We start from the raw sequence: 68,042 nt of genomic DNA, 5'->3' as shown, positions 1-68,042 counted from the left end.
ACCCTGAGTCAGCAAGAGCTTTGGGGTGGTTATGACTTGATCTTCTGCCACAGCTCTCAAGAAGACCAAAAGATCTCTTAATCCAAAAAAGAAAAAAAAATGTAATTAGCGTATATTAACTTAGTTGAATAGAGAAAACTCTTAAGAAAGGGAAAACAGAACACAAACAAAGTCCTTTAGGTCTAGCAGGTCAGGACAGGCTGTGAAAACTGCAACTTTCTATGCTGCTGCAAACTTAGGGCTACCTATTCTTATAGGTACCCAAGATCCACTTTTTTTCCATTTCTTTACCAAAACATTGAAGAAAAGTGACATGCTACCTGATTTTAAGAGCACATGAATGTAGATCTCTTCATGTCTGCATTGACAGTCAGGTGAAAAGGAATAATATTATTTAATGTTTCTTGGACAGTTTGGAAGGGAGATGTACCACAAAAGTCTGTGAGGTGTTCCAGTGATACAAGAAAGATACCACCTTACTGTCACTGTTTCTAATTAACAGAGGAAAATATAGCACAAAACACTACAAATAGCAGATGGTTATAAAAAGGCATAAAGAAAACATGAGCAGCATGAGACCTGACTTGAAGTAATTCTGATTGTGCTAAAAATATTGGACAGGACTGCTTTTTCTCTTAGTAAAACTGAAGTGGCACATGCTAGAGTGAGAAAGAGAGGAAGAAAACTTAGCAAATTTGTTTCACCAGAGAACTTTGTGTGGAATATGTTAACATTTTAGAGATGAGAGGAATGATTTTATTAGAGATCTGAGAATGCTTAAGAGCATATTTTAGAGAAAAATATCCTGTAAGTTTAACATCTCTCGTTATCTTGAGTATTCCCTTTATGTTGGTGCTGTGCTTTTCTGTTCTGTGCTTAAAAATAACAGTTGTCTTTGAAATGTTAGAAGTCGATTAGTCTTTACTCCTTTATTTAATGTATTCTACATGTAACACTCATATACTAGGAAAGGGGATGGTGAACTTGTACAAAAAATTACAACTTCTCTGACTCTTATAATTTTCACATATATAAGCTCCAGATTCATACCTTCCTGACTACATAATGACATGGAAATTCAAACTTCCAGAATACAGTGGAAACAAGATGCCAACTTCGGACATCCTGTCCCCAGTCCGTGATTGATTTGAACTTCCAACAAATATCAGCATAAAATAACATGGGGTTCATAAGAACTGGTAATTGATGGAGTCATTTATGTTTGCAAAGCCCATTTTCTATAGCAAGGGTGATAAGCCTACCCTGAATTCTGGCTGATCACCTGCTTTTTATAGGTCAATCTACCAGCTATTTTTTGTTGGATTATATGAAAGCGTGTAATGGTGGTCTTTGTCTTGTTCTGTATCATACAAAACATAACCCTGGTACTCAGGATGAACTTTCTAAAAATGAAAGGGTTAGCTGGGCACAGGGTTGGCCTTACACCCTTTTCAGAGGCTTTCACATGATTTCATTGTTAGATCCGTAATGACTTGTTATGTGAGCTGTTGTGCCCGTGGTCACGTTTACTACATCACTGCTGCACATTTATTGTGCCTGGGCTCAGGCAAGAGGCTGCTCGTCTATTTTTGCTCTATTGGGTAGTTAGAGTTACTCTGCGGTAATTTGATGCAAAGGACTGAAAAGTAGCTCCTCATACCTAAGTATTCAGAGATCGTATGTAGAATTGTTAAATTTAACAGTTTGGATAAAATGTAAAAGATTCAAACTGTTCTGGAGACAAATTCTGGAGGAAAAATTGGAAATGCTTCATTTTTGTATTTTTTTATGAGAAGGAAACATTTAAGTAATCCTCAAACTGTACCGCCTTGTTGTAGTTTGTTTATTTCAGTTACTTTTAAAATGGTCAACATTATACTGCCTATCTCTGTGGTCCTTTCCTAATGTGATCAGTGGTTCTGGTGCATGTAAGAATTAAGATCTAGGAAGATTTGTGTTATATGGTGGGAGACACTGTTCCTCACGGACAGCTGCTCATATAAGGTAAAGAGGAGTAAAGGTGGGCCTACAGTTCTGTACGGCAAGGCTTTGCTTTTAGTGGGGTTGTCCAAAAATAGTAAGAAATTAAGACAAATATTGCTTTTGTGGTATTTGTTGTATCAAAACATATTCTCTATGGAAGTGATGATGTTTGAATTCTTTCTTTTATCTTCTGTAGGCCATTCCATAGTCAAGAGATTTCAGGTGAGATGATAGCTTCAGCTCTGCTTTTGTTTACGGGTTTTACCAGAAGAAGGTCACAGCTCATTACATTTCTTTAAAAAAAAAAAAAAAAAAAAAAAAAAAAAAAAAGCAGAAGCCTTAACTTGAAAGCAGTCAAAAAAAGGTCTTGCTGATGCATTTAGTTGTTTATGGTAGAACTGATTTTTGTAAGTTGGTTTCAAGATAGAACTTTCCAGTTGGGAATTTCTTGATGTAAAGGAAATACTAAAACCTCTTTCAATTTCAGTGCTAGCTATCCACAGAAATAAAATGCCATGGAAACGTGAGGCCAACTATAATATTTAGTGTTTAACTTATTGTTTTTAATGTAAAGATCTTAAACTATTTAATTAATATTTGTTTGTTTTTTACATTTCATAGCAGTTTATTGTTGGACATCTGTTCAGTTTTCTTTTTCTCTACACACATGTACATGAGATTCTCAATAAAACTCCTTAACAAGCTCATAAAAATTAATATACATTAAATGCAGTAATGTATATATAAAAAGATACCAAATGTTCTCAAAGTGGTAGTTCTTCTACCAGTTAAAAGGGTTTTGTCAGGAGAAGCCTGGTCAGTAATAGGTAAGTTGTAAGACGAGACTTCTTCAGATGTGACATATTCATGTGGAAATACAGAGTAATTTCTGTAGTGTGTTTTTGTAGAAATTTGGCTTTCTCAAATTTCAGAAAGATTTTAAATAACTCATTTGAGTTATCCCAACACCACCATCTGTGAGAACAGAACAAACTTTTGTTCTTCTTGGTGTATCTTGTAATAGCTTATCTTCTCCTTCAAAAGTGTCAAAATATTCAGACAGCTGAGGAATCTAGTTTTGCTGAGCATTCCAGGGCTTTCGTGATTTCATAGGGAAAAATTACTGCATTCTTATTGTCAGAAAAGGTCCATTCCTTTGCTTTCAGCTGAATATTCTTTGCTAGCGTAGATGGAGAAATATTGTCATGTTTTATTAATTTCAAAGGAAGCTGTGTTCTGCTTCATACTTTCATGTCCTGGATACTTTGTAAGCCAAAGAAAAGTGACCACTTGCCTGTCTATTTCTGTGCCACTTCATAAGCATCAGTCTAAGCAAACCTATGTGAATTTGTTGCCTTTCTGCAGAAAGGACATTCGGGACAGTTCAATTGTAATTAAAAGCAAGAATGGTGGTTTTAAAGTTGCTGTTGTCAGGCACAACAGAACCTATCAGCAAAAAGACATGGATGATCCTGATGCACTTCCCATATGGGATTATTGCTTTGCATATGATTTCCATGCCAGCCACTCTACAAAGTATATGGAAATGTCGGTAGAAAGATGTAATGCTTACTGGAGTTAATAAGAGCAAATCACAGATTTATAAAAAGTGAATTGATTGTATATTAGAGTTAGAGAAAAGCAATGTGAATGTCACAATATGTGTAATGACATTAATAAGAATGTCTGTAAGGCAAATAATAAAATACAAGATCTTTGTATGCATAAATTCATGGACTTCCTTTATTTGTATCATCTGTTTTAAACAGGAAAGAAAAAATTATTAGGATGTTATGCAACTTGAGGAGAAAGACAAACAGCGTAGTCAAGTGAGAGCTGATCTAACTACCTAGTGCCATCATCAGCACTTTCAAAATGTAAAGCAAATCAGCTTTTTTAAATGATGAAAGCAGGTTATGGGTGTGGGATTTGTAATTCTCAAGAGTGGACTGGCAAGCAACATCAAGCATGTAGTAGGACAAATTTATTGGTAATCTCTAGATAGTATGTACCATCATTAATATGATTTAAAAATGCATGTGAGGATCTGATAACATGTGAAGAATGCATTTTTATTACCTCTGTACATGCAGGCAGTGCTTCCCGTGAAAATGAGTGTGACCCGAGAAAGGGCTGCGGTACCACTGCCTACTTAATCCCCTATGTGGACATACTTATAACACTGTGTTTTCCATTCAGACTGCATTCAGTTTTTCTCTATGAACCATGTTGCATCTGGAAAGCAATGCCAGAAGGTCACAGTTTAAGGAAGTCATCCATTGCTAGTTAATCTTAATAGGATTGTTACTTGGTGACCTCAGAAGGTTGTGCAAAAATTTTATAATGATTCTTATTTTTAGGAGATAAGCCAGAGTATTTTGGGGACAGTTTGAAGAGAGCTGATTTTGAAGAGAGGAGTGTGCATCATAATGTAAGGTAATATTCAAAATATTTTCTAAGCAAACTCATTATCGGTACTATATTAACTTTATTGTAGATTGGGTCTCAATCAGGTTTTTCTCTCATTAGCCATATGTAGTAAATTGATGTCTGGTGACATCTTCCTTACAGTGTAGAAAATTGTCAAAACTGATAAAGTTAATGCTGGCTGTCAGGCACACCCACTGCCTTGATCCCTTTCTACATCCTCTGAATGTAGAGAAGTTTGCTGGTTGTACCCCTGCACACTGATCTGCCTTTCTCTCCAAATGCTACAGTGCTGGCCCCATGAAGAGTGCACTTTTTTATGTGCAATATGTTGAGTAGGTGTTTTGCTGAAGTACCAGCACATTAAACAGTGAGCACAGTCCCATTTAAAATAATTAGGATTAATTTTCTCTAGCTCTCATGAAAGCAAAAAGAAAATTATTTGCAGGTACCTGTGCAGTGCCAATTTAAGTATGATAGAGGAAAGTCATTACTGTTAATTTAATTTAAACAAATATTAGCCAAGCTTTGCAAAAGTGACAAGTGACTTTTGGTTCGTTGTTTTTGCAGGTCCAACTCAAAACACATCTTTCTTTTCAGAAAGAGCTAAGCACCTATTTCAAATGGATGATGCTTGTGGTAGGAGCATTTATCATTGTGAAAACTTTGATTTGAGAAATTTACAGACAGCTTTTGAGAAGCATGCAAGCCAAATCCTATAAAAAATATAAGACAGCTTTTAAAAATGAATGCTGATATTTTCAAATATACCTAGGCTATTTATAATAAATGGGATGAATATTTGAAAATTTCCATATAAGCAAATGAATTGCGGAGTTCAGAATTTAATCAAGCTCAATTGAAATAAGAAGGAATATTGCAAGAAAGATTGAAGGTTTCGATACTTGATTAATAATATGCTGTATTTCATATAGTCTTTTCCTAACATAATATATTTGGAGTAAAAAGATCTATAGATACATTTTATGTCTATTGTTTATAAAATTAATTGGAAAGCTGTCTGAAGACTTGAATGCATGGGTCAATCCTCTGACAATTTAAAGGATGAGGAAAGAAGGGACCTCCAAAGTAGGAATAAGTACCTCCCAAAAGGCTAAGAAACAGTATTTAATGGCCAGAGGACCTGATTAAATGTCCATGTGCTCTCCCAAATAGTAAGAAAAAATACTTGATCTTTTCTGAAGCATTGATAAAAAGTTTCCTGATGTCTTGCCCACGACTTTGAAAGTTACCCAGATTTTAACTTCAAAAGCCTAGCAGCAATATTGGGCGCCCATAAGCCCAACTTTGCCATAATTTTACTTGTAGCATACAGTGGAAAACATGAATGCGAAATGACGGTATAAATATACCAGTCAAAAGTGCAAATTAGACTAATTAATAAACTGGCAGCTTAAAATATGAGATGTCAATTACAAAGACAAGAGAGAAAACACATTTTCTGTTTTCCCCACTGCTTGTACTGTAGAACAGTATCTGATCTACATCAACAAAAACTCATTTCCTTAAATGGAAATGCTTATCTTTTCATAATTTGCATGCAGCAATGCATGCAGCTGTATATTGTCAAATTTACTATATTACACAGTGCCAGTTGTTTTTTTGTGATTCCCTATCTTTTTTATTATAAACAATATAAAATAGTGTCCCTTACCCCCAATTTTATTTATTTTCTCAGCCCTTCTCGGCGTCAGGCTTGTGGGGGCTGGTGCTATTCCCTATGGCCCCGTTGCTGGAGAGCAGCCAGGCTCAGCAGCAGCCGGCATTCTTGCAGGCTGCATCTCCCCTTCGACTCCCACCAGCCTGTCATTCTTCACTGCAGCAACAGAAACAAATCTCCTGTCTGTCACCAACTTCCAGTTTGTCTCCTGGCAGTTCTTCCTTGCTGTTCTTGTCTTCTTTCCTGCTGCTTCTTTTATCATCTCTCACTCATTTCTATTCCTCCCTAACTTAATGCTGTTATGTCAGGAGATGTGTGATGGCCCTGTTACTCATAGTTCTGCAAGCATTTCTCCATGTTCAGGTGAGATTTGATTTTTCCCAGAAAGGCTGAGATGTATTGTTAGTCTGCTAACTCAGTAGTCACTGGAGAGAGGCTGCGGTGACTACGCAGAGAATTTTTCTCCACCTTAATCTCTCCTAGAATCACTTCTAAGGGGAAGAATCAGTTCTTACAGAGAATGAGGCTTTTTTATGCAGAATGAGGTTTTGAGGTGGAAGGAAAAGGGCAGGTATCTGGTGTGTATGGTTTATTTCTATTCTAGGTTTGATATACCTTTGTAAATAAAACAGGCCATTTTTGCCTTGGCTGTCTGCATTTCCCATCTGAGCTTGTGATACACGTACTGTATGTGTACATCTAGAAGGTGAGTCTGCTCGGGGGGCAGAGGAGCTGAGTCAAATGCCCAGAATCTGGCTGATGGTGCAGCTCCTCCCAGAAGCAGAAGTTACGGGAAAATGCTGCTAATTGCTGATCTGTGTTGCTTGCACCAGCAGTGCCTATTCCGCAGTCCTGCCGGCCATCGCTGATGCTGATGTAATGACCACCATAAAGTATACTTGGCAATTACAGGGAGTTTTACTAAAGAATGTATAAATAGCCATTGAAAGAATTATTAGCACAACTATTGTTGTGCTCGTTGTTTTCTTGCCATACAGAGATATCTATCCCAGGTGTTCATTGCTGTTGCTAAGATCTGCCACTAAAAGGACAGTTTTCAGTGGCTGAGTGGTCTGTTCTTGGCATAGTTATATTTTAGTAGATAAATAGCAGGGCAAGCTCACCTTTCGGCAGTCTGGTGCCATCCATCCAATGCAGTTCTCTAGCAGCCCCCCCCAGCAGGGGCAAAGCGTTCCCTAAAACACCATTTCCAAAATTCCCTTTACAAAATTCACTCCTACAGCAGGATTAACATTTTGTCTTTCCTGGGGAAAAAAAACCCCTTCTGTTTAGTCCCCTCTTCAGCCCTCGCCTGCTATATAGCACTGACGAGTGCCCAAGGTCACAGCAATAACAACTTCGGCCTCAGGACATTTTTGTGAACTCGTGCCAGGTTTCAGTTACGCTGTTCTGCTAGAGCTATCAATAAGATAGCAAAGAGATCCTTCACCACATTTTCTGTGTGATCTGGCAAAGGCAAATGGAGGATGCAATGTGTGTAAAATCCTCCTTCTAGAAAACCTAACCCTGGTTGCAGCTCTGCTGTTGCTGGAGATCTGACTGTGGGCCTGAGCTTGCACTTTAGGCCAAATTGGCTTGTGAAAGCAAATCTACGCAGTGACTTGAGGCAAGCTTCGGCACGTGTTAGGGAGGAGAACGGGTGGTATAATGGGCTGGATGTTTCCAGATCCTGGGAATACCCATGGAGCACCTTCTCTTGACCAGAAGATTTCCAGTGCTTTGGAGGCAGAAGACTGGACAAGGCCTTTGTAACACCAAGTGCTGGTGTTCTGCATCTAGAGCCAAACCAGTTTTACTCAGGCAGCCTTCCTCAGCTCTCTGGGCTTTCTGGTACAATAGAAACTATTTTTAGTCCTTTTTTAAGGTCCCACTTTTTTAAAGTGTACCTTGTACAAGAATCAATGTCTTGATCTGTTGTCCAGCTTTTTTCTTTCCTTTTGGAGAGTAGTATAAATATTAATAGCAGTAACCATGGATATTTTATCTTTTATCTGATACGATACAAAAGAAGAAAGCTTCTCCAGATCAAATCGACTACTGATCTTGATGTGTCTATTTGTCGCTACAATCACAACCCCGTAATTAAAAAAAAAAAAAGAAGCAAGCTAACCTTATTCAAAATCAAAAAGGTTATTTAAAAAAAAAAAAGATAAAACATGATGGATGAACTTATTCTTCTCTCATGGAGCAAGGGTTAACCAGGAGCCAGAGGGTAAAATCAGTGCTGAAGTAGTGTCAGCCCTTGAATTTGTTGAGGTGAAAAATCTAGGTATTGTGAGAGGAATTACAGTTCTGTTGAAAGCAAGAGTCAGAAGTGAACAGACTCAAAGCAGGAAAATGATTTGGAAATGAATAAAAGCTTGAGCAAGACCTAACTTTGGTTGTTTTTTCCTCTACATCCATCTAGACTGATTATACTGTGTTTAATAACAAGCACAAACAGTATTTTCACACAGCTGTTCTCTTACTTCCCTTTTCTGCGAATGAAACCATTTAAAAGGCTTTTTTGTTGCTACCAGCTCTTTCCATGGTGAGAAAAAAAAAGATTGCCCCCTCCATACCTTCTCTTTTCTTTTCATTTCAAAACATAATGATCTCCCCTGGATGCTGACTGGAAAAGAACTGGAACTGAGTGTTTTTAATATAACTCTGATTGACCTTTATGTTCACTGCACTGTCTGGCTTTAATTTTTCTCAGAGTTGCATTAACATCTGTTGAATGTATATAGAATTATATTTGTTGGAAATCTGTATACAAAGAATGCTTTGCTATGGACTCTGGTCTTCAATAGAAATATAATGTTTTTATGCCAGCCATGAGGATTGAAAATCTCTGATTATGGGATTACTTTTTTCTATAATCAGGAGCTTTTTGTGTCAGAATATTTTTAGTTTCCCTTCCTGTTTTGTCTCCCTACTCTTCATCTGTGAATGTTCCTTCTCTGAATTGCCTCCTTCTCTGGGTTTACTACACAAAGAACTTATGAATGGGTAAGAAATTCATTCATATCTTTTAGCAGCATGTATTCAGGCTCTGTAGCTCTTCTCATCCTTTGTAAGGAGAGATTCGTTTTCCACTATTGTGAAAGTGGAATTAATTTTTAGATGTATGATTTTTAAGCATTTGTTGTTTGAGAGCATAAGCACATAAAACAGTTGTTGTGCAAACTGAGCACATCTGGCTGAATCCTTGATCTCTCTAAAAGGGCTTCTTGTTCATAAAGCTCACCCTGTGTTGTTTAGAGGCATAATAAAGAACTGGGCAGGATTTAATTTTCAGCAACACAAGCTATTGTAATTTTAATAATCTTACATTCTTAAATGAGGAAAAAAAGGAAAAACAGACAGCACTCTAGGAGGAAGGGAATGACAGAGTATGGGAATGGGAACAAGATACTAAGCTGTCTGGGTTCATCTTGTGGCACGATGTTAAGGTGCATACTGAATAAATACATCAGTTTTGGAACTCCTGCGGTGGCTGTGATTCATAATTAAGTATACAGCTCCCTGACATGGTCTCGTGAAAGGCGTGAAAGATGCACAAAGTAATACTGGGTACTTGGAGTGCTTGTGATGTTAGTTGTAGGATTTTTCTTGCTTTTGTTTGTTTTGGAGGTTGTTTGCTTTTCCTGGTAATGAAAATGAGGGTGAAGTTTATGGTGCTGAAAGGGAAGCTCAGAAATCTGGCAAATATTGTGGACAGAAGAATGATGTGTCATCATAAGGGCAGAAAATATGAAAAAGAAAACAACATATTTATTTGTACGTTCTGGTTTCTAGAGGTCTTTTATCCTACAAAAAAAAGGTAAAACTATCCCAAGAAGTACCCCAGCTAGAAAGGCCTTGAAAGTGAGAGATATTTTTCTTATACAAGTTGCCACAGGAAATTGTACATTTTTAGAGAGCACCTACATCTTTCTCTTCAGCACTCAAAACCTGCTCACATGACATCTTTGGCTCCCAACCATGCAGTTGGCAGTAGTTAGGGGACCAGCAGCTTGGACCTGGTTTATACACTAACTGCTGATGGTCTGCCCTTCCCAGCCAGGGGTTTTGTTCAGTGGTCATAATCCCTCCTGAGGTTTTGTTTCTGCTTTGTGAACTCTGAATTCTTCCATATTTCTACTTGTCTCTGGTCCTGTCTGTGCTCCCAACTTCAGCCTCAAGCTCACATGGATTCTCCGTGTCCTTTGTAGCCAGGAAATTTGACTTTTATTCTGACTCCAGTCTTCACTCACCTGTCACTTGAATATTACATATATATTCTCTTTTATCCTGATATCTCAGCCTTTGACTTTCCTCAGTTTGTGTGTGGTTTTCTGGTGTCCTGGCACTGATGTGGTTCTCCCTTGATCTCTTGTGCCAGCTGTGGTTGCCCTGTTTGCTCTCAGCCATCACTACCTCTTCATTGTGACCACTGTGAAAGTAGGTTCGTGATCGCTGAGCTATCAAGTCACATAGTGATCAGCCCAGAGTCCCTGGGAGACACTGGACATACTTGAGGTTTTGATCAGACCCACTAGCTTCAAGTGTTTTTGTGTTTGCATTTATAAAAGCAACATATACTTGAGAGGTTTTTGGTAGTTGTATGTAGTCCTCACCAAAATCACCATCCTGCTGGAGATGAGAAAACAGAACAAAGGGACAACCTCAGTGGCAGAAATCTAGTGTGGGGGCAGCACAAGTGACTGCTCTGCAGCAAACAGCACACACTAATCACTTCACTTAATGTACGTCAGAGTGACAATAGATCTTAGACAAGGATGAAGGTGGTCCAGACAACACCTAAAAAAGCCTTTACCTTTGACCACTCTTGTTTCAGGGTTTTTTTCCAGGTATCTATAGTCTTCCCTCATTCTTTTTGTGTTAAGGGATCCTGATGAGTTAGTACTCAAATATCACATGAACCAGTCACTCTTTCTGATTTATTTATTTATATATTTATTGGTTTGTTACAGCTAGACTATTCTTTCAAGCTGAAGTATCAAGATAATCTTTGCTAATCAACTTTGCTTCTTTGCACATCCTAATATTCTGTTTAGTGCTAGGTTTATTGGAATAAACCTGTCACTGTGAAATTTTCTGGTAGAACAGCAATAAATTAAATATTTTAAAGTGCTCTCCAGAAGTTTTGACTAAGAGTTCCTGGACTTATTTCTTTGAACAAGACACATACGTATATGTTTCAACTACCACTATGCAAACAGGAATACATTTCATAGAGGAAAGTTTTTAAAAATAAATTACACCGAGGAAAAAAATAAGAGGCAGCAGACTTGAAAGAATCAAAACTGTAATAGTGACCTCTAGTGACTAGAGAACTAATTAGGTCTTCCAGAACAAACTTAAATTTCCTGTAAACCTAGTATTTTATAAAAGTTTAAGAATGGCATTATATTATTTATGAGAGAGAGACTTCTTGCCTTTCTGCCTTTTTCATCTGAATTTCATGATTTGTAGCTAAAACTGGTGTCTGGTTAAATGTTCTTTCCTTAATAATTCTTTAACATATTTTAATACCGTTATTCTAGTCTGAAAGTAATTAAATCTTATTTAAAGCACATCTGAACTGCTTTGCTGTGTGTTCTCTGGCACATAGAACAGAAAATGAGAATACCCAAAATGACTTCACACCTCATCTAAAGCTGTTTATAAGGATTTAATTTTACAGAATGTTGTCTCCTATGATCTTAGTCCTTAGTTAGCTTTTGCTGAAAACTTCTCACATACCTTCTGTATTGATCTTGGGATAATGTCCATAAAAAGCACCAAATACTATCCTTTTAATGTTATCTTTTTATATCAGTTGAAATCACGTTGCTGCAAATGCAGTGATTTAGATGATGCTGTCTTGAACACAGTGGACACTCAGAGCACTTAATGTTTAGTGGTAGTGTAACCGTTGACACCTTTTGTGCTTGTCAGATGTAAACTTAATTTGACTCCTGCTATTCATATACATAGTGTCATTCATTACCTAGTCACCTTCTAATTTTTCCATTATTCTTCCTCGCACTTAGTGCAACAGCTGAGCTTACTTAATAGGTAGTTATGATACTTCTTTTTAGTGATATGCACTGAAAGATCTCTCTTTTTATTAAACATGCAACTGCTGATCTTATTTATCACACACCATTTAAAATCCATACTGAATACAGTGATTAGCTTTCTCTTCAGCATCTCCATGTCACAACATTTTTTGTCATAGTATTTATAAGGTATTTTCTGGCAGAAGGTAGCCGCAAGCATTCAAACCAAGAATTAGTTGGGGAGATTGCAGAATAGGTTTAGAAAACATTGCATTTAGTAAATTTGGGATTTTTTTACATCTGCCTTCTGGTTCCATAGATGTTAGGTTTTTTTTGCTTTCAGGCTCTTCTTGGAAATTTAGTTCCGATTAATACCTTTAAATTTTCAGAAAACAGAATTTGAAGAGTCAGAGCATGAAGAAGAATATCAGACATCTTTTATGTATCTTCATGATGAATTTATGAATCCTGGCACAGCTTCAGTGTTTGTTTTATATCTAGCAAACTGAGACAGAGAGAAATAATCACAAAGGTTGTAAGAACTGAGAGTACTTAGTCTGGAGAAATCTATGATACTGACCTTCAGGTATAGAAAGGGATGCTGCGAGAGGAATGACATGAAGTCTCCAAGTTCATGGCGTACAGGACAAAGAGGAAGAGGTATAAACTGAGGCAAGGAAAAATTTTGTTTGCACAACAGAATTAAGTTTTCGATAAGTCCTTGGTAAATCAGTGGATCAGTTCTTGGTAAATCAACGTGAGCACTAGAACAGCTTGCTTGGCATACTGACATAGGCAGAACAGATCCTTCCTAGAGAATGGCAGATGTAGAAGAAAACATCCTGAGATCCCTTTCCCCCTTTAATTTCACTGTGGTCAGCATTTCAGTTTTTCACAGTTTTTGCCAATGGGTTGATACAAATTTCTAGTCCCGAAGTGTCCTGAAATGTTATGTTTTCGTTCATGATATTTATGCAAGAGTTGACAGCCTCTCTGTCCTTGTCATCTTGAGTATATGGTAAAATTCGTATCTGTATTACAGGGTTATGTATATCTGTGCTATTTTCTCGCTGGTATGCATGGATAATGTGTGTTTGCATCTCTTTTGTATTTGCTCTATGTTAGCTGATAGCATACAGGCATTTGTCATGAATTCAGTGTTAGCTTGTTGGGAGGTTTGGAGAGGATTGTTTTAATTTCTGTATTGATTTCCTAAGCAAAGGAAAACAGTAAAATAAAGTTAATCATTTCTCTTGGATCATAGCAGTTCAGCTCAGTCCACATCTTCAGGCAAGACCTTCCAAAGCAAGACAAAGACCCACCGCTGCACTGCCAGGGCTGAGCACTGGTGGTGATCTGCGAGCCCGTGCCTGTTCAGCAACCACTACCCCTCCATGGGCTGAGGATCTAAGGACTTTTGCTGAGGCCTGGACTGTTAGGCTTACAGCTTCTAAATGGCAGATTGATTTTTCTGGGATGAAATAAGTCAGTTGTTGTTTTTTGGAGATAGAAAACTCTATAATCAACATTATTAGATTCTCAGCGTTCAGAGATATTTTGAGCGTATTGAGTCTAATTCTCATTTATGGCTTCAGGGTAATATGTGTTTTAAATTTATTTGTTAATTCTTGAAGGACAGAGAAGTTACATAAACAAGCAACACACAAAACAATGTATATGAATCGCACAGTGATTTATAATGATAATAGAACATACTCTGTTTTAAAGCCAAACAGAACTAAAGAGCTCTCTGAAATTGCTGATTTAAAAGTCGGATTTAGGCATGTTCTACCAATGTTACTGAAGTAACATGGTCACAAAAGACGGAAAGAGAGGAAAAGAGATGTAAATCTTATTTAAACTTCTCCACCAAGAGAAGTCAAAGTGGAACATAACCCAATTAAAAGGACTAGCCTTTACATTTGTCATTCTCAGAATAGTTTTCTCAAATTGGGAAGGTTATACTGAGTCTTCTCTTACACCTAGTTCTAGTTGTCTGCAGCTGAGAATATTCAATGTTCATGAGCTAAACAGAAAGCAAGGAAATGAAAATAAGGATCAGTGCTTTATTTCTCCTCCTGATACAGAAAATCAGAAAAGCAGCTAAATGTATTAATATATAATAAAAAAAACCCTCAATGTTTCAATTAGATTATATTGAAATGAAATGTTTTAGGTATTTTTTCCTGTTTCTAAGAAATGATTGAACTGAATAATAGTGAGAGACTGAAATATGACAAATCAGAAGAAAATAGTGTCAGAAGCTGAACTCAGTATTATTGTTGTATAAAAACGGTGAGGACTATAAATGAGAAATTTCCATTTGACTTCAGTGAGATATTCAGGTTAAAAAATCTGGCCAAAGACGACTATATGTTTTTGATGTATGACATTTAGCTTTCTGAGAGATTCGGGTGCAAATGTGCCCTTTTCTGATGGAACCTCTCAAAGATGCCTTTTATAAAAGTTGCGCAAATATGTACATTAAAGGTAACTACAGCTTCTATTGTGCGGGGTGTTTAATGTTGTTACATGTCTTATGAGTAGGCTTATTCATTATTAACTAAGTCTATATTCAGATGGGAGGAGACATAGTTTGAAAAATATTTTCAAAGAGTCATTAAAAGTTAAACTCCCTGAGAATCTGAATCTTTTTAAGCTTTAACATATACACAACATGGTTCATAACACAAATTCAGTGTTTGTTGTTTCTTTCATGTTTGGTTTGACAGATCCAGTGTTTCCCTAGTTTGTTGAATAGGAGAATTGTCCGTGATGAGTTTTTCAGATCCTTCCTGTGCCTTCATGTTGAAAGCTCCAGAGAGATACTGATTCTTGGCAATTTCACTGCCTGGTAGGACAGAATTTTGATTTATTTTCTGGTAGATTCTGTATGCTTATGTCACTGCTGAATTCAAGCCAGCTTATTTGGTCAGTCATGCATGAAAAGAGATGGTTGCTTGATTTAATATTTTGGTTAGGGATTATTTTACAGGGGCAGGTTATTTTGATTGCATGGTAAAATGATTTATGTCATGATATTTGAGGTTATATAGCAGAATTTACTATGATCAGCAAAGTCTATTTTTTTTAAATTTGAGAATTATAGTAGAAGCAAGAACATATTTTCCATAGGGTAAATCTTTAACAAAAAGTACACTGCTGCTATGGGGAAAAGCTATGGAAAACCATACCTTTTTGAACTGGCTTTCATCTATCACCTATCCATCATCACAATTAAGACAAGAATTTCAAAGCTTAGTTTTCATTTAGTGAACAGACTTTTCAAAATGATCAGGATTGCCCAAACTTCATTGCTGTCAAGCAGTTTGAAAATTAAGACACCTTTTAGGTTCAGTCTTGTAGCTGCAGAGCACTGCAGCCACACGTTGTGTTCTCAACTTCAACCAAAATGATGGAGGCTGAGACTATGTATTTTAGAGGAGTAAGTGCTTAATCAGTATTTTCTCCTTATTTGATTTTGGGAGTATCTCTTTACCTTGTTTTGAGGAAAAAAGATTTAGTATTATTTGTTTATATGCATAGTCATATCTCTGCTATCATAACACATTAAATTTTCTCAAAACTGTTTGGAGAAAAGCATGTGTGGAAAAGGCTGAAGAAATGAATAAATGGAGTAATTACAGTGAATAGTGCAGAATGTAATAATTGTATCAGTGAGAAAACGTCAAAATCTGAAATAGCAAAGAAGTCTGATCTGGGGACAGTGCGAGTTCATGCATCAGACTTGTATAGTTGCAGTGATCAACATTTACCTAAAATCCTAATGAGGATGCATTATAGAAGGTGATGCCACACTTCTCAACTTACCGACTTTATGTACAGAATCTAAGGTGCGGAGCAAGGGAGGTGCTGTCTTCTCCTTGGAGAGTCTTGGGATGTCTCTGTCGTGTAGAGAGGAAAGGAGTGAGTTCTCCGCGTGCTACATGTCCTGAATTGGCAGATAATTGATGTAGGCAAGTCACTTTTGGTAGAACCTATTTATAGATAACAAGCTCACTTGATTGGTATTGAAAAATATACCATGTTGCTCTTTGGTAGTTAGTTCTTTATGTAGGGTGATGTGCAGCTCCCAATGCAAATGCTTAGATTGGACCTTCTAGGCAGCACCTGGAGTAATAGGATACTCTCTTATGGTTATTTCGCTTTGCTTTGCCTCTCACCATTACTTGTTCATTTTTCTGCTAGGTGTTAAAAGAAAGCCAGATCTGAAGGTTATATTCACTCACCCAAATGTCAAGATCTGTGTGAACATCCCAGCTGACATTTTTGCTCTATGCTTGGTAAAGAATGATCCAAGTGTTTGACAGTAGTGCTATACCAACTGTATCCCACTAGCCGTGTTCAGACATGAAAGCTCGATTTGGTCATTGTCTCAGAAAGCTGATAAAGACCTGAAGTTGGGAAATGTTAATATAATAGCTTGACATTTTACTTTTTTTTTCCTTCAGCTTGGATCGAAAGTGGTTTCATGAGTTTAAACTGAGGGAAATATACTCTGAAAGATTTAATAGACTAATCACTGCCACTTCAGCTTTTTCTTACACTGGCATCTTTTGGCACTATATGAACGCCGTATTACCAGTAAGTTAGTGTTTCAAGCAAGTGTGAGGTGATTCCATTTCTTTAGTACTCAGAAGTTTCTGCTGTGTATTTGAAGCCAGATTTCCAAAATGACAGAAGAGCCAGCAGTATCTAATTAGACATCTAAGCCATGGACTGTGACTTTCTGTATGCAGACAACTTTTATATCCAGCTCCGAGCTGACCAGTTTTCAAAATCTGGCTCTTTTATCTAGGTTACTTCACTTGAATGATAGCTAACATGAAAGCGTAACATAATACTGGGTTTATTTTATTACATATGTTTCCCTACTGTTTCCATTTTATCTAAATACTTCACTTTTGACTGATGAGCCTCAGATTTATGCTGCTGATAGTAACAGGAACAACAATGGCCTCTGCTGAAATTAAGGCAGCAAGGAAAACTTCTGAGCATCCTATGTGTGAAAAACCCCAAAGGCCTCCAAACTCTGCCAAGTCCCTGGAGGTTTTCCAGTTGGTGCCAGGCTCTTCAAAGGGAGAAGAGGTGGAATAACAGCATTCTCTAGCACATGGGATACACTTACCAGTTATGTGTCTTTCATTCTGAAATGTGAGTTTAACATTACTTGTGCTTCAGGACCCCTTCAGGAGTCAGGAGGCAAATATATCGTTTAATCTTAGAATACAACAAGAAATGAGAGGTAACCTGTATATACGGGTTTGTTCATATGGTAACCCATATATACAGCCAGCAGGATTTACTGGACATGAAAATCAGACTGGTAAAACTGAAACCCAAGATTATAGAAACAAGAGGGTGAAAATAGGTCTTAGAGATCTTGCAGACATACCAAACATACCAAAAAGTCTACCCGGTTAAGCACCATTTTCTGAGAGTGTTTTGCCACATTTTCTGCACATATGCCGTTTAGCCTTGCACTTTGTGTAGTACATGCCTTTAAAATAGTATTGTAACACACATCTACATTTTAGAATGGAAAGTATGTATTTTCTTAGGGGTACCTGTTTAGAAAATTGTGGTATATAGCATTACTTGCATCTCCCACATATTTTTGGCATTAGCTGTGTGGTAAGCATATAAAGTTTTACTGTAACTCACCTTTTAAAGTTTTGCAGGTTATCAGTTACCAATTAATTTATATTGTAGTGAAATATTTTTAAAAAACCCTTATTTAGAATCTAGTGGTCTTTCTTCCCCCAAAGGAAAAAAAATAAATGTTTTTTTTTGTGAATAATTCAGCTCATTATTTTTGAATAATTTTTAGTATAGAATTCTTTCTTTCTGTTTTTTGTTTTTTATTGTACGTCATAGGTTAAATTATACTTCTTTGAAGAATAATATATACAAATATAACTGACACAAGGATTTTCATTAATTTTAAATCTGTCTCATTTTTGAAAGATGGCTCTGTGTATTTTAAAATATATTTGTTAAGAAACAGTTTGAATTTTTTTACATGTTTTCTTTCTAATCACAGGGTAATCACAGGACTGGACAAGTCCCTGAGCAACCTGATCTGATTAGACCTCTTTTGAACAGTGGATTGGACTAGAGAACCTCCGGAGGTCCCTTCCAACCTGAATTATTCTGTGATTGATGCTATGACAGAAACTGCGTTATAAAAGGGCATAAAAAAAACTAATAAATGGCCATTCAACACCTGTAATGATGATAGGGTGGTACTAGTGTTGGGCGTGGAAGCATCTGTATTAAATGCTGTGAAAATGAAAAATAGTGACTTATGCACAGGTACACAAACAGTTCTTCTGTTTTTTAGAGCAATGACCATCTCAAGCTTTTATCAGTGAAGCTGTGGATTATGTCACTGTGCGTAAAGAAAGTACAGAATGCCTCAGTGTGTTAAAAGAGAGCACAGCAATGTTCTTTGGAATAGGAGTTACCTCAGCAGGGGCAGTCTGCATATGTAGGACATGGCTTGTGATATAATAAATCTAACTTTAAGTATCCAGGTACCACATCAAAACTGTGGTGGCCAGGCTAAAATCTGCTGATAGAGTGATCCCTCTAGTTTGAGAGAAATCATGCACTCATTGTCCAGACCAGATCAAATTCTTCTGCTGGGTGAAACAGTAATGACCCAGTATTAATAATCATAGATCCACAGTCTTACATGGAATGGAAAAAACAACAGAGCTATCTATGCTTGAAGAATTACATCTGAATTAGCTGTTTTTCTCCCTGTTTCTGTAGCAGTGGCTTGCGTGAGGATTTGAGGCATTGTGGAAAGGAAACTTCTTGGCTAGATACACCACGCTCCAAATTTTATCTTGTGCAGACACCAATAAATACCTCCAAATAATGATATCAGTGGTCTGAAATATGTCAGCTGTCTAGGAAGGCAGCTTCTGCTCCCAAGAGATTAAAAGGATTTGTGCTGAACTGGAATCCTGTCCTGGATCCGAGCCACATCTCTGGGCAGGTGCTCCTGAAAGAGAGGTAAGTGTCAGTCTCTCTCCCTCTGATGGGACTCGATGATGGGGAACACTGAGCGTCTTAAAGACTCGGCAGCCCATAAAGCTAGTGCAGTGCTGACTGGGATAATAAACAAAAAGGAGTGCAAAAGACAGCAAACTTGACTCACAGGTGGTGGTCATTAAATACCATCAGGGTGTTTTTCTCTCTCTGTTGCAGAATATATGTGAGACCAGCATACCCAACCTGTGGTGTTTTGTTCAGTACTACACAGAGTGAAAAATTTGCCTGAGTTAGGAACGCTGGAGATTGTGCTCCTTGATCTTTCTTTTGTGTGAGCATATCTGGCAAGACTGTAGATAAATTCTCAATCTAACAATACTACAATTTTTTTTTAAAATGAAGTTTGGAGTTTTTACATACAGGGAAAAAACTTAGTGAATAATTGCAAATAATGTCACTTCAATTTTTCAAGGTTTATTTGAGTTTGTTTTTAAAGAAAGTTATATCCAAAGTATTGAAAAAGTAAATAATTGAGATGGAAAAACAAGGCCCTGGGAAATGAAAACCGCAACCAGGTGGTGCTCAGCCAAACTCTGTCAACAAACTAAGCACTGCCTCGGAGAATTACTGCAACACCATCTCTCGCATTTGCCTTCTCTCTGGTTGAGCTTTATTACTTCTTGATAGACCTTGAAAGGGTTCACAGCCTTGTGCAGGGCTGCTTTCGTATGAGAGGAAAAAGTAGAAGGAAATGACTTTCACTGCCTGTCACTCACTCACAGACCCTGATGAAGTATTGCATCCTCCACAGCACACTGTGTTCCTCCAAGACCTTCGCTTTCCTTTCCATGTGTGCCGGCATCCAGTTTTCTGTCGCTGGTTGTCGTACCCAGGTAAATGAGGCAGCTGGCACCACTAAAGCTAAAGCTTTTTAGGGCCTTTAAGTGCCATGGCAGCAAGAAAACTTTAGAAATACTATCAATTATAAGCAATACAAAGTCTAACTTAAGAAGAAAAAGGATGTTCATATTATTGTGAAAGGAGCTTGTCTGCTATGCTCTTGCACAGTAGATGAGCCAGAACTCAGGAATCAATTTATATGAGAGTGCATAAAAATGGGGCTGTGTTTGGGATAGAGACAGTGAGTAAAAGTCTGCTGTGAAAAAAAACAGTAGAAATCTTACATTTCTCCTGTTAACATCTTACAAACGTAAACAGGAAGCAGCTGTAACAGATTCTGACATTGGACAGAAGGTTTGAAGTAGGGACATAGGCAAATGGATGTTGGACGTTCGTTTTTTTTAAATGGGAACTTTTGAGGAAATTTTCTCAGCCTTTTTTTTCTTCTTTTTTGAGACTCCCAAGGAAAACTGTTGTCCGTACCGTAAGAATACATATACTGCTGAGGTATCAGCTGGAGGATATTCAGATCATGACTTTGAGAAAACTGGTACTTAAGCAACCTTTTTTTGACATGATCATATTTTGCCATTTAAACCTGCTTGCACATAATTAGATACTCAATTCGTATGATTGACAATGGTTATTTGCTTACTTTAAAAACTAAGCAAATAGTTTGACAAGACAAGAGAGGAATGAAACTAATTCATACTTTCTGTCACTGTTAATGAAAAACAGTCTGTAAATATATAAAGTGTTCAGACAGCTAATATCTAGCTGATATTTCAGCTGAGGTTATTCGTTGCAAGCACTGTATTGTTGGAATTAACTGTGCTTTTATTCAGAAATTACTCACATATAATTCAAATTTTGAGTCTTTTCTTCTTCAGTGAATATTTTAAAGTTATGTAGACATACCTTTAGATTTCTGAAAAAATGCTCCCAGCAGATGTTTCTCTGATTTTTGTCTGCTTGGTATTTCTTGTTCTTTCTCTAATTTGTTGTCGAAATTGTTAAACGCTGTTTGCACTTTTATGTTGTATATATTAACTTTTATAAATGTGAAAGATTTCATTACAGAAACCCATGAGACATTGAGGGATCAATGCTGTAGCCTAAACATAGGTGTCTAGTACCATCTTGGGTGTCCTGTGGTACCCGAGACATCGGCAAGAGTCTGGCAGATATGATAGAACTTAGAGGAGATCCATGCACATATGCACATTTTGGATCACCAGCTGAAGGCTAGGCAGGATAGCTCTGGGCATTGGAAATGGCAGTAGACATCTATATTTAGGGAAGTAAAACCAGCCTTGAAATTTGGAAAGGAAAACCGATGTGTGATGGAACCCTTCATTAATCACCATGATGTACAACAACTTGCTGTCTTGTTTAGTCTCTTACTCTGGTAGCATAATTCCTGTTTTGCTCCAGTAGTTCAACTACTTTATAAAATAAAACCAGGAGCAAGTCCCATTCTGATTTTTTTTTTCTTTTTTCTCCCCCCTCTTTGGGTGATTTCATATGTTTGTAACAAGAGTAATTCATGCCATTATTTTTCTTCAGTATATTCTGTCCAGACACATTTTTTCCTCCTTTGTGTGTGGCCTTCCATGATAAAACCCTTGTTTTGGGCTTGAACTCCGGGCTTGACTCACCTAATTTAGTGAATACATGTTCTGCTGAGAATACCAAGAGTACATGGGGGCACAAGTAGTTAATTAGGATGTACTTTTATGAAGAAAGCTCAAGGGAAAGTGCATGACTAAGAGTTTTGTAGACATAAGCAATGGAGCAGCACACTTGCTATAGTATGAACAGCCTTATTTGTGCTTATGCTGCTTCAGCATTTTTGATTAGCTAGCTTAATTTTGCCAAATAAATCTTAACCCTCCAGCTTCTTTTCTGTAGCCACCAGCAACAGGATCTGATCTGCAACCTTTTTTCCATCTTTCACTCCAAAATCAGATAGCCAAAATGCTGTTAGAATCTGGTGCCCCAGTCAGATTATGGAAGTTGCTCTCTATTCCACATTATGTTTTTAATATACTGGATGAAATAAGAACTAGAAGTGCATTTTCAACAACTTAGCAGTAATGCACAGTGATGCCTGTCTGGAGAGTGAGTAACTCGAAGTTGAAGAGACAACTCCAGGAGGGCCCTTGAGTTTGCTCCCTGCTGATCTGCGATTCTGCTGAGGTGCAGTGCCTTTTGAAGGCTCCTCTCATTTCACAGGCATTAGTCTTATATGTCATGGTAGGCAGTATTCCCCATCAGCTCTGAGAATGCTGTTGTATGGCACTGAAGATTAAATTTCTTATTTTCTTTTCAAGAGGAGGCAAGTAAATTCCTTTATATGGGTGCTTTCTCTTGACTTCAGGTTTTATTTATGTACAGAAAGGGTATTTTGTGTAAAAGAGGGCTATTTAATGGCAATCTAAAACAATGTTACACTGTTCTCACCTGCATCGTATTACAAGGATTTTGCTCTTAATTTTTCTTGCAAAGAAGTGCTTTCTCTAAATTAGAAGAAGTGGTTTCATTCTGGGGAACCGTTCTGAAAGCTAACTGTAGAGAACTTAATAAAATTGGTGACTAAATTATACAGACTGACTGTTTTGAATAGAGATACCTTATTTGCTGACATATAACACTGCCACTGTATTTGCTCTTATAACTGAAGCTGGGATTTCTGTACTACATTATGTGATGGTGAATCCAGATACTGTGATTTTCAAATGGGTCTATGGGTATTCAGCCAAATTCTCATTGATTTTGAATTGCATCTGTGATAAACTAGGGAATTTACAGAAGCTTTTCTTTCAAGGAAGGATACACTTACCCCATTTTTCACTGTAACTGTACTTGAAAAATTACTTCTGTGCGTGTTCTATCCAAGGTTTTTATAATTAATATTCCAGACTGTGCAGGAAATCAAAATACCTTTGTTAACAGCTGGATAATGTTTACCTGAATTTCTACCATCTGGTCCTACATTCTTAGCTAATACAGTGGGCTGAACTTACCATAAAGTCAATATTCAGTAGAAATGAGAGGAGGTAGCAGAGATGATGAGTGGAAGAGGGAAGGAAAAAATTTTAAAGAATACATATAGCAAGAAAAAGTAATTTTGCTATTAACTATTCAGCTAATGCACTTTTTCAGTGTGTCTGCGTACATTAGTTGTATCATGGTTGATATCTCAAACAAGTAATTAAGCTAATTTTAATATGCTAACAGATTCAGATGTTAATCACTGGTCTATCTTTAGCCCTTTGCCCTTTCCACCCTAATCAATGAAAATCTGCCAGAACCCCTACCCTTAAATCCACACCTCTCCTTTTATCTAACAAACACGTTTCTGTTGCCTGGAGACAACTGTAACATGTGCAAGAACGCTAGTGAGCTGCTGTCAAGATGGCCATTTTATTACAGTGATTTATAAATGGATTATCTGTGAAAATGGCTCAGCCTCTTATGCAAGCACCCTACAGAGGCAGACATAGCTCTAATTGGCTGGTCTCACCAACAGGGCTTGCTTTCCTCATATTTTACAGCAATAGGCAGATGCTTTACTGCAAATGACAGCAATCTAACCAGAAGGAATTAGCCAGCTTCTAATAGCATTAACCTCCAAGCGTGTTCATGCAGTTTTCCGGTCCTTTGTCTCGGATTCCTTTGAGGTGTCTGACCACCCTCAACCCAGAATCGTATTTTTTTCCAAATTCTCTCTAGCAATAGGAGGCAATGAGGACCCAGACATTGCCAAGATGGAAAAAAATTGTTGCAACCAGAAAGCATGGACCACAATTTTTCCTTTTGCCTTGTAAAACAAATACTGTTTTGAAGTCTACGCATTCAGAGGGGTCAGCATTCAAATCATTCAGATTGTTGTTCCTTGCCACGCAACACATGTTAGCACAACTTTTCAATTATCACTCCCTTTTGCAATGCTCAGCTTCTGTTGCAAATGCAAGGGAATTAGCACAAAACTCTGTGTGACCAAAATTGTTTAAGTGAGAGGATTTTTTTTGTCAAATGTCCCCATAACTGTTACGTGAGTCATGCATTCAAGTATTGTCAGTTTGATAGCAGAATGGCCAGATTACTAACGGAGGAGTGTGTTCTGAGGTTTAATATATCCTCTGGCTGAAAGGAAGTGGCAATTTTGATTAACAATGAGGAATATATCGATTCTCTTTCTTTCTAGCAAACTGCTGAATAGCAAGTTGAACAAGAAATGAGCATTATGGAATTTCTGTTTAAAAGTGTAGAAACTTGATTGCTAGTATGGCATTTACCACTGCAGATAAAAATTACTACTTAACAAAAGTGAAAAAGGGACTAGTGTTCACAAGCGGCAAAAAGCATGTGTTTTCTGTTTTTGTTTTCAGATAAATTCAGGATCTAGACAGCTTACAGAAGGTGTACATTTTCGGCATAAACTGCTAGTGCTAAGAAGCACATCTCTAAACAGTAAAATACAAGCTTACCTAGTTCTTATTTATTATCTTTGGGAAGGTTTACCAAAACTGTGTTTTCTGTTTCCTTGTTACAGAACTTGATTTTGGGAATCATGGGAAGTCTGTGGTGAATCAGTGGCCACGTCTGTTCCAGCCTGGTTCACCATCACTTGCTTCTCAAGGTAGTGTGCCAAGTATTCAGTTCAGAAAGATGTGCCATGTCTTTCAGCAAAGAAAAGTAAATAACAGAAAGAAAAAATAATGTCTTTTATCTCACCTGTTTTGGAAAAGTCTCATAAAGTGAGAACATCGTATGCATCCCATAGGACTGTTTTCTCTTGGTATTTGTAGAACTTGGGAAAGCTATGCCTCTTAGCTGGGCTGCTAGCAAAGGCAATAGTTGCAAAGTTATGGATCACAGCTGTTACGGGGTCACAAATCTGACAAAAATGAATTGTTCATATTAGTTTTTGGGATCACAATAAAAAATGTGGTTGTAACTGGAAGTGATTTAGAAACTGATGATCCAAGCCATTGGACACAAAGAGAATGTCAACTTTAAGCATCTCATGGTTCGCATGGCATTCCCAGTAAGCCCCTGTCCTTTGAAGCACAGGAAGTATCATGCATGTGCTTTAACCTAATTTAGCAAGGTACTTATTCAAGTATTTCTGCTATTCTTTCTTTCGTGAAATGCACCAGGTGTAGTTACACTGAAGTATTACGTGTGAAATCCTGTCTCCATAGGTCTGGAGAAAAAACTCGTTGACTTCAGTGAGCCCAGGAGTTCAGCCATACCTTATAAATGGTATGAATTTAAATACACAAGTTTACCTTTTGTATATGTCCATTTGAAAGTTAATTCTACATATGAGTCAAGAATGATTAACTTATAGTTGTCTAGTATTATGAATAACTTTCACTAATGAGTTTGTAAGCAGCATTCATTTTAACATCTTAACCTGTATATCCTGAAATATAGTATATGACATGAGAAGGAGCTGTTACAAGGTGTTATAATCCAACACTTGTTTCTAGATTTCAGTTTAACAAGGACTGACATGATTTGCCATAATGACTTTAAGACGCTAGCGTTGCGTTGTGTCACAAATTCATTGGTTTACAGATACATGTAGAGGAAGGAGGAGGCACCTCTGATTTCTTTATATGCCATGACTGTGGCCTAGAAAACTATTTTTGACTAAGCTATTAAGTTGTTTTTTATTTTTGTCATTCACAAAGAACAACCCCAGCACTGTAGTGTTTTCTTGCTTCTGACAAAACAGTAAAAAATAATAAAAAAAAAAATTCTTATCTAAGCTATAGGCGATGGAGTCATGATATAAATGCACACTTCCAGCCTTCCTGCTCCATATTCTCTCTTAAACATTATGTAAGGTATTCAAAACTTAAACGTTATGAAGGAAAAAAGCAAACAAGGAGAGATGCTTAGTGGCAAAAATACTGAATTAAATAAAAAACGTAAGTACTTCAATCATAGCTCTGACCTAAATTGGAATGAAACACCCTTATTACAAAAAAACACTCCTCTTGCTAAGTATAGGTTAGTGTTGAGTCTCATTACCAACTATAGCTGTTCAGGGGAAAATATGAAATACTGAAATCATAGTAATTTCAGAAGAAATCTGCTTCTAGTCAGGATCTTGAACTGTATACATTAACTCTGTCCAAGTGAAGAATGAGTACTCATCCTCCATTTCTGGTTTCTTGTTTTGACCGGTTACCAGAAGAACTTGGCAAGGAATCCACATGAGAGTAACATGAAAGCAACTTTGTTTTGCCAAATAATTTGGTTTAATATGGGTAGAGATGGGCAGCATTCCTTAACAGCCAGCATTTTGGCTTTTGCATGCTGCTGTTACTGAGCACTGTTACTGCAGTAAATTATGGGCTTGTTTGTTGGTTGATTTTCAAAATGACTGTTTTTATTACCTTCATGGATTATAATTTATGGATTAAGCTAATTACACATAAAGACTTGAATTTCAAGTATCTAATCATTATACTTGAAAACACTAAATATTATAGTTAAATGCTGAAGACCTTTCCTTGAAAACTGTATTATTAAGATGTAAGTATGATCATTTTAGCATTTTAAGATTTTTTTTTCTATACTGTGAGAACAATGTGATCAGTTACAGGATCTAAATGAGTAAAATTATATCTATTGGGGAGACAATATTCCACTGCTGTTTGCAGAAGCGCATAGAGTGATGCTGAGGACCAGTAAGGTTTGCTACCTCCGGCCAAGGTAGTTAGGTTCATTCTTAATGGCTCATACAACACAGGGAACCATTTTCAGGACCAGAAGGTTTTTTCAGGAAAATCTGTGTTACAGCATTCCTTTTTGGTCACACTGCTGACATTTGCCCAGGGTACATGGGCTGATGGATGCACAGTTGTTTCTTCAGCTCCTGAGAACTGAAGAGAGGGCAAGCTTGTTCTCAGAGTGCAAGGGAATTGCATAGCCTTTCTTCTGAGGGATTGGACCCTTGTTCAGCCTTTCCATCCTGAAATCCAGGCTCCTCCAGCTCCATATGACATTAAAATAGCTTGTATGCTACCATTGCAAAATATAGCCAAATTTAATTTCTGGGGTAGATGTTTTGTTTATAAAAGATATTTTCTATTGTTTTCCTTAAGAGAATAGAACATTTAGTTTGAAGATGTCATTTACCCAATGTACACTAAATGGTATTTCTGCAGTGTCCTTTTTCTTTTGTTGCTTCAGCACGACTTGCCGTTTGAGTCATTACAGATTAGAACAGCTATGTGCTAAACAAATCAAGATGTGGCACTGCAGTTAATACCATAGGGTAAAGAAAACAAATTCAAACCTCACATTCTTCTTCAGCTCTACAGATCGAGTATGAACGACTATGATCTGTCTTTGAATTCGAGACAAGATAACTATTTCAGCTTTGTTACTGTTTTGAATGTTCTCCATGAACTATTATATTACTGTTTTTCATTTTGCACTAACTTGTAATTCTGCTTCAGTTATGGATAAGTGTAAAAGTTAACAAGCTCTGTTAACTTGTACAGATTTATTACATAAGATAACTGGCTTTATTTTAAGAAAAAAAACTATTTAATGCAACAGATAAACACATGCTTAAATTAAGCACTCACAAATCATGTATTCATATGCTTTTCTGAGTCAACACTACAGTATTTTTCAGAGTAGATCAGGTTTGAAAGTAGTCTTTCTTTAATCAAAAAACAAATTGGGGCTTGATCATGATGTCTTAAAAATAATCATGGTATTCTTAACATGCCCTCCATTTCATGCAGATGGGAAGTTCTATTCTGATAGAGATGATACAATTTAGAAATATATATATGTAACTATACTTACATATCTGGAAAAAGTGACAAAGATGGAAGGAATTTTAAAAGGACATGTACTGTTTTTAAATCCAAAATATTATTTTTTGTATAATTTCTTATTTTTTGTTAGCTGATTACCTGTCATTTTTTATCAGTGATAACCTGGCATGGTAAGCTCTGCTAACGTATTTGGACTCAAAGAATGCTGTACCTGGAACCCTTTTCAGAGTAATCCAGCAGTTTCTAGCAGTTCCTTGATCCAGAACATTTTTAGGATTTAGTCACTGCTTTCCAGATCGGGATCCTGGATCTGGAACTTCCTAGGAATCCCCTTTGCTTTCCAGGAAGTTCTGCACTGCTTTCTAGGACTTTTTTTTCCTGTACACTCCAGGAATTCCCTCAGCTTTCTTCTTTGGGAGTCTACCTTTGCTTTCTAGGAATTTCCCAAATATTTGGGGATTCAGACTTTTGAGGAATTCCTCAACATAGAACCTTTCTAGGAATTGGTCACTGCCTTCTAGGACGTCTCTGCAGCTTTCTGGGAATTTTTCCTCTGCTTTCTAGTACTCCCCTTTGCTTTCTAGAGATTTCCCACAGCTTTTTAGGAATTCCTGCATCTGGAACTAGTTTCTGTTTGCTTTTTAGGAATTTCCTAGCTCCTTTTAGGATTTCCTTTTATCTCGTAGGAATTTCTGAGTTTGGAATCTTCCTAGGCATTTTTGAGTGCTCTCTCGGTGTTGCCGGTTCTGTAACCTTTCTACGAAGTTTCCCTGTGCCTCAGGAAATCCTGGGCCTGGAACCTTCCTAGGAGTTGGTTGCAGACCCTGGTCACGATGACGAAATGTATTTCCGTTACCAGTGGTAGTTATTCTAATGCTGATGAAGTTGCTAGGGTCAACTGGGAGCAAATAAAAGTAATTCGATGTAGTATTTCCCTGCAGAGATCAGAGCTAAAATCGTATTTGCAAATCAGGTACACTCACACAGGTTTTGTGTAATACGTGTCAGGTTTTGGAGGAGACGTTCGTATAACATCTGTTAACTCACAGCAGTCGATATGCATGTCTCTTTAGAGACCTAAACATTTCTGTGGCCCCTTTTGGTTCGGAAGTAGAATTTGCTTTTCCCTCTGGCCACAGTGGCTAACGGTGACCTAACCTTCTTCCTCGCTTAGCTCTCCAGCCTGCTCCCCGCTGCCGGACTGTGCAGCTCCTTCGACTTCAAGCAGGCTCAGAGGCATGAGCACCAACTTCCAGTAATTCTGTCACCTCGAACAAGTTCACCTCTGGAAATAGCAGCTTTTCCATTCCGGTTGGAGTGACAGGTTTGTTTTTTGCTTCTGTTTGTGTTTTTTGCCTTCACCAATAGGGTGAGTCGCAGTTGATTTCCTGGGCTCACCTCGGCATTTTAGGCTGTGAGCCTTTTTGCTGTTGCAGAGTGAAGAGCAATGGCTGTGTCTTTCATATTTCCATCTCTTTCTGAATGAAGCATGTTGCAGTTTTTGTGGCTTTCGTCTTGTACCATAGGTCTTGTGTATTAGAAGACTGTTAGAAGGGCTTTGTGGTTTGTGTTATATGCTCAGAAGAGAAACAGAGGCCCAAGAACTTTCTTATAGTAGGTGCATATTGTGTGATTCCTCCTATGCTAATTCTGCCTGCAATGTCATTACTTAAATAGAAAAATGGAGGAATAGTTGCTTTAAAATTACTGTGCAAACTTCTGTCTGCATACATATTCCTGTGCACACAGACATAATGCTTTGACTGCTGCTACAAACAGAAGCAGAGGTATAATTGCCCTTGTTCGGTTTGGCTGCCCTCCAAAATGATGCAGAAAGTCACTTCTCAAAATTGTCGTTAACTGAACTACAAAAAAGATGTCCTGGTTTTGACTTTATAGGAGCAGTATGTATAGTTTGGCGCATATTGCTATTTTTCTGTTTAGAGAATATATTGCTGCATGTTTGAGAGGTGTGCACAGGAGGGTATATGAAGAGCCACATTTCCCTATGTAGCATATGTCCCCTCCTTGTCTGGAGGGGACAAAGCACGTATGACCAGAATTTGTCTCCTCACTTTTGGAAATGACATGGTATAAATATATACTGTAGATATCAGAGGTATATGATCTCAAACAGCCTCTGAATTAGGGCATGGGGGAATTACTGATTAGAGAAGCTTGTTTGCCTGTGTAGGGATCAAAGGGGCAAAACGTGGTCCATAACACTCACCATTTTTTAATTATAAACTCCAATTAAGTGATGCAGAATAATCTTCAGCATTCCATCTGGCAGAAGCGAGGAGAGAGCGAGGATAGCAGTTAACGGCATTAATCAAGGCTTGAAGTAGACAGGTTCAAGTACTGCAAGCTTTGTTTAAAAAAATGAGTTGGAGACAGGCTTAGCCTTTAAATAACATTCCAAAAACACTGCATGCAGTGCAAGAGGAGCCAACTTTAACTCTTTACTCTTACGTTAACCCTGTGACTACTGGCATTTTCTAGACTACAGCCAGCTGACCAGCATGCTGTCTTTTATTACTAGTTGCTTGTATCATACGTTGGATTAATAGTGAAGTACAGGAAAGGCGGTATAATCACATCTTGTTAAAACATCCCCTTATTGCCAGGCATCTGGGAGCCACTTTGGGAAAAGTCCATGAATTCGGTTGTCATATCACAATGCTTTTAAAAAACAAAACATAATCTTGTTTCTTTTAAACTGTTTTGACAGCTGATACCGAAAATCACCAACACGTTTTTACATATGATATGTTACATAGAAGAGTATGTGATATGTATCATTTTGCTTTATGTTTCTGCTCAAAAGAGGAACAGAGAAATACCTATTTTGGCAAAGAGAAAATTCTTAACATACTATGAATGCTATGTTTAATGCATAAATATAACATACACAAACATATGTCCATGTATATATATATATGCTTGTTGACTACAAGCATAATTAGCATTTAATGCAGAGGAAAATCTTTGACAACACTGCAAGAAGGGCTCTATGTTGTTGCCCTAGTCTGTGGTAAGTCTCTACCAATACAAAGGAAACCTGATTACTATTCCAATCTGGTATCATAGAGTACTTATAATAATATCATAATTTTAGTAAAAGCTGTGGGGGAACAGAAAACTGAGCTTACTGTGTTGTTTTCTGGTTACAGCTAGAGCTAGGAGAGAGATTCGATAGCAGTTTTTTCAATGTATCAGAATTTTTCTGTGAATTTTAGTAAATTTTAGGAAATAGTCTCAGTAAAAAGCTCTATAAAAATCTGAATGCAATGTAGCAAAGCTTCTCATTTTCTATTAGCATCAAGATTCAAACAGACTGAAAACGAAATAAACAAATTCAGATGCCCCAAATGTTTGGTTTATCTTAAACAGCATCTGATATGTTCATTCTTGGCTTTTTTCACAGCTTTCCACAGAAAAAATCAGGTATTTGAACAATTGGTTATTTTGGATATTTTTTAACTTATACCAGAGGAAGTCAACGGAGCTTTTCCAGCAGAATCCTTGACCCCAGGAAAGGATAAAGGCACTAATTGTTGACAAAAACAAAACACAACATAATGCATTGCTTCTAACTCTACCTTTACATACCACTGGTGCTTTCATATGGCCTAGTTTTTACATATACTTTAAAACACAAAAACTGTCATTCAGATCCTCAGAAAGAGATTTAATGTTTTCTGTAATAGTATATATATTTCAAAGAAATGCTGAGAAGAAAATCAAATACACAATGAATATTTAGATACATAAACTTCATTTTCACTACAGATTTAATTAGATGTGAACACTTCACTTAATATCACATTAAAGCTTTGAAAGTTTATCCATGTTGGAAGCTCTGCTAAACATGCTTGGTACAAATATATATGAAATTTCAGTATGAGAGATTCCCAGCATTCAATGGACAGCAATATCAGGCCCTTTTCTAGGGAGGGACTTCTTTTTCCTTTTGTTTGCCTCTTTTGTTCTTCTCTAGATGCTTGAGTAAAATCAGAATACTTTCATCAGAAAATTGCTTGTAGATTTAAAGCTTTGTGGCTTAGGCCAAATAGAGAGCTTTATCCAAGATTTTGTAAATTATTTCAAGATTCTTGGAACCTCAACTTTGAGACAAAAACTTAAAAGTGCCAAATGCCCACCCAGTTAAGATCAGATTGTGTGTAACATCTCTGAATTAAGCATTTCAGAATTAAGGCGTCAAAAACTTCTGAAAATCTTATTTTTTGTATGCTTCTGAAGATTTACCTAACCACTTCACAGAGTATTCAACTGCATGTACAACCCCTTTTTTTAATATAGTTTTCCAACTTATATAAGTAAAACACAGTGCAAGAGTTGCAGGCACACTTTTATCAAAATGTCATGTCTCATCTTTAAAAGTGATGATCTCACTAAATGAAACTATGCAGATAACTTAAAATCCACTACCAGAGATCAATATTAAAAATACAGTTTAATTACTCTCTTATACTCTGTTGAGAAGATAGAATTGAGTAGTAGATATTCAATAGCTTTTTCAATAATGGACAATACAGATATTTAAAAATCAAGGTAAAGTGTATTAAAACTATTTAGGATAGGATACATAGGACATTCCTAATCTTCCTATGCATTCTCTGTGCTGGCACACTGGTTAAGATGGGTAAGAGGTGTCTGCAGCAGATAAACAGTTGTGGTAGGAAGTAAGCTGGAAGTAGGAAGTGTTTGTCTTTTTTGACTTCTGAAACAGGAGAGTAATTGGCTTCATTTAAGCTCTGTTAACGTAATGGTATAGCTTTAAATGCTGCTAAATATTATATGTTGTTACAGTTGCTAAATCAAAAAAAAGAGAAAAGTCATATTGAAATTTGACCAGCAGAAGCGAGCCATAACTGATTCTCTGTTTCAACGAAAGGAAGAAAGTGGGAGAAAGAGATCATTTGTACTTACTGAAATCAATACAGCCTATCAGTTGATACTGAAGATTAGGGTAAACAGAGCATTACCTCAAACATCTGGATTTTTGAGAATTTTATAGACTAGAAATAAATAATATTAAGCCCTAGAGGAGATTCACAGGCAATTAAGAGATGACTTAATGCCAGAAAAATCTAAGAGTTCAGCTGAGGGTGAAATGTCTCCTTTTAATTCTCTTTTTTCCTGACTATTGGCAGGTCAAATCTTTTATTATTTAAAAGTTGGAATAGGCAAAAGCAATAGCTCCAGTATATTGTCTTTGGCTAAATGCGTATTGTATTCTCAAGCTACATATAATTCTTTGAGTCTGTCTAGTTTTATGAAATCTGAGTAATTCTTATGACATGGTATAAAGTCAGGCTTTCGGTTTTTATAAAATGCAAATAATGCATTATTTAAAATTTCAAGAATGAATTTATATTTACCAGTAGGTTTTTCTCCATTGTTTCTGGTTTGAATTGACCACAGCTAAGCCATGGCAGCAAATCACTGAGATCTGACATCTGTTCTGCTGCCTCTGCATAGCGGCTCTTCATTTCAATCTACGTTATTTCCCAAATAAACATCCCAACTGTGGCACCTCGGTTACCTTGAGTAATCTCAACCATTGGAAGAAGTATTTGGAGTCTTATCCAGGCTTATATTATTTATTCATCTGAGCCGGAAAAATTTAAGTGTACTGCACACTGAAACATTGGACTGGACTCACAACCAAAAGCTGGGACTCTGAGGGAATGATACAGAGCTACAACCAAATCTTAAAAATGTCTGAGCTTAGATTATAATTATTTTTATCCAAGGAATATGACAACCATTATTTTCAGCACTTTGAGGAATTTTGGTTTTATTCCAGATGCTCAGAAACTCTGAAAGCTGTGTATGTTGGTGTGCCACACCCACTCTTAGGACACCCTTCTGGTGGTGGGACCATCCACAGCCTGAGTCAACTACAGTTGTAGAGGTTGCTGCTTTAAGGCTTTAATTGCAGTTGCCATTGCTGACAAACCACGTCCGTCTGCGCCAGTCTTTGAAGTAAACCTGAGCGTGCATAACCACTTTCCGAGGGTGAAACAAGATGTACACCAGGAGTGCAGGTAAACTGGGGCTGCCAGAGAAGATTGCAGTGATGGTGTGATTCTGTAATGGGCAAAGCTGGGAGATTTCAGGCCCCATGGATGCCAGTTGTCACCTCTCACTAACAGTGCACTTGGAAAATAAGTTGGGAAGAAGAAAGCTGTTGCACCATTTGTTTTTGAAACTGAAGCAAAAGGAAAATGTAGACTATAATAGTGAAAAACAGCACTTTTTCCTATGAAGCAGCACAATGTCTCAAAAATATGTAAATGGTAAGAGTTTCTCTACATTTTGTTTTAAATATTTTCGTGGCAACATCTTTTGTAAAAATCAACAGCAGTTAACTAATCATCTTTACTTTCACTTTTTCTTGCCCGGAAACACAGACCAAATCTTTTTATGAGCTCACCATTCAGATACAGCAGTTATCTGTTAAACAATGTGGTCACCTGCTCAGGATTAGATGCATATGGTAACAGTGTGATTTCATTGAAGGAAGTCAGCTGCCCTGTTTTAGCAGCAGACTTCTTAGTTGGATGCTTACATGGGGCTTTTCATTAAATTCATTAATCTTCAATAATGTCTCTGCAAAGGAGACAGATAATCCTTAATGAAAAGGACTTTTCTTAGGATCAGTTAGTCTAAAGGTATTGAGCTTCCATTAAAAGAAAGTATCTGTTTTGAATTACTGTTATCTCTTGAGAAAGCTGATTTGATTTCCTTTTTTTGTTTCCCAAGCTAAACTTCACCTTTGCTTGCTCTTTCCTCCAAATATACACAAGATACTAGTATAGCTGCTTCTTCTTATACAGACCTAATCCCTTCAGCTTGCTAGAATATTCACTTTACCAAGAAGGAGTGAAACAAGTAAATAAAAAGAAACAGAATGGAATCGCTTTGGCATCTATGCAAAAGCATGCATAAGATGTTGGTATGCCTTTAAAATCTGTGCTGGAATCTAAATGGAAGCAGTTTAATGCACTTCATGTAATTATATTTCTATCCTGTACCTTTTCAGTTTATTCTCCTGAGTCAGTAGCCTGATATTCTAAGTATTAGCATCGTGTTAATGCTTGTTAATATATGAAAGTTAAATGCCCCTAATATTATCAAAAATCAACAAACATGAACAAGCGCATAAAAACATTTCTGGTAAACCAGTTGTGATAGTACTGTATATGATCAAAATGAAAACATAAACAACAAGTTATTTAGTTAACTAAATTATCATAGCTCATATTTTCTCCTCGCAGTTTTAAAGTTGCAATTGCTTGATGAAATGATGACCAAGGCAATCAGTTCCTGTCAGTAAAATTCAGCTTGACATTTGCCATGAGAAATCCATTAAAACTGCTCTAGACGCTTACCATTGGACATAAGGTTCACAAAATTATTCTTACAATTATTGGATATGATCCTGTTTTCACTGTAAAGAATGATAATGCCCTAAGGATATCAGTAAGATAGAATTTACCCATTTCAGAACCAGGCATATCTTTTGATTAGTTGTCACTCTTTCTAAACTGTAGTTTAATACAATTTAAGATGAAAAATACATATAGAAGCACGGGGGCATGACTGCGTGAAGTTGCTAGAGCTCTGATTGAGTTTTAATATAGTAATTTTCCTTTTTTATATTGAACCTTTATGAGCTTTTTGGCTGGATAAACAAATATTGATTCAGCAGTTGCAAAGGAATTTAAGTCCCAGACTTTAGTCACAATATCACCTTTATTTTGTACCCATGGATCTATTACTGATAGATAGTGGAAAAGTCAATTCTTCATTTTAATATGGTTAGGGTGAAGCTTGGGGTGGAGGGGGAATACCTACCCAGAATTAATTTGAAATTGTCTGCTAAAGCAGTTTTGTGAAAGAAAAGCCAGTTTGTTGAGCCTGTTTTCTTCAAAATATATTGGATATCACAAACTTTTACCAAACCATTGCAGATATCCAAAGCAACTCTGTTAAGCTAAAACTATACTGCAAAAAAGCTGTCCAAATCTTTGCCAACCAGTACATCTAGGGGTATGTCTCGCTCTCATTAAGTTCACTCTCAGCACCCTCTCAGTGTCTCATTGCTGTGCTCAAAGCATATCCATACTGTTTAAGTTACATCTCTCTAAACTGGTCTAGAAAACTAAGGGAAGTGAAGATGCACCTTACTAAACTTTCTCCAAGTTTTAACAAGTTTCAATGAGTTACTTTAAACCATTTTCAATAGTGGTTTAAATTAACTTCTTTCTTTTCCTCCTGAAATGAACTATGACATTTGCAGGGTCAGTAGCAGCTAAACCAGAGACCTCAGCTGCAGGGCAGTATTGATAATGAGAGCTCCTCTTCTGTTTCTGTGCAAAAACAAGCAGGTGATTTTTAACCCATTGCTGCAAGTGGGCTACGCTAAGCTTAAAACTTTACCCTGAAAGAGACTGGAAATGCTAACACAGATATTTACATCTGAGAGATTTTAAAAGCTTTTCTCAGCCCTTACCATTTGCATGCCAAGGCACAGTGTTTGGTATTCAAACCATTTCAAGACAAAGTCGCAGAGGCAGTTTAAGCTCACAGCGTGGATCTTATCCTGAGACAGACTGGAAGTGCTCACATAGTGAGGTAACAGTTTCATCTGAGAGATGACAATTAGTACTTAAATAGCGTAAATGTATTTCAGCGAGTCCTGATCCACTTCTACCATGGTGCTGCTCTTATGCATGACTGACTTGAAAGTCCTGAGCATCCGTGGAGCTGCTCTCCGACTTCCACTACCTAATGAGAGGAATTCCCGCTCGGAGGAGTTGCCAGCTTGCTCGTATCCAAAATATTTTGGGTTTACATTCAAGGTGGATGAAACTATCAATACTTTTAACACATACAGATAGAAAATATGAGTGGATTAAAAGCATGTTTGGTTACTGTCCAAAAGATTTGTTCAACCGTATGTTCATTTCAGGAATCATCTTGGCTGTCAGTGAAACCCTGAAATAAATGCAGATTTTGGGAAACTACCGAACAATCAATAAAGGAGATTCCATAGGAAGACACTTACAGTCTTTCAGTACTACATTAAGTACTGCATGAATTCAGTCCTATCACTTTAATTTCACAGGCAATGCATGTTTCTATTTGTTACTACATTTCTCATCTCTCCACTATATTTCAGTGTGACCTTTAATGTTCACATTGTATTCCTGTTGTAGTCATCTATACAGAATTAAATAAGATTCTTACCACGAAGAAGCAGCCCTGTTTGCTTAGAAGATGGATCAGTTCTTGGCAAACAGCTAGTCCATGGCTAAATTCTGTGCTCAAAATCCTATTTTCTTACAATTACTCTTTAAATGTAAATGAAGGCATATAAGACAGAAATGCTTTGCACTTTTGTTTGCCTGAAAAGAAATAATATACTACAGCCTACTAACAAAGCTGATGCATTTTGTAATATACTAATGTTTCAAATATTGAACAATAAAACCTCTTTATAAAATGAGAAATGAATGAAGATTTTTCTGTTTCAATTATATAGAATGTTTTTGCTAATTTCTAGAATAAATTTAGCAGAAATTCTCATGGTTTAAAGAAACAACTTTAAATATAAAATGATTCTAGGTAACTATCTGAAAAAATGATACAAATCATTTGCTTCTTAGTATATAATTACATTAATCAGTCCAATCAAAAACTGAGGACAGCATAGGAAGTTTCGTCTTAGAAGTTCAAAGTTGAGCAGTTGTGAAGAAATTAAAATACAGGGTTTGGGAATAAATGTTAACCTTGATACAAGGGTAGCAGCTCTCTGAATTTGGCAATAAATGTTTTTCCATTTTCAACCTGAGTAAGGTGCTGGGGCTGGAGCGAGAGGCTGCCTGGGAGTTCAGGCTCAGATTCAGGTTGCATCTTCGTAGCGGCTTTCCACATGCGTTCAGACTGATCATTTGACTGTACGTTTTGTGATGATTTCACTTACCGGGTCTGATGTGTACCAAAAGGCACTGGACCACTCAGAAGGACAGCTGGACATGGGAAGCTGTTTAAGAGTTTTCGTCTCACACCTGTTAGTTATGACCCCTGACTATATGAACACTTTCTAGTGTTTTGGCCCATTTGTGGTTTAAATTAACTGTCTGACTGTGCCCTGGAACAGAGCCCTCACACAGCCAGATATACCTCAGATGTGTTGTGGGTGTATAAAGCAAGTTGAGGTTACAGGCAGGTGACAAATTCTGCTGATTTGGGCACAATGATAGTTAGGAAGCTTGTCAAAGACCAGGTATAGGCCAAGATGCTTTTGTTCATATCTATAAAAGGAAAAAGGGAAATATTTTCTAGTCCTATTCCTTTAAAAGTTTGTAAGAAATTAAAGAAACGACATTCTCTCTTTTCTGCTGGCTAAAATTTTAATTCTTGTGGAAGGTTGCTGTTTTCCAAAAGTCTGTATTACAGATGTTAAGTACTATGGAGTAGTGTTACAACCCAGGGTCCTAACAGTCCTGGTTTCGTGATTCCCTTGGGCTAAATTAAGGTGAAACGACACCAAATGATCGATCACACGCTTTATTCATTAACATGGACTTAGAAACAACATGAACTTGGAGGCAACCTGAACCTGAAAAACATAAATGGTAAGTGGCGTGGGATCTAGTGAAACGTTTATGAGAAGAAACAGAGAAGGTGAATCCTGTGGATCCTGCGGTGTCGATGACGCACGTGCGCATGTTATGGGGTCTGTGGTCGTTACAGGCTCTTGCCCCGCCCCCGGGAGGGCGCTGCCTCGCTTCTCATGCAAATTAGCTGCATTCTGGAACCTTCCAGAAATGGTCTAGGGGTTCTCGGGGTCTGAGGTGGTCTCCGCCCCTGCCGTTGCGATGTCAGGGTATGGTTTGCTACTGCCACGCAGAGCTCGTTTGCCAAAACTCATCTTGTGACAATGTTTGAGATATTAATAACTCACACGTCCTTAACGGTTTCTTACAAGTAGTAAAAAATTTCTCTACATTATTTGCTTAATAACAGTTCACAGTGATTAGTCTTCTGAAAAAAGAAGTTCAGCATGTGTACGTTTAATACATAAATAAACGTGAAGCAACAGGAGGTGAGCAAATGATTGCTATTCATAAAAAAATTTTTTTTTCCAATAGCAATAAAAACTCAGGAATGTGCTGAATATGAGCTAGTCAATAAATATATGTGCCTAATTTCTCTATTGAAGAACATCAGAACAATGATCACATTAATTTTTTCCTGCAGCATGCTTATTTTTTTTAAAAAAAATATTCCTTATGATTAGGGTTGATGAGGAGCAACTCTTCCTCATATTTTCAACCTTCTAGAATGAGAAGATGACCTGTACTTTTTTGCTATTTTATAAGGGTAAAAGCACATGATGCAAGCTTAATTTTTTTTAGCATTAATATACCAAAGGGGTCTATACTTTGAGTTATTAACATTTCTATTATATGATCACCAGAGTACATAAGTATCAACTTTACTTAATTTCTCTCTTTTCTTTTGAAACAGGCCTCTTCTCAGAGAGGAGACTGTTGTCACATTTCTTTTCAGCTATGCTGAGCTGAAGACAAAATGGGATACTGGAGGTAGGTAAGAAGGTAAAAGGTAGGAACAATGCTGATTTTCTGTTTCAAGAAGACATCTGTAAAGCACAAGAGGCTACTGGAAGCCTCTCCCATGCACTTTGTAAAGATTCAGCGAAGTACCTATGACAGAAAAACTGGTTCTGCTTCTGTGTCGTGTGTGTTTAATGTGCGTGTGCATGTGGAGAAAGTGTGAAAAATCTGTCATTTCTGAACTTCAGGTTGAGTACCTGAGACTAACATTCCTGTGGATCAGCGTTTCTCTTATCTCTAACTGTATGTTTACCAATTTTCACAATCAAGTCAAAAGATGATGATTATTCTTAATACCATCTCTTGCAATTGTCCTTTGCTGATACTGGCTCTTACAATGTATTATCTGAACAAGCCAGAAGGAGAATGGAAGTGTATGAATTAGAAGAATGGAGAGTGATTAGAGAGAAACCAAAATGAGTTCTCTGGAGTTAAACGGGAGTCATTTACAAGAAGCAATTACTTATATCTGCAAAACGAGGTCACCACAAGTAGTGCTTGTACACAACGGAAAATAATTTGACAGTTCAGACATAGACTCAAACGGAAGTGTCCTTTTTTTCTAATATTTTTAACTACAATTTTTTAAGCACTTGCGCATAGCTACTATTTTCTCCTACATTGTTCATATAGTTGGTAGTGTGAGAAACCAGACAAGATATAAAAAGTGAATGATACTGTTCAGTACTTATGAATGGTGTTTTCCCAAGAATGGAAGGTCTGATAAAACTGGTGAGGATAGACATGCCCACATCATTAAGAAGCATCTGGAGAAAAGGCATAATACTTTAGTTGCCACTTGTGAGTAAAGTCAAACGCACTCTTAGTTTCGCAATCTCCTGCTCCTTCTACCTGCCCATGAGACCAAGACCATATGCTGGAAAACAGTCTCTATTTCAAATAAATACCCAAGGATGGAAAATATCTATCAAAATGTCCTGTAACAGCTGCCCACATAAAGGTTACATTTAAGATGTTCTCATTAGGCTTATGGCCATAGAGATGCAGATATGTGTACCTGTGTACCATATATCATGCAGAAAACACTTTGCAAGAACACCCCTGAAAGCGTGTGAGATGTTGTCATAAAAGTTATTGGAAAGATGTGTTTGATGCAAAACTTTTGACCAACAGCACCTGGACTGTCAGCCATATCCCTGTATGCTTTTAACAGCAGAAGGGGTTGCATATTTTTTAAGCATTTTCCCTTCTCTCAGTGAAGATGAAACTATGGAAACTGGTTGCCTTCCATTTGATGCATACCTTGTACAATACCCTCCATGAACTAAACAGGAGCATTTTGGGCTTGCATCACTGTCTTCTGATTTTATTGCTGCTGACAACTTTTCGAATATAAAGAAGGCATGGCATGAATGTGGAAGCTCTGTGCGTCTAGTGCTTCTAATGCTTTTCCCAATCCATGAACTAATTTGCTTAATCTGTTCCTTGACAGACAGTGAAATAAAACCTTTCCCTTCCTATTGCTAAAGTATTTCAGCTTCTGTCTCTAACACATCACAAAAATTAAACATTTACTGGACTGTATTCAAAATGTTTTGATTAAAAATTAAAGTTAAAAGATGCAGCTTATTGTAGCAGTAAATAAAATAAAAACAGTTCTAAAATATTAATTTATTATATCACAGTTGGAGCAGCAGGAAGGATAGTAGATCATTTTGCAAGAAGGAAAAGAAAATATTCATATGTTTATCTAGAAGGTGCTATGGAATCTTTGAATGTAAGAGGTTTAAAAAGCCCATAGCACTCAGTAAGTGGGAGTACTAAATCCAGTAGTTTTGCTTTACCGTACATGAAACAAATCAACAAAAGGAAAACTGTTATCAAAAAGTGATAAGTGAACCACATTTTCAGCTAGTTCTACAAATAGAAGTTAGTTCAGTTTATTCAGAATATTTCCTTTTCTTCAAGATCATAATATTTAGTTCTGCTATAAAGGAAAGTTTGCATAGCATGATGGTGTACCAAAATAATACGTCAACTGAAGCTGGATGTGTGGACAAAAAGCAGACACATCACAAAGTTCCTTGTGTCTGTCGCATTTTTACTCTTTGTGCTTACACTGTGAAAAAAACCTTTGAAACTTAGACCCACTTAACGGGTACCTGGGAGGGAATGCTGAATGTATAAATGTATTAAAATATATCTTCAGAAATTGAGATTCCCTAACACCTTGTTTCATCCAGCGTCCCTCCTTTGCGTTACCACCTTCTATTTTGGACACCCAAAGTTACTATTATATGAGGGAACAGAGAGATCTGCTGGTGCTGCCTGGTGCATGAGCAGGCATGTGGAGGTCAATGATAACTGGATTTTTCATTTAGTTTGGAGGAAGGTTGATACCTGGTCCCCGTGTCGGCAGCTGCAGCAAGGAGGGTACCCAGCCAGGCAGTGCTGTTAGCAGTGGGGTCATGGGGTGGGGGCGAAGGGGATTGAGGGAGATGGCTCCTAATGGTGGAAGATGCCTTTGCGAGGGCAGGAGAGGGAGCCCAGCCTGACTTCCCTTCCTGTCACAAGCTTGAAATGATCCCATCGCCACATACCTAGTTCCTGAGATGGACAGCCTTCGCGGTTTAGGTAGTGTTTGTTGCTCAGTGACCTGAATGCTGCTTTAGGACCCAGTCCAGTAAAGTATATGAAACCTGTCTGATTATAAACACATTAGCAGTATCACACATGTGGTTAACATTAACCCCCTTCTTAAGTGAATGACTAAATCATAGCCTTTAAAGTGAAAAGCACAAGTCATTAATAAAATTTGCATAGATGTGTACTGTGAACAGCAGCATTTTGTTACTTATTCACTTCAGCTGACTTTGACTTTTCGTTGTCAAGCCTCTGGCTTTTGAGGAAATGAATAAAGAAGTGAGAAAATTGAGAGCTACCTTTAGGTACCTTTTCATTATTTGCCTTAGGTGTAAATAGAATTAAATCAAGAGATTGTTAAATCAGAGAAAACCAGGTTTCTGGGTATGCAGACTTCTATAGATGATAATAATGAGTTTACAAATAGGATCTAGGGAGTTAATTACAAGAATGATTAGCAAGTTCAAGTAGCATGATAAATTATACGGAGCTAGAAGTATTTTTGCTAACCCAAAGTACAAGAGAAGAACTCCAGAGCCAGTTTTCAAAACCAGAAGGAGAGAGAAAACTCTGTAAACAACATACGGTATAGCATCTAAATTTGCTGCTTTCATTTGTAAGCATGAGTATAAAAAGTAGACCTCTTATTAGCTAAGGAAGATCAGCTGCTGGTTCATTGTTTTATATATTTTTTTCAGCTAAAATAAAACGTAGCCATAAAGATTTTTATATTCCAACTATGTGAGACAAATACAGTCATTTTTACGTGATCTGGATTTTATCTAATTTCTTTGAACTCAACTCTATCTTCTATCAGGGTACTAATGATCAATAATATTATTTTTATTATAGTGGCAGCTAGACTCCAATTCATGAATCAGGATCCTGTCTGTGCTGGATGTGGTAGAGGTAACAAATAATGAAAGTGTTCTCACACTTTAAAATGTTCATAGATAAAAATAATATCTTGTGTGTAGGACATGCCTTTTCTGAAGCATTGGCTCATTTCTTTCTTTCAAAAGAACCATAAATAACAAGACAAATGGGTGCCTAAAGTTCTCCTTTAAAGGTTAGCTTTTTTCATACAGCAGTAAAAATTACCTGGTTCATTAGAAAGTGCCTTCTCCTGCTGAAGTTTCTTACTACATTAAGAGGTGTGATGTATGGCTTTGCTGGCCAGCTGATGCCATCTACTGGGGTCTATCTAAAGAGCTGAAGTGACACAGCATATTTCTCCAGGGGAATTACTTGGTGTCAGTTGATGTTAAAACTAGATTTAACCAAGATTTTTTTGTCTGGTTCTCAATTTCCAGAGTAATGAAATCATGCATAGCAAGACAATAGTCTTTTTTTGTGTTTCTTGGTTCATTGGGTTTGTTTTTTGGTGTTACATTGCTCATTTAAGCATTTTTGATGTCCCTAAAAATTATAATAATGAACAGCAGGTTCCACAGTCTTTGAATACAAGTTCTAGTTGTTGAGGCTACTAAATACTTAAAGAAGCATCACATCATGCAGTTAGTTTTAAATATGTAATTTGTATTTGTTCCACAAAGCACTTAATACATACACAGAAATCAAGCATCTCCTTAGGTACAACAGACGAGAGGTGAAACTGGCCACATGCTTACATGATTTGCTGGACTTCCTCTAGTTAGGTATTTGTTGAAGGGCTTTGCTGAGTTGAACAAAAGAGGGAAGTGCTTAGAGTCTAGTGGTTTGGAAGAGGAGAATCTTCATTTAGCCTGAAGTGGATAAATTGAGGTGGACAGACCTTCTTAATGGAGAAGTACAACCCACTTGGAAACCTCATTGCCCCATGACTCCCCTGGGACAGGAGATTCCAGAAGAAAATGAGAAGGATAGAGTGAATCAGAGGAAAGAACATGAAAGGGATGTTATGGGTGAGGTTCCCATAATGACTGCAACAGAGATCTCTTCTCTTGTATGGATGTGGTAAGTCTTTTACCTCCTTTCCGTTGTGGAGTTGTCTTTCCTAAAGTAACTAGGCCAATACTGTAACAGAAAAGCTGTTGCTTAAAGAACAGAAAATAAAGAAGTGAGAAAGGATGCAAATTTTCCTTAACAAAGTTGAGCTTTGGATAAAGTGACAGAAATGTGCAGACTGAAGAAAAGAAAAAGAGCCTTTATATTTGATAAAGTTGTTACTTCTTCATAGTAACATCTTTTGTTAGTCATACCACTTGATGAATTAGCACTTTGACTTACCATGTGTATAGATGGAGGAGGGAGAAAGAGTTGTAAAAGTTTCTTTTAAATGTATTCACTTATTTAATGAGGGTCTGCATCTGTCATTGAGACATGGAATTACTACAGATGGAGCTAATGTATCGTAGAGGTCCATGAGAATGCACTGCTAATAGGCCACAGTGCGAGCTGAGACAATTCAAACGATAGCTGGTGGGCCCAAGGGCTAATATCCCATCCAGGAAGCATGTTGCATGTTTGGGACAGATGGAGAGAATAACAGTCCACTTAAAAGAATTAACCTGTTTTTGCTGTTGTTCAAACAAGGATCTGTTCTTTTTAGAAATCTGCACACATGATTTCCTTCAGATACTTGACTTAAATAAGCCTTGACTAAGTTTGATGAGGCAATTGGAAACTCATGATCCCTACCCCAACCTTGTCCTCCTTGATAGCCTGTGCTGATTAAAATTACTTAGATTAGTGCAATTTGCTGAAACACAACCAGGGTGAAATTCCTATAATGACTGCAACAAGAGACTCTTGCATATGCTATATTGAAACCCTATGATTAGTATTAGATCTGTGAAGCCCATCATGTAAATGATAAATCTGGATTGTCTGTCTGAATTCTACATAATACGATAGTTATGTACTTTAAATGTCTTTAGGGGAAAGAAGGAACAATCACTGTATGATTAATTCTTTTTTTCAGACATATTGTGGTCTTTGTCCTACACCTCCTGACCAGCAATTAATTCCTAGTACCCATTACTGTTTGCATCATTCATGGTTTGCAATGAAATGACAAATGCCTCCCATATTACTACAGAAGTGTCATTTGTACAATTGTATTTCTGTCAGACTCAGGCTCTGTTACTGAATCTTACTTCAAAGTATATTTTCGTAATGTATGAAGTTTGCTGGTGACATTTTTTAAAATTTGATTGAAAAGTTAAAATATCTGTCTGGCTGCCTTGTGCTGAATGAAGCAAATAGCTTTTTTTTTTTTCTTTCGTCTATCAAACTTAGTAGAGCTCTGATTGCTCTCGTTCCTTTGCCAGGTCTGAGAGAGCAATAGGACTGTGCACATATCCTTTCAAGTATTTCATTAAAATGTCTGCTTGGCTATGCTATTTCAGTATTTCAATAATATTTTTGGTGATATTTCATTCCTATTCTTTTTTCTTATACTTGTACAGATTTATCATGCTACTACGTGCAACATTATGCTAGTAGGGCTTATGGGTATTCCATCTGCTGAATTTAGGAGAATACATTCCTTTTATTAATTGAAAATAAGCTGGGACCAGACTTGTAAATGTTTCCATAAAATTTATTCTCCCTGTTTCAGTGTCTCATATGCCTTGGTGACTTGTTGGATTGAGATAAAATATATAGCAAATAATTTTCAGTAACATAAAGAATTCAGAGTAAATATTTAAATTCAACCATTACTTTTGCTTTCAATGAAAAGACAAGCTACCCATGCACAGCTCTAAAAGGATTTCTTCCCTCCCTTCAGTTAATTTGCAGAGATAATGTGTCATAGGCATATAACTTTTAGGCCTGAGCATTTCAGTTTTTAGATATTGTGAATGATAATACAGATCTGGTTGGGGCACTTCAACTTCCCCATTTATAATTAAAATCTACTTTGGGTCAAGCATATAAAAAATAAAAGTAATATAAAAATTGAAGTAATCGGGTTGAAGATTCCTCTTGCAGGAATTACAGAAGTATTTTTTAGTCTTTTTTCTTTGCAACTGCATGAGCTGGGCTTCTTAAATCCATTGTTGTTCTTATTTGTCAGTAATTGATCTTAACTGCTCCACAGGAATGTAAAGGTTCCAGGAATTTTGTGATGAAAGGGTGCAGGACATCATATTACCATTTTTGCTCCATCTGAGATGCATAGTATAATGCTGTAAATCAGGGAGATTTAGACTTAATGATGGTACGATAGTTAATTCAAGTTTACGGGAAATCACAATTAATTAATTATAAATTTCCTCATAAGAGAAAAAACAGTTTTCTTCTATTTCCAAATAAAGGATGGCTGGTGGCATCAGAATGTGAGCACAAAGCAGCCACTAAGAATTTCACACACTAAAGAAATAAGACAGTTTCTGGTTGTATCTTGGTTCTTTAGGCAGCAGGAGAAGATTTACTGCTGCGCAGTAATAAAAGAAGCATCAGCTTTGCTTCTAGCCAATAATCTAAGTTAAAAAAAAAAAAAGATAAAAAGTAAGCTATGTTTGGATTTATAATAAAATCCTGCTGTAGGAAGGACATAATAGATTTCAACATAAGGCTACCAAAAGGGTAAGAATGAACTTATCACTCAGACTTACAATCCAATGACAGTTATCTTAATTGGTAATGTACCAGGCTGCACAAGATGTGCAACTTCAAAGTTTAAGGAGCAAGGTAAAATAAACAGCCAAGCAGAAATCATAAATTATATAATGTGAATAAAACAGATCCAGAATTTAATTAGAGATAAGTTAAATCCCTTCATGATGTTTTACCTGCCTACTTCCTCATAGTGACTTATTTCTTATCTACTTAACTGTGCTTATGATCTTGCTATTAATGGTTTCACATATCATAACCATTTTATAAATAACTTTTCTCTTTTGGGGGAGGGGGTTGTTTGTTAATGAAAAGCTGACCTGTTTCTTTGTCCCTGAGGGTAAACTAAAGCTTTGTCTATTACAACCCAATAATCAAACCGCTCTAGATGAAATGACCTCTGCTGAACTGCGTGGTTAGGGAGAATTGCTAAAATGTGGCATGTATTAAGTCCTTCCTTCATTTAACTCCCCACTTTTCCCTGTGGTTGTGTTGTTGTTCTTATTTCATGTTGGGACTGTGGTAGTACTGGGGGCTCAAACCAGAGACAGAACCCTACTGTGATAAAGGCTTTGCAAATACCAAACATGAGCAGGCACGTTTACAGTGCTGGCTCCAAGCAGCACGCTCTGAAAGGCGAGTGACATGGCACAGGATAGTTAGTATCCATCCCATGGCCAGCTTGCTTCAAGAATAGTGAGGTAGCACTGGATTCAGGCTTAGGCATAGATGAAAGCAAAGAGTTATTCTCCACTGTGTGAGTATCCATAGAATATCTTCAGCACCATTTCTCCTTGCATTTCTGCACAGAGGTGAGGTACTCCTAGCCTACATGCTAGTAGTGCTCTCTGGTTCTGACTGAAATGGTCAGCTGAACGAAGCCACTCGTCATTCTACACTTTTCACCATCTACTTCACTCTTAAGAGCAGGAGTAAATGTGTAAATAGGCAAACTTACACCTGCCTGTCTGTATTTAAAGACCCAAATGAATCCATAGGCTTTTAGGTTACTACCACAGTTAAACATTTTGCTTAACTTTCTGCTTGATCAGTATTCAAAGAAGAAAGTTGGACACTCCCAGAGTCATTCACCCAGAGTCATTCAGCCAGAGGTAGTGGAGGAGGTCTAGCAGCTCATTTCATGGAGTAAATCTGGACCAATATTCAGATTTGTTAAATGCAATTTGCATAGCTATGTAGCTGGGCATGTGTTTGTTCCACAATCCAGCTGCATTTTAACCATATGCATAACTATATTAATTTCAAATCAATAATTAGAATGATAATAACCATTCTGATCTTGTTGTAGACTTCGTTCTACAAACACTGATCCTTTAAAGCTAGGCCAGAAAAGTTAGGTGTTGCTACGACTGTGAAGCTGCTGAAGCAGAATAACTATGCGCAGCCCGTTGGTCAGGCTTAGCTAGAGCGCACCACAGCAGCCCGGAAGAGACCACACTGTCCTTCCGCTCATCTTCATCTCTCAGGGTTATGCTGCACAGCTTCCTAAGTGTGCAGCAAACAACCTGAGGCTTAAAGGAAAGGAAAAAGAATAAATAAGAGCAGAGGTGATGGATTTCAAACAGAGCAGCTGGTTTGCATGGGTGGTTAGTGAACTTGGCTGATCTTCTTTCATAAAAGGACACAGGTTAATAAGATGAAAACAAGCTGTTGCAGGCTATACCTAAAACTGCCTCATTTTTAATTTAAAGATTCACATGGTAAAATAAGCACTTAAAAGAGTAATATAATTTAGAATAAGTATCATGCTAAAGGGCATGTTTCTGCATGACTTCCTTTAATAACTACAGTCTGCAGCCTAATTCAGCCTTTCAGATTATTGCAGTGTGAGTGCTTTTATTTTTTATAGTCATACAGTATCCTATTTTATTCTTGCTGTAGTAAAACCGTGTTTTTTGTTGTTGACTTTGTAAATGGTGAACATATAATTGGAAAGATGTAAGAGGAATAACATTTAAATGAGTAGATTTGAGTTGGAAAAATTCAGATACCTGAAGAACTAAAATAAAGAGTAGAATTCTGTTGTCCATTGTTTAGAATACAAATCACTTTACCATAATATAGGCAATGAAAGGTTAATGAGATGATTGGAAGACTTTTATAATGTAACTTGAATCTAAACCATCTAATACTAAATAGAAGAATCAAGTGAAATAGGTTTCAGTTTAAGATGTCATTTTTATTTGAAAATAGTGTTGTTTACCTTATTTGCATTTTTCTCATTAAAATGTATTGTACCCCTGTATTTTTTGAGAGGTAAATTTAGTAATTATCATGGAAATACACCTATGCTAAACTATGAATTTAATTCAGTAAGACTCCCTCAAAAGAATGGAAGGTAATATGGACTTTGTCAGTAATCTTCAAATAACTGAACTGTGTAGAATTCACCCAGGAACGTGCAGACTTGGCACATTTGCAGGATAAATCATCTGGGAAATCTTGATTTTAGGCACTGACCACTGACAAGCTGTGAAGGCTTTTTGAGCTGATGGACTGATACTCATGTATATATGTGGCACAAACCTCAGTTAGACTATTGCACCCCCAATTAATTTATCTTTAAATGATTTTTCCCCTTTTTAAAAAATCAGTGGCTTGTTTTGAATTGTTTACCTTCTATGAACTTTCATAAAGCTCATTTTGTGTGTCAATTTTTTCAATATTTCTTTCTGATTCTGAATTTATAAAAACAAAAATCCTATGTTTTAATGTCAACAGTAAATTTACTTCAGAAATTCTTTATTAGGATATGATGCACTTTGGAAGTTATATGCATTTTAGTAAACAGTAATACCCCAGGATGTTTATCTGAAAACCTGGACTCCGATGCAGATGAAACAATATATGAAACACTTGTCCATTGCTGGAGAGCATTCACTGACATGAGCAAACCTCTATTTAATTTTAGTTGAAATAATATGGTGTGAATGACAGTGTTTGATTAAAAGCAGCAACACTAAAATCGAGTATCTGTCATCTTTTTGGGCCACAGGTCAACCCTTAAGGATAATATAAAGTCTGCTGAAAAATTTGGAGAAATCCATTACATATGACCACTTTCAGTGTATATTTGAGGCAACATTTCCAGTTACTGCTTTCTCAGTAGTCAGGATCTCCAATACACTGACTGACTCACATGTTTTATAGGTTCATCTTGGGGGAGTTTGAGTTCACATGGGTCATTTTATGATGGTATGGAAAATGGGCAGGATTCAGTTCCTTCCAATTTAATCCAGGCTGTCATCTCTAAAAGGTATTACACTGTTCTAGATAAAGATATAAAAATGCACAAATCTTATTGCATGCAATTTTTACCATGTACATGTGAAAAAGGAGAACTCATGTCTTTCCCCATTCTAGACTGGGTGCATTTATTAACAAAATGTGCTAGCTCTGTAGTCACTCTCCTAACTTGAGGAGATGCAGTAGTTGAGGAAAGCCAGAGACAAATTGAATGAGGTGCATGGTAAGGAGTCTGTAGTTGGGAATCAGTGGGCATGGACAAGGCTACATACCATGGAATAAAATTACTACTCTGAGGCTCTATTCATTGACGACGTGTTAGGCAAAAAACTGACAGATCTGTGTTCAAAAACCATTAAAAACATTTTGCACATGCAGCCAGGATTTGGTCCAAAATGAGACATTTTGAGATGTGGCATGACTCCTATTTACTGTTTCTGGACTTCCAGCATATCCAAAGTCTTTCTCTGTTGGCATAGTGTAGTTCTCAGATAAGCTGGAAATAAAACCACCTGCACCATATGTACATTAGTGGTACATTAGTTTTTATTCTCCTGGCAGATGTAGCACCAGAAGAGTGGCAGATGTTGTGATCTCAGTCTGAAGCAAGTACTGGGAAACGTCAATGTGGGCTTTTTGGCCAAAACTTTCATCCTGGACTGCATCACGCCGAGTGACCACCTGAAGCCGTGGTATACTTTCTATTTACCAGTAAGACACCACTTACCAGCAGAAGGCTGGTATTAACAGCATTACAATAGAAATTAAATTATTATGTATGGTGTATGGTTGATAGTATATATTCCTATTATTCTATACTTATTATTGTTACTACATTGTTGTTACATACTCTAACTGCATACTCCTGTACAAGTGAACTAAACTCGCCAGAGAAATGGTATTCTCTGTTTGCTCGACCATAGCCTCTGATTCACAGGAGAGGCCTCTCCTACCACAGTCAGTGAGCTGAGCTGTGTCACTAGATAGCATGTTTCCACTGTGTTACTGTCCCCGCTCACCCTTGGGAATAGCTTAGTGCACCATAAGAAATGTACAATAACCTTAGTTTAGAGGGAGGCATCTGAACTGCTGTTTTAACATGCCAAATAAAATTCATATTCTGATTTTTCACAAGAAGGACTAACTTTTTTTATCAGGAAGAGAGGTTAAAAGTTAAGGACAATTAGTTGTATTTATTTTGGAACAGGAATAAGCATTTTGGTTCGGCAGTAGTCTTTTTGAGAACAACTTTGACTTTTGAAATCAACTAGGTATTTTACAGGAAAATATCAAGGTGAACTGCAGAATAATTAACATTACTTAAAATATATTTGCATTTTCTGTCTAGGCTACCCTGAGTTTAAATTCAGATGATGTGTGAAGTCAATTAACATGGTATGAAATATATTCAGGCCACTGTAATGATTCCTGGGATTTTTTTTTTGTTTGTTTTTATACACTTGTAAATAGTACCTAAGCAACAAAAGACTAAGGATATAAATTGCGAGGTAAATGGATGAAAATAATTATTTTTATTAATATGCTTTTGTTACTGCTTTTGTTATGTTTGTGAACATCTCCATTTTAACAACTTTTGTAACTCATACATTTAAAATACAACATGTGGCATATTCCTTCTGTGGCTAGCATGCTGTATGAAATTACTTCTAATACATTTGTAAGGAATCTAGTGATTATAGATGATTAGGAATTTAAAAAATTATTCATTCTGTATTTGTAAGTGAAGTAAGTGTTTTATTTAAAAAAAGGCAGAAAAAAAGTGAAATGCATGATTATTTCTTAGTTAAGAGGGTATTTCTTAAGGTTCTAGCAGGTCATAAATGAAATTTATTCTTCCAAGCATTTTTATATGTTTTTTGAGAATTAAATCCCAAATTTTTGCTTATGAAAGAATTTTTAAAAAGTGTCACTCGCATTTTCTGTTGAGGTAACAAAGAGCCATTTTCCAACACATTTCAACCAGTTCTAGATCTGAGAAAAATAAAAATACCTTTTGATCTTTGCATTCAAACAGATACATCTCAGCAAAATAGTAGGCAAGCATATACCTGCAAAACAGTTATTTCATCTGTTTGTTTATTTTCTAGCTCGGCTTTGCTGTGATATGAATTCAGTTTGTTATGTGGACTCAGACTAAGATGGGAAGTAATACTTCAACTCTGTTTAGCTTTAGTGAGACCAAACTCACATAATATGTCCAGTTTGGGACATAGCACTTCAGGAAGGAGGTGAATTGTGGACCGTTTGAAGAAAGCCCATAAGACAGCTTCAAGAGAGATCAGAACGTATCTTTTGAATAAAAAATAAATCGACTGAGGCTGTGTAGCCTAAGGAAAGAAGACCAAAAACAGGACAGTTTTAGTTTTTATTATTCAAATACTGTCACTGTAAAAGAGTGGGTACACATTATTCCATTATGTCCTTCACAATTAAAATAAGAATAATGGTATTAACAAGGAAGGTTTAGGTTTGACATAATGAGGAAAAATATTGTAATGAATGGTAGGCTACCACTAGAATAGGATGCCTTGGGAGGTTACAGAGTCTCCAAGTTTGGGAATACGGAAGAGCAAGGTAGACAAATAGCTGCTTGGAATGACATGATTGTGGATTTTTCTTGGGGATAGTATATCTCTTGAGGTCCTTCACAGCTTTTTTAAATGTTATTTTATTCTGTGAATTCAGCTTCTGTGCCCAGCACTACATGTCTCTCTTGACTGCAGAACACAAAATGCCTTTTAGAGATAGGAGAGATGAAATGGGAACCTAACATTATTTAATGTATTTAAGTTGTAGCCACTAATACTACTATAGATTAGTTTTATAGCCCTCATTTGTGTGAGTAGCATGTGTGACTTTTGAACACAGGTTCAGCTTCTTTTTTTCATACTAACAATTGAATGAATTATTATTATGAATTGAACTGTCTTTTATCTTATTTATTAACTTATCTTTCATAATTATTATTATGAACTGACCTAATTATTATTATGAAATGAACTATCCTGTTGAAATGAATTTCAAAATCTCTTGGGATTTGTAGGAGTCCATACGTAACAGATATCCAGAGTGTGCTCTTTTAAATACTGTGATTTTTAAAACTATTTATTGCTAGCCAAGTATCTTCATAAATATATTTTCATTTTTATATTTGACAAATAGGTTCTCAAGAGATATGGGAAAGGCTCACACAGCATGAGGGAATGGAGAGACTGAAATACCATTGCAGCTAGAGTAATGTGACAGTTCCTTCTTTGGGCAAGAAAGCCTCTACTAGTTCATGAGGTAATGAAAAAATAACATACTCTATCATACAAAACCCTAAAAAAAATAATCCAGCTGAGAATTTTGGACAATTTTTTCCATGGTTAAATGGGAATGTTTTCCTATGATATCACTTAATTTTTGCAAACATCTGCAAGGTAACTATATCACACCTAGTTTAAGCACAGTGGAATACAGCTCTATTAATGTGTATTTAGCAACATCTTCCAGCAGTATAGCAGTGTGTGTGTATGTGTGTGTATGTATACACGCTGTGTATACATATATATATATACACCTTTCTTCATAGACTGAATAAATAGCTTATTTTTCACCATGGTATGTGAAAAACCTGTGGATTTTCCCTCCCTGCTTTCTTTCACAAACGTTTCAAGCAGAGTAAATCATTCTAGCCATCTTTTCCTCTTTTGAGGGCACCCACATTAATGTTAGCCCTGAAGAGTACATGTCCTCAATAAAAAATATGCAGGAAGACAATATTAACATCATAACCTCCCGCCAGATATTCAGTGCAGTCAGAGCAATAAAGAGACTCCACACCCTGGCATAAAGCAGTGTAAACTGTTATGTACTGCTGTACCTGTAGCAAAATTAAAACTGATGGAAAGCACTATGGAGTTCCTCCTGGTTTTAGGTTGATTGCACACTTGACAATAGAAGATGCAGATTATGGTTATTTAATGTTTTTAATGTGGTAGTGGGTCAGACCATTATAGACTCTAGGTTTGATTTTATTTTCTGGAACATTGAATTGTTCAGTTTTGCTGCTCATGTGGGCAGAGAAATCATATCAAATGACTGCATAATTCACTAATATTTTTAGATTGCAGTCCTGTGAACCTGCCTTATTAAACTGGCAGGGTTTTTTTTATCATTTTATTGGACAAATTGGCTTACATTTAAAAATGTGCAATATACTAAACAGTGTTAAATATTCAGCCAGGATTCTTACAGTAATTGTAGGTATTCAGGTATTTAATTTAAAATGTCACTGTAAATAAATCATTGGAATGGCCACTTGTTTCTTGTCTTTAATTCAAAGAGGTTTTTGGGGGAGGCTCTTGCCACTTTATTTATTCATCTAATAATCTGAATTTCTAGCCATATACACATTTTTCTGAACAATCAGGACCTGCTGCCTTTGTAATGCAGAGGAGGAAATATTTGAAACTTAATGTTACTCAGTAAGTATTGGATTTTAATTAATAACTGTGTGGAACAGTTACTCGGATAAGAATACTGCTTTTTCAGATGAAATAAATAAATTAAAGTGCATTGTGTGAATTATCACAAAGACTTCCTCCTGGACTATGCTAGATAAATATTCATTAAGTAAGATCAACACTTGCAAGCAGAAGATAAGCATTATCAATATGGGAGGCTCTTTGGGAGAGAGGAGGTTTGTATTGATGGCTTGATGTGACAACTTAAAGCATAGTCCTACTGTAAGGAATGACTCTGTAGCAGATTATTTCCCCAGGTGGATTCAGTTCTATTTGCCACGAAGCTAAACAATTGCGTTTTGCTGTTGTTAATCCTGCCGGACCCAGGCAGCGCTGGTAGATTGACCAGGATTCTCTTCTGACTCCTGTTATTAATGGAATTGCTAATGAAGTCCCACCTGCAGACCTGGTTTATGCCCTCCCTTATCCCCTTATCCCTGTCATCAGGAAGGTGGCAGCAACATGACTGACAATGTTTGGGGATGAGTGAGGGATTACTGGGAAACAGCTCAAGCGGAATTTGCCAAGGAAGCAGCAAGAAGTATGCCTATTTCTCGGTTACACTTATGGGACTAGAGGGGAAGTGTGAATGTGGGTCTGAACATGCATTAGGAATTTTTTCTTTCCCCTGTCATCTTTACAAAAGGTGTAATGATTATTTACCTATTAAATAATAGGTATAATATCTGAAAGGAGCAAATGCTTACCCTTCCAAACTGTCACCCAAATAATGTGGTCAGGAAGCAACAGATGTGAGGGGGAGCAACTGGGACCTTTTAATTTCTCATTTCAGTTGTACATAAAGAGGCAGAATGTGACTCTTGCCTGCGGAGCCATATGAGAGAATGAGCCAGGGACAGACAAATGCTGCATTCCCACTCTCAGGTAGGTGTCCTAACTCTGAAGAATCTGAAATGCCATTTTAGTCATTAAGTCCGTTCTTGAGTATGGCTCATTAAATGCAAGGGGAATTAACTATTGTATGAGCCATGCAATCCAAAAACTCACCACAAAGACAGTGTTACACTCTTCTTCATTTATACAAGGATACCATGTGTATTTTAGAGGGTAAATTTAGACTCGATCAAAGTAAGGTGTTGGTTAGGATATTAATGTTTTTCTACCAATTCAGTTGATACCTTTGACCTCAAATGAAAATGGGAAGGAAGGCAGATGCCTCATATAGTATAAAAACTTTCAGTGTTCCTTTACTAACTACATCATTTCAGGGTAACTGCATCTTCTTTTATGAAGTCAATTTTTTTTACCTGGAATTTCTCATCATATCTCTCTAGTAAAGTTAGTCCACATGGTTCCAATTTACAGTTGCCAATATGCAGTGTATAGGATGGCTTATACTTCATTTGCCTTAATTTCTTTATCAAGAGTGTAAGCTATTTTATCTCAGTTCTGTCAATGCTTTACTGAGTTCCGTATAATTGTCATAATGAAGGCACATTTTATTTTATTTTATTTTATTTTTATTTTAATACTAGTTTTTTTCAGCCCTGGAGGGCAAAGAGGGCCATGACTTATGCCTGAGCATGCAAGGGGCAGAGAAGGTGCTGGGAAGGGCAGGTTTTGGCAAGGGAAGGTGAGCGCGGGCAGCCGGAGTATGGGGCCAGCAGTGAACTGCTGGCTGCACCCTAAAAGGAATGGCAAGAACTTGCTATGGACCAGAAGGGATGAAAGGAAATTGCTGCAATGCTGGAAGCCCTTCATTGCAACCAACCAAGGAATCACTGACCTGCCTGCAAGGGCACAGTGAGTAGGAAGATTTGTGTGCAAGTCCCTCCCGCTCTCTCTTCGCTTTCTGTTTTGAGTTTATTTTTTTACGCTCTAGTTTTCATATTTTTATTTAATTGAACATTTGGGTTTAAAAGCTTTCTTGTTGCTTTGGGGTGAAGCAGGTCAGGTCAGCTCTCAAATATCTTTCTTAATGCTCTGGTGACTTAGATCCCATCATGATGAGTGATACCTGTATTATCTTTAGAGGTTAATTTTAATTTTTTACTGTTTGGAACACATTAATATTGTCAAATTAAAATAGTTACAGCATTACAGTGCATTGCTGTTATTAGAGAGACTTCCGATTTCCTGCAGAGTGGCTGCTATGAGAGCCAAAACTAGGGTCTCCATCAAATGCTATTTCAAAATTAGTTTTCAGTATACTTCACATCAGTTCACTCATGGCAGGAAATAATTGCTTTGTAAAGTTTCACACTGCCAGAAAAAGCCAAATGGACAGGTTTTTCATTTAAGTGCCTAAAATTATTATGTATGTGAAACAGGTTTAACCTGAAGTTTTGGTTGCATTTACCATTAGTGCCGCTTCTAGCCTTTCAAGTGTATTACCCTTATTACTTGCAAATATGGAAATTTAGTTTCGTATTCAGGAAGACTAGAACAGTACGTACAAGGACAAACAAAACCTTTACCCACCTCACATGAATTAACTTGGATCAGCAGAAGTCTTTGGCAGGTATTTGGGTTTTTTTAAGCTCACTTAAAATAATGATTTTTAAGGGAAGGCTCTAATAAATATATTGTGCAATTTGCATAATGCTCTTTTGAAATTGCTTTCTCATACCTGTCTGGTGAAGAAGTGATTCTACATGATTTGAGATTTTAAGTTGCATGGCCTAGTCATACTGCCTGCCTTTAGGAAAAGCCCTATTTTGGAAGTGTAGGCTCCTGGAATAGTCAGTGAGGAGAGGTTATGTCACCCAGAGGGCAACTTAAGAGTATACCTCTCCAGTGGAAATTTAGGTTCCTTTTTTATGCATCTATATTACAAGCCTAGGATTAGATGGTATGAGTACTCTTCTTCAGAAACTGTTTGGAAAGATTACTATACATCCAGATTTGGAAATGGATGAGGGTCTGCAAAGCAAAACTTTTAGTAAATTGCCTTAGGTGAATAGATGTTTTATTTTTATTTTATTTTTTGAATTGTTATCAAAACATAGTAAAAATTAAATACAGTCTGAAATAAAAGATACTCATTATAACCAAAAGTAGGGGTTCAAAGTGAAATTCTGATGAATCTTTCCCAGTTTCACAGAAAGTAAATGTTTTGATGGAACCAGGTTTTCTGATGAAGTATGGTTACTTCAAAGTTTCTTCAGCTTGCTCTGTTTAAAGCACTTCATTACAGGGTGAGAAATTACCTTAAAATTTAACTTTGTGGGGATGCAAAAATCCCTCGCTTCTGTGGGACTTAGCAGAAACGTATACTGAGAAAGATGAATAAATACTTAAAAATAGTAACCAAAGGTAATAACACAAAAAAGAAACAAAGCCTAAATTGTGTACTGAAAAAAGGTTTAAGCTTGGGTATGGAATTAATTCTTCTTTAGCTGGGAAACAGAACATAGAATTATAAAGAAAATGATTGATTTAATTCAAAAATTTAGGAAGAGCAAAAAGTTTTCCAAAGCCTAAATACTTGCTTTAATTGTTGGTTAATTTCATTTAATTTGTTGGTTAAATTCATTTGCGACATTGTTAAACATATGAGAAAGATTTTTGTTTGTTTTAAATTAACCAAATCTGTCCTAACAGTCGCTACTTTTAGCTAAAAGCATTTTAAAAGATGCTGTATTAAAAGTAAATGAAATAGAGTTGCTTGCTGGGATCAGGTAAAAATGAAGAAATGAGCTTGGTTTTGGATTTTGATTCTTTTTTGTTGTGTAACTGTCTACATTTTATAATTATGCTTCATTGACTTTGAAAACCATTTCTCTTGAAGGGAAGCAAAGATGGAGTTTCTCATAAAAGATTACATCTAGTGGCTTCTGGTTTAAAAAAAAGTCAGCGCTAAAGGCTAGAAGGGTTTATTGAAATTCTAAGGATGAAATCTGCAAAAGCTTGGTGCTTCAGGCTTGTTATCAGGTACCTGCGTTTGGGCATCCTGACACTCTATAATTGAAATTCATTGCTTGACCTTTAGTCTATAAAAATGGTATGCTGTCATTAGCGCTGACTGCTCGCTATATTCTCTTGTCGCTCCTTAGGCCAGCTTAAACCATCTCAGATGAAATAGCCTGTTTCTTGTCAGACCCCAGAGTTTATCACTGTTAAAGTAGAAGGTGAACACAGGGTTTAGCAATGCACTGAAGTATAGTATTCCCAGTATAATATTCCCAATATAATAGTTCCTAGAATTGCTAGGAAAGAAGTTTCCCTTTCATTCCCCCCCCCCCCCAACCCCTTTTCCTTTCTGATTTTGTAGTGGATTTCATGTTCTCCATTGAGAATCCCATATCAATACAAACATTTTTAAAATTAAATTTGAATGTAACCATCTAATGCATCTAGCACTTGAAGTAATTAGTTTTCTCCCCCCACTCCCACTGCCCTAGCAATAAGAGACGGCAGCTGGGATTATAGTGTAATTCTTGACATCTCATGTATTAAAAGCAGGAGCAAAGATGCTGTCCAGTTGCCGTGTTCAGGGGAGTCAGCATATTTATCTGACCTGACATTTGGAAATTGGATTAAGGTTTCCTCCTAAAATTTAGACAGAACTGAAACTGTCCTGAGTGGTGTCTCTTCCCCCTCCCTCGCTCATTGTTCCTATCCTGTTTTCTTCACCTGGAGAAGGATGATATTTTCATTGCCCGATGCCTTTTAACTGAGATTTAAAGAAAAAAAAAATGTTTACAATAGAAAGCATAAGCAGGAAGAGCCCTACTGCATATAGTTGTAGACTATTCAGACATAGTAAGATTGTAGAAATTTAAAGGAGTAACACAGAAATAGTAAAAGACTTATTAACTGAATATATGTACATTTTCATCCTTAAATCTAACTTTGCTTGTGGGTCTGGTTGTGACCCTAAATCTAAGGCTGTTTTATGGTCCACTTTCAAAAAGAGAAGTTTGCAGAAATTGGCAGAAATTCACAATACCCAACTTCCCACAAGATTTCTGCCATTCAATTTGGATGATGTATTACAAGATCAACTGCCTTCTAACTTCATTCTTCCATTATTTGCAGCAGAAATGTTATTAGATATGGATTTAAGTAATGTGATTACCAGTGAGTGGTAATTTTGAAGCATCTGTGTGAGAACTGCTTGAAGAATTATTACACTACTGAAATCAAACCATGATTCAGATTTAGACCTAATCTTACCCTAAGCTATCCTGAATATTATCAACACCTTTCCATGCCTTCTCTGAAATAAATGGAGAGGAAAAAATACATGAAGTATGGTATTTTTCCTATGTTATGTCTCCTGACAAACTGAAATGAGAGAATTAAATTTGTATAATTAGAAAAAAAGGAATCAAAGTGTTCTCTGCATTTTCAAGAAATACTATCAAAAAAGGCTAGTGACCGAGGTTCAGGGACTATTCTTGGTTGTTGGTCAGGTTTTAGCTAATATTCCAGACAATGTGTAACGGAGGAGTGATTGTGGTGAATATACGATCAGCTTTGCGTCCCTTCTGTCCATCTTCTGAGGCGGCAGAGCATCCTGTTGGCTTCTGAATGGTTGCTGCTCAGAGGTGATTGACCGGGTTGGTGCTTTCAGTGATTTCTTCCATGGTAAACTTTCAAGTTCTCTTTTGATTGCTATGCTGGTGATTTGTTCCATTTACTGTGCTCTCTAACAGTTGCTAAATAATATTTTATTTTGGGTTAGATAAGAGATTTACCCAAAAGCTCAGAGACTGTTAATCTGTACTCTGAGAACAGTGAATCCAGAGCAAGACAAACTCTTGCACGCTCCATAGCTCTCGCTGGTAGGCAGCAGAGGACAGTTTCCAGACCACCGATCACTTTGATCACCGTTTGTTTTCGCTTCTGTTCTTCATGTTTGGCGTTTGCCTGGTTTATTGCCTCAATTGCTCCTACAATTTATGCAGCTGCAATCCTCTTTCTGTGTTACCATCAGCATGGATTTGTGGTGTTATGTCTTTGGTGAGATTTCTGCCATGTCCAGGAGAGCTGGTGTTTAGTTTTCTGATCTGCTTGTGGTCTGGGGCTGTATTTGAGTCCCTTCACTTCCTCCTCACCGAATCCTTGACCGTAAGGACACAGCCACCACTTTCCATGGTGCACCAGGACTCTGTCTCCCTGCCGATTGTCTCTTGGTGTGGAACCAACCTGGGATGATGGGACTAGGAATAAGACTATGCTGTGACATTTAAATATTGAGGCTGCATTTCAGCCCCCAAGTTAAATGAATTGTTGTGTCTGCCTTCATTTGTCTCTGTTATCTAATCTCCTATTAGGACAAGAAATAATTCCCAAAGGACTGGAATCCACAGTACTGGCTGCTCTTGTTCTGCAGAATTGCAAATCTCAGCCTTGCAGAAAATGGCCTCCTTTGTTCAGATGTTCCTCAGGTTGCTCTTGCTCACTGTGGTCAGAAGTGGTCATAAAAGGAGAGAAGAGGAGAGGGACCCTCTCCCTTTCTTTTAGGGAAGAAGGTCTATAATGAGTTTTCCTTTTTTTTTTGGAAAACTTCCTTAGCTAATGTCAATTTTTTTCAGTATTTCCAAGTGCTGTAATCAGACATTTGATTGACAATAGCAAACTTCTATAACATCTGCATCAACACAGAAGTATCTCAAAACTGGTCTTCTTTTGACATTCAGTAGATTTTACTTAAAATATAGAACAAAATGACAGAGCTGAAATTCCTGCAGTCATTTGTTTCTTAACAAAAACTTAAAAACCTTTTTATTTTTCTGATAGGTTTTTACAGGAAATAAAAAAAAAATCATATTTAACTTGTTCAACTAACAGGTTTTGGAAGACAATACCACTGTAGTAATGGTTCAGATAATATGCATGTATTTTAGTAGCACAGTGATAATTGCTGGTTAGGCTAGCTTCAGAATCACATCTGGAGCACTTGAACACTGCCTGGTGATAAATGTCAGCTGGTAACAAAAGCAGATAGCTGAGTTTACAAATATGTTGCTGTACAATATATCTAAAGCTTTTTAAACTGCTTAGCAAGATAGCGAATGAAATTGTACATACATTTCAGTCACTTGCCTTGTTTTTTTTATTCTATAGCTTGAAAAATAGTTTCAAAAGAACACACAAAAAATGTGTGCGTGTGTGACATGGGAATATATTTGCTCTTCCTAACAGTCTTAAGAATATTCCAACAGTTTGCTTCAATAGTTTCATCCTGACCTGCAGAGCAATGAAGAGAGAAAAAAATGATTTATGCTGCTCCAGAAGGATATGTAAGTTTTTTTGTTAACTATGCCAGTTTGGTGTAAAATACTAGTTTCTGATTTCCTACTTGCTGGAATCCCTTGACAAACCTTAAAGGTCCTAAGTAAATGATATTAAGCTTGCTGATGAAAAATGATTTGGACTTTTTATGAGATGGGAATAGGTATGATACTTTGGCTGTGATTCGTGAGCTGAGAACACTCAGGTCTGTTCTTGGCTCTGAGATAATTTGGATGGAAGAGATTATCATTAGCTGTCAGCTGGGATGGGAAGAATTGCAGTTCAGGTGACACTCTAGAAGAATCTGCCACAATCTGTCAAGTCCTGAGTCATTCCTGGAAAAAAATATTCCAGAGTCAGTATAGTCCTTGCCAGGGGTAGGGTGAGCAATGCAGTCTTTAAAAATCTGAACCTTAGGCTTTCTGTGCTTCAGTCTGCACTCCGTAAGTGGAGATAACAGTACTACCCTTGTGGGCAAGAGTGCTGTAAAGTTCATTTAAAATTGTACGAAATATAAATACTGTGTTAACATAAGCCATTGAAACACCTGAGCTAGAAGGTCTGACATTACAAAAATGCAAAAATACTAAAGAATTAGATTTGATGTGTATCCATATAATGAGGTGAGTGTTGTTCCCAATATGTAAACTTTCCTGGGAAGGATATAGTCTATAATGTTGAAGGAAGGGGGACAGGGTGAAAATCTACTGTTAAATAAAGAAGTTTAATATCAGATGGCATATTTTTAAATAGCAACATCTCCTGTGTTTCTTGGGCATCCACTTACTTCTATTGGCAGTTAGAGTCCTAAGGGTGAGCTTTTAATTTAATGCTTTACATTAAAGGACTATTCTCGTATAGTGCATTTGCCTTCTAGCCTCTGCAAATAAATAACAAGTGTGCTATACATCACAGTCAAGTGAGTTCCACTGCCAAATGGATACAACCGCCTCAACCATTTTTTGTAGTACTGAAATAGGAAACATTTATTACATCCATTATAGACAGCAAAGTGATTTAAGAGCCAAAGCGGTGTCATTTATATAATGTTACAATTCTTCTTAACTCTGCGAAATAAAATAAGCAAAGATCCAAACAGGCTCTACATATCAAGTGCTACCCCACAAAACTGAATATTGCTATAAACCCACATGGTCATCTGGAGCTGAACTGTACAGCTAGACATTTCTACACTCTATCTTGCTGCCTGATTTCAATATCCTCAAACTTTATGCTGTTTGAAATATGGATATAGATAAAATTTCTTGTCCTACACCTTCCTGGCTTCAGAAATTAGAAAAATTTTGGCAGTTGCAGAAAACTGTTTATGGTAGCACTGTAAATTTGTTCCTTTCAGGAATGATAGATACTGATAACTGACCATGGCTGCTGCTGTGAGCATTCACTTTTGTATTAGATGTGTTGTTGCATCCATGCTTCTTTCTATCCATGCTCGCGCTGGAGCTAGAGAATAGCTCTAATGTATAAGCAAAGATGTATTGCTAATAGCATTCGTTTTTGTTCTCATAGCACCTGTGTGATCTGCTCCTTGAACTGGACTCTGTAGAGAGAAAGCTACAGATCTTTAACTTAAAAACAAGAGATAACGGAATGAAATGTTCCGAAAGCTGGAGTGTGTTCTGATAAGCATTTCAGAGAGCAGTCTTAGCGGGAGGCTGAAACAAAGAACACCCTTAGAAGAGTGGGAAGTAAATTGCTAAAGGTGTTGGGGTATTTTCTGAATGCACTTGTACATCATCAAAGTTGTATGAAAATCTTTTGAGTCACACTTCTTGCAGACATCTGGTACAGACCACCGGGTGACTTGGGGCTATGGCATCTGTTCATGGCCTGCAGAAGCACATTTTTATTTGGTTTCTCAAAGCCATTTAGAGTGATACCCGCTTCTCTGCAACTCATGTTAAAGTCAGATATCTTACTAGGAACTGCTTTATGTATTTTAATGTTGTTGAGTTTTCACTTTGAATTTCACTGTAGGCTTAGAAAATTGCATCCTATTCTTTGTGTGTTCTATGCAGGGGCCTATTAAGTCGCTGAACACTAGAGACTTCCTGAATTTCCCTGGGGCTGGTGGTCTTATTACCTGCTATTCCTTGAATTAATCCTCCTGGGAATCACTTAATTTTTTTAGCCCTTAAAACTTTCAAAGCTTCATGTTATTGCAAAACTTTTAACTGAGCTAAAGTTGTTAGGACAGGCCTTAATCTTGCAGACCTCATCTTCACTGCCTTATGAAGTATTTCTTTATTTGGCCCCACCTGTGTTTGCCCTCCAGTGTGTAAAGTCTGAATGAATTGGAAATGAGCACTTGCCAAGACCTCACTTTTTCAAATCGGGGAGAAAAATTGCATAACATAAGTACAAAAATTGATGCGTCAGAATTTTCCCCCATTGCATTTAACACCTCTCCCTCTTTGCATTCTGCCTGACCCCTTCCCAGACTGCTTTCAGAGACTGCCAGGCCCTGCAGCAGGACCTCGGCCCTCTGCGATGGTTGTGTTCCCATTCCCAGCAGCAGTCGCCCTGCTTTCTGACCTGCAGCCTTGAGCACGATCCCTTTCGTCCTGCAGATGCATTCCTGGTGAGGGAGGAGATTGTTGTTTCTAATTGCCAAGTGGGGTTTCTCATGCACAGCTTGTAGCTCTTCTACTTCACAACACTATCAAGTCTTTATTGTGGCAGATTAATTGGGTTTAATCCTCCTGGAGCTGTCATAAGGCCTTCTCCTCAGCTGCCACAGGGACGCCTGTGTGGCAGCACAGGACATGGGGTGGGAATGGAGGGTGCTCGCAGGACATTCCCTTATGGCTAGTTATAGTTGCTTGAGAGATGCTTTGCACAAAGCTGTCTTTATGCAGGGAAGAATCGGAGCTGTTTGGTGGACTCCATATGTATTAGTGGTAGTGCCAAGGTGTAAATCAGATTAAGACGATTGACTTTAGTGGGAGATTTGATAGCATGAAGAATGGAAGCTCAGGCCCTAAATAGAACAATGTGTGTTTGTTTGTATATTCAGAACTTTATCTCAGAATGTAGCTACTCTAACACTGAATTTTACTGCAAGATATATAATGTATCTCTGTTTGTCACAGTAGAAGTCCATTTCTAGTATTGATTTGGAATATAGATTAATAATATACTCAGTATAGATTTCTCTATCTGTATGATATTATGCATCTCTACGTTTTCATTTCTACAGTAACAGAAATCTCTGCCCAAATTCCAGCTCTAGGAAGCTGACAGTACTCAGATAAGAAAACCTTTGGAGTGCAGCACTTGCAAAGGATTCCTTGCTTCCAAGAACAACAAAAATGCCAAAGGAATAATTCTAAAATAAACCTTCTCTGCTGTACAAAATGTTCAGGGATGGCATTTGCCATTCAAATGTAATCTCTACCAGATTCCAGTCATTACTCTCTAATCATTCAGTGAATTTGCTTGTCCTGCAAATGCTGCTGTAAGTAATGCTTTAACCTTTGGAGGACTGTAAGAAATATTCCCAGTAAGGAACATAATGGCTCAGATCAGCGATCAGATAGAAATCACATTTGATTTTCAAAATATTTAGATACTCTGTTAACTTGGCCGATGTGTATAATCCTGTTTTTTTGGTCATAGTTTCAAACTCAAACATCCCATGTTTCAAAAATTGGATCCATGATATCCCAAAATAATAAAATGAGCAATACTTGTTAGATCATCTGCCTTCCTGTGAATGCAAACCTTTCCTCTATTGTACCTGTATTGCCATTTCTTTAGTCTGCTTTAAAATGTGACAAACAACTCTCCTAGGAAGATGGCTGTGTAGGGATAAAATACTGTGTAAGGTTTTCAACTTCGTAAGCTTTCCTTGACTAATACTGAAATCACTGTGGCTGATGTAGAGGCTTCTGGGTAAGGCAGCTGGGGGGAAGACCTGAATCAGCCTGGGTTGCTGAAGCCAAAGTCATGGTGCTGCACTTAATACCCTGGGACCTTTTGCACAAGTCACCCCACTGGGTGCTGCTGGCCCTTCTCATCCGTCAGTAACACCTGAAGCCTTTTCAGACTTCTGTTCTCTGAAGTCTGTAATATGCTGAGTTGAATTTTAGCATGTGGCTGGTAGAGTTAGGATTTCATAACATCATTGATTCTAGGTTTATCACCTAGAAGGCTAAGATCTGTCTGCTCTTCTGTGTTACCTTCAACTTAGAACTCTTTAAAAGAGATTTTTTTTTTTTGCAGCACGGAAGTCAATAGCAAATTGGTCAGTTTTCATCTGTGGCACACCCTCGTGCTGAGAGGCGGAAAGGTAGGTTTCGATAGTTACGTTCTTGATCTGGGGTACTAGCGGCTTGCTATCCGCTAAAGAATTGAGTTCAGCCATTCATTTGGATGAAATATTGTTCCTCTGAAATATTCTAAAACTACTGATAATCTTTCTTTAAATATCACATGAAGAGGTATAAACTATCCAAAATACAGCTTCTGAAGCTTGCTATTGCTCTTGGTCAGTATTTATCATTGCAGCTTGTAACTTGCTTGAGGACTGAAGTAACCATGTCTAGTGTTTTGTTTTGTTTTGTTTTAATATAACATCAGTGGTCATCCTTTTCCACTTAAAATTTTTATCCCAAGGAATGATTTTGGGGAAGATGATGAGTTGTTCCCTTTTTCTTGCTTTGCAAGAAGTGGAGGCACTCAGCCACTCTGACAGGTTTAAAAGAGACAAAAGGAACTACCTTTTCCACAGTGTGTTGTTAAGTTGCTGAATTTATTGCCGCAAGAGACTGTGGAGCCTGAAACTGTAAATGGGTTCCAAAAAGGGTTTAGTTAAATCTGTTGGTTGCTATTAAACCTGATGATCTACAAGCAGACTCCAGCTTAGGGGGTTGTTAAGCTTGTAATTAGAGTTGGGGAATATGCTGTGGAAAGATTGGTTTCTGGGGGTGGTAAGCAGTAAATCTTCTTCCTTTATGCAGATACACTTTTCATAAGCAGGTCTCTTAGAGTGAGCTTTACTTGGATGTAGCAAGAACTGAGAAAAACTCACTGTGTCATAGTATGATGCTAGTAATAAAGCCTCATTCCTAAGGTAGCCACATGAGGAGTGAAACCATTCCATTTTTACCAAGGTAGTTTTGCAAATTTTTGTTCTTTATGAGAGAAATGACAGTAACGCATGAGGGGAGGAACACACTGTGAGGAGAATTGTTTCCCAGCTGCTGTCTGTGTACAACCATAACATGAGCTAAAGGTCAAAGGATAAATGCCACTTGTTATGGCATATTTTTGCAAACTAAATCAATATCTGCATGATTAATGGCAATTGTATTCGTTGCTGGTCAGATAGAAAGGGGAGAGCTGTATATGGAGATCTGAGAAAACGGTGATATGAATGCTGTCTGCCACTAGTGAAAACCACTGTCTGCATTTTGACTACTTTGAGGGCTATACATTCTGCCCAAACATGATTTCTGGGTAGAAGAGGGGAAGAAAACCCAGACTTTCAATAGCCCTAAAAGAAATGAATTGGGTAAATCACAGCTATGCTAGAAACCAAGAGAAGCCGTCTTCTGGGGAGCTGACACTGTCCCAGTGACATCCTTCCCATGGCAGTGAGTAAGGGTTGTTTGGCCTAAAGATAGCTATGGACCTTACAAAGGGATAAAGAGAACGCGTAACATTTTTTAATCAAATGGCAAACAGCGGTATCATATTAGCTAATAAATTCACCCAGAATTGAGGGAATTTTATCCATTAATCTTAAATCTCCTCATAGACAGGAAGTCATTGAGATAATGAGTCACCTGAGGCAATAAGATTCAGTAGAAATCAAGGAGCTAACTTTTGTCTGTGCCTGTGAATATTTCTTTTAGAAATCCTATATTTCTTTCTCATGAGAGAAGTATTATTAGCACCTCCTGGACTCCTTTCTTGGCAGACTGCTCGAGGACCCCTGCCTAGGTCTGAGACCAATATCGGAGATTCTGCGCTCATGTAGGCACTGGTGTCTTTCTTTGATGATGAGTAGTTAAGGATGGTAGTTTGCTAACCCAAACATATATCAAATAAACAGTGGGCCTGAATTTGGCCATTTGTTTTAAAATTTAAAATCTTCAAAGTCTGACAACTGTTGTAAGCTATGGATCTGCAGCATTTTTTATTTTTAAGCAATACTTTGTTCAGAGGATTTTTTTGCGTTGCATAGAACCAGTTCAGGTCCTGACTGGTTCAGGTCCTGTCTTTTTGGGTTTTGTTCTTTTTTTCCCCTACCCCCATTAATCTTTTTCCCACATGAGAAAATGCCTATCTTTCAATTT

At 37.2% G+C, this 68,042-nt stretch overlaps 2 long non-coding RNA genes across 2 annotated transcripts; both read left to right on the top strand.

Moving 5' to 3' along the window:
• Positions 1–18,178: 18,178 nt before the first annotated feature.
• LOC135329734 (uncharacterized) lies at positions 18,179–24,703 on the top strand. The gene is made up of 3 exons (XR_010391341.1): positions 18,179–18,293; positions 18,940–19,185; positions 24,623–24,703. It is a non-coding gene; the product is annotated as an uncharacterized LOC135329734 (long non-coding RNA).
• A 569-nt stretch (positions 24,704–25,272) lies between these two features.
• On the top strand, positions 25,273–34,954 carry LOC112987657 (uncharacterized). The gene is made up of 3 exons (XR_003260336.2): positions 25,273–25,335; positions 29,053–29,202; positions 33,712–34,954. It is a non-coding gene; the product is annotated as an uncharacterized LOC112987657 (long non-coding RNA).
• The last annotated feature ends 33,088 nt before the right edge of the window (positions 34,955–68,042 follow it).

The sequence above is a fragment of the Dromaius novaehollandiae genome, chromosome 13 (genome assembly GCF_036370855.1).
Source record: "Dromaius novaehollandiae isolate bDroNov1 chromosome 13, bDroNov1.hap1, whole genome shotgun sequence".
Taxonomy (NCBI): Eukaryota; Metazoa; Chordata; class Aves; order Casuariiformes; family Dromaiidae; genus Dromaius; species Dromaius novaehollandiae.
Note: the sequence above shows the minus strand (reverse complement) of the source record. Positions and strands in the feature narration are given on the sequence as shown.